At 37.8% G+C, this 72,089-nt stretch overlaps 3 protein-coding genes across 4 annotated transcripts; 1 reads left to right on the top strand and 2 right to left on the bottom strand.

Annotated features, from left to right (window-relative positions):
• Window positions 1–9,113: 9,113 nt before the first annotated feature.
• Window positions 9,114–11,162, top strand: LOC133817448 (branched-chain amino acid aminotransferase 2, chloroplastic-like). The gene is made up of 8 exons (XM_062250000.1): window positions 9,114–9,297; window positions 9,390–9,566; window positions 9,715–9,846; window positions 10,038–10,133; window positions 10,267–10,383; window positions 10,501–10,596; window positions 10,730–10,842; window positions 10,912–11,162. The coding sequence occupies exons 1-8, from the start codon at window positions 9,190–9,192 to the stop codon at window positions 11,054–11,056; spliced, it is 984 nt and encodes a 327-aa protein (XP_062105984.1). The 5' UTR covers window positions 9,114–9,189; the 3' UTR covers window positions 11,057–11,162.
• Window positions 11,163–49,652: 38,490 nt separating this feature from the next.
• Window positions 49,653–53,431, bottom strand: LOC133788997 (probable pectin methylesterase CGR2). 2 transcript variants are annotated; one of them, XM_062226711.1, is made up of 7 exons: window positions 53,252–53,431; window positions 52,311–52,454; window positions 52,068–52,107; window positions 51,686–51,724; window positions 50,773–51,129; window positions 50,475–50,530; window positions 49,653–50,165 (listed from the first exon to the last, which is right to left on the bottom strand). In XM_062226711.1, the coding sequence occupies exons 2-7, from the start codon at window positions 52,431–52,433 to the stop codon at window positions 50,013–50,015; spliced, it is 768 nt and encodes a 255-aa protein (XP_062082695.1). In that variant the 5' UTR covers window positions 52,434–52,454; window positions 53,252–53,431; the 3' UTR covers window positions 49,653–50,012. The 2 variants fall into 2 exon arrangements, with proteins under 2 accessions (XP_062082695.1, XP_062082686.1); XM_062226702.1 differs by having other exon boundaries at window positions 50,755–51,129; window positions 53,252–53,419.
• Window positions 53,432–67,253: 13,822 nt separating this feature from the next.
• LOC133788989 (peroxisomal membrane protein 11A) lies at window positions 67,254–68,807 on the bottom strand. Its single transcript, XM_062226693.1, has 2 exons — window positions 67,720–68,807; window positions 67,254–67,362 (listed from the first exon to the last, which is right to left on the bottom strand). The coding sequence occupies exon 1, from the start codon at window positions 68,533–68,535 to the stop codon at window positions 67,762–67,764; it is 774 nt and encodes a 257-aa protein (XP_062082677.1). The 5' UTR covers window positions 68,536–68,807; the 3' UTR covers window positions 67,254–67,362; window positions 67,720–67,761.
• Between the last annotated feature and the right edge of the window lie 3,282 nt (window positions 68,808–72,089).

The following is a 72,089-nucleotide window of genomic DNA, read 5'->3' as shown; positions in this document are numbered from 1 at the left end:
CGATCTCGAAAGTCATGTGACATCAGAAGATGTCTCCAGCTCGAAAGGTGATGGGAAACCTGGGAGGCTAAAGCCTTGGAGATGTGTGATAACCACCTTGAATATCTGCAAATGTTATAAATATGAGATGTAATCCTCATTTATTATTGTAAATCCCCTAGAATCATGGGATATTATTTGGTCAGTTATACGTCCCCTGGTCTTCAGGGGACGTTTCCTTTTATATCTGATTATGGGCATTTAAAGTCATTTATTTTATTTACACAAAAAGAGTAACTACCCAAAATATGTGGGATAGTATTCTGCAGCCTTCTCTATAAATAGAGAAGGCATGCACCATTGTAAAGGACCGAAATTCTGATCCTTGAGAGAAAACTTTGGAGAATTCATTCTTGAAGAATTCCTAGAGATAATCTTGAGTTTAATAACAAAGGCTCGTGGACTAAGCAGATTTAACTGCTGAACCACGTAAAAATCGTGTGTTTACATTGTTTTATTTTAATTGGCCATTTTCAGTCATTGTTTACGTGCTCTTCTTTCACTGTTTGACGAAAAACGGCGTCAACAAACATCACGACAAGTATGACAATTTATTTAAGGAGATGTCAAGTGAACCGTACCCGGGTTTTCGAAAGTATTCCGCGTTGAACTTCTTGGTGAAGCTGATGCATCTGAAAGTTATTAACAAGTGCAGCAATCATTACTGTGATAGTTTGCTGGAATTTTTAGTCGACGCTATGCCTGACGGAACAATTTTACCTAAGTCTAACTATGAGGCGAAGGCAAAGTTGCGGAGTATTGGATTGGGATATGAGTCCATCAATGCTTGCAAACATGACTGTGCACTGTTTTGGAAGGAGAATGTGAATTTGGAATTATGTCCGGTTTGTGGTGAGTGTCGCTGGCAAGATAATCGTGGGAACTGGAAGAAAGTGGCTCATAAGGTCGTGCGGTACTTTCCGTTGACTCTGAGATTGAAAAGGTTGTATAGTTCGAGATATACTGCAGATGATATGAGATGGCACTATTCTAAAAGGCCAAAGGAAGATGGTGTGATGAGGCACCCCGCTGACAGTAAGGCGTGGAAGTACCTTGATGAGTTGTACCCATCTTTCGCAGTCGAACCTCGAAATGTTAGGCTTGGGTTGGCTACAGATGGTTTCAATCCTTTTGGGAACATGAGCAACTCTTACAGCATGTGGCCTGTGATACTAGTCCCATACAACTTGTCGTCGTGGAAGTGCATGAAACCACAGTCATTAATGTTGTCTATTCTAATTCCAGGTCCTTCTTCACCTGGAAAAGATATCGATGTCTATATGAGACCTTTGCTTGACGAGTTGAAGGAGTTATGGGTGAATGGTGTCGAGACACGAGATGCATACAATAATAGTACCTTGTTTAATATGCGTGCAACAATCTTGTGGACCATTAACGACTACACAACTTATGCTATGATGTCTGGGTGGAGCACAAAAGGGTACAAGGCGTGCCTCACATGCAATGAAGAAACTCCCTCTATAGGGATTAGAAGTAAAATTGCATACATTGACCAAGCAGGTTTCTTGATATGGATCATGAATGGAGGAGTAAACGAGCACTATTCGACGGTAACAAGGAACTCAGGCCACCACTAAAAAGATTACTCCGGTGATGATGTGTTGAAGCAATTAGAGAATTTGCAGATTAGACATCCTGGGAAACACAAAGAATGTGGTGGTGTGAAACACAAAAGGGCTTCGATTGAACTTAATTGGTCGAAGAAGAGCATATTTTTCGAGCTTGATTATTGAAAGGAACTATTGCTGAGGCATAAATTGGACGTAATGCACATTGAGAAGAATGTTTGCGACAATGTCTTGGGAGCTTTGTTGAACTTAGAGGGAAAATCTAAAGACACTGACAAGGCAAGACTTGATCTAGCAGACATGAAAATTAGGATAAAACTCCACCTCCTTAAATAGGGAAACAAGTGGAAGAAACCGCACGCCAGTTACACCCTCAATGTCCCGGAGCGTCGAGTTTTCTGTGAATTTGTGAAGTCAGTTGAATTCCCAGACGGTTTTGCTGCAAACCTTTCGAAGAATGTCAATGTCAATGATGGCAAGATAACTGGGCTGAAATCACATGATTGCCACGTGTTGTTTCAGCAGTTGTTGTCCGCAGCAATTAGATCGTTTTTGGTTCCTGAAGTTCGAAAGCCAATTATTGAGTTGTGCGGTTTTTTCAAAAAACTTTGTTCGCGGACTTTGAATGTGAAAGACCTTGAGAAGATGGAGACAGACATTATCACCATTTTATGCAAGTTAGAAATGATATTTCCTCCAGCATTTTTTGACATTATGGTGCATTTGGTTTTGCATCTTCCGAAAGAGGCAATTCTTGGCGGTCCCGTGCACTTTAGGTGGATGTATCCCATTGAACGTTCAATGGTGGTTTATAAATATTATGTAAGAAATCGTGCACGTCCGGAAGGTTCAATCGCAAAAGCTTACGTGGTCAACGAGGCCTTAACCTTTTGCTCAATGTACCTCCGGGGGGTTGAGACTCGATTCAATCGACCTGAGAGGAATGACGATCGCGTTGAATCCCAACCAAATCGGGAATATTCTATTTATAAGGCTGTTGGTCGTCCATTTGGTAAGAAATCAAGTATGCTCCTCAATCCGCAATTAAAGCAAAAGGCTGAGTGGTATATCTTGAACAATTGTACCAAAATTAAGGAGTACCTTAGGTGTGTTTTCTAGTCTTTTTCAATAAATTTGTTTGGTTTATATACCGAGTAAAGGAAAAAATCATAACATTGTTGTCCATTTGTAGTGAGCATATGGATGAATTAAGAAGACGGGGGGTGCGAATCTTGAAGTTCAACAAGAAGTTTATTTTCCTCAATGGTTCAAAGAAATAGTATGTATATTAGTCAATTCTTTTCTGAATCCCCACTTAATCAATCTAAGACTAACTTTCAATGTTAATGTTGATAGGTGAACGGTTTGCATGAGTCAACACCTACTGAAGTGAATAATGAATTGTATGCTCTCGCAAACAAATCAAGTGACACCGTGTTCTCATATCCAGGGATGATAGTGAATGGTGTGAAATTTGTGATTCATGGTCGTGATATGAAGCTTAAAACACAAAATTACGGTGTAATGGTGCCAAGTGAAGAAGGAGTGAACTATTATGGAGTTCTGGAAGAAGTAATTGAATTGTCCTACTTGATGGGTTACAGTGTTGTCCTATTCAAGTGTAGATGGTTCAATAGAAGTAGAATTAAAGTAGAATAAAATTTTACGAGCGTGTATGTGAAGGAAGAATGTTATAAAGATGATCCTTTCATTCTCGCATCTCAAGCGAAGTTGGTGTTTTATCTTCGAGATGTGAAAAATGGGGATGATTGGAGGCTCATTAATGAATACATTCCGAGGAATGTATGGGATTTATCAAATTTCGATGTTGATGATACTGAGACCACAAATGATATACCAATATTGCAAGAAGTTAATTCTTCTTCATTTCAGTCATGGGTAGAACTTCCAATTTTTTATAATCTTCAGTATGATCGGGTTGATGTCAATGCCACTGAAGTGTACAACGTCGATGATTTGGTTGGCGAAGGTTCAGATGAATTTGTTGTCGATGATGACGTTGAATTTGAAGACGACACGTTGGCCGAGTATGAAGATGATGAGGATGACGACAATGTTCTAGTCGATAGTGATAGTGGTGTCCGTAATGATGTTGTAGTTAGTGATGATGAGGATAGTGATATGTAATTTGAACAAATATATGTAACTTTTTATTTAATTCAATGAAAACTTTATTTATTATCATTAATTAATGGTAGTATAAGATATCTGTACACATGCACCTAGTGGATGCCTTGGGGATAGTCAATGTATTCATGTACTGGTACTCATTTTTTCAAGATATTTCATCAAATATCTTGAAAAAAAATGAGTATTAGAACATGTCTGCTTACAATCTCCAAGAGATCCACTAAGTCAGAATAGGGTAGGTTGGGAAAGACAATAAGTAATAAAATGTTAATTTTATAACAAAAAACAATAGACATGCACCTAGTGGATGCCTTGGGGATAGCCAATATATTCATGTACTGCTCCTCATTTTTTCAAGATGTTTGAGAAACATTTTGAAAAAATATGGAGAACTACATGACTGCTTACTATCTCCAAGGGATCCACTAGGTCAGAATAGGGTAGGTTTGGAAATACCATAAGTAATAAAATGTTAATTTTATATATATATATATATATATATAAAGTAATAGACATGCACCTAGTGGATGCCTTGGGGATAGCCAATGTATTCATGTACTATTCCTCATTTTTTTCAAGATGTTTGAGAAACATCTTGAAAAAATGTGGAAAAGTACATGACTGCTTACTATCTCCAAGGGATCCACTAGGTTGGAATAGGGTAGGTTGGGAAAGACCATAAGTAATAAAATGTTAATTTTTTAACAAAAAACAACAGACATATATAATTTGAATTAGTTAATTAATGAATATTTTAATGTAGAATGGCCGAACCAAGTAATGACATAGGTGGTGGCTCCAAGAGGGGCAGGGAAGCTTATTACGGTTCCAATATCGAGAAGGAGCTGGCCACCAAAAAATTTAGCCATTTGAAAGTAGATTTTGATGCACAAACTGGAAAAGCTATTCAAACGTACGGCAAGTGGTTCAACAATTCTATGGCTCGTTATTTGCGTAACATCGTACCCCTAACTACACTAGCTTGGGAACAAGTAAAACCAGTTGATATCCAAGTTATTCGGCAGAGGCTATCTGTAAACATTTTTTAAGTCTTTAATAACTCACTATTACAGATTTTGTCTATCTTCATAATATTTTAACAAATTCCAAATTTAATTGTGATTTTATGACAAATTCATTTATCCACAAGACAATCTAGTAATCAACGATGTCATAGTAAGACAAATGCAAAAGCATTTGACTAATTGGTGCCACAAACGATGAAGAAACACTGGGTAGACGTTGGAGGAGAGGTGGACAACGAGAGAGCGAAGTCGAAACCTTTTGGGTCGATTACTTCTTCTGATTGGGCTATTCTATGTGATTTTTGGGCTTCTGATTCTCAGCAGGTATGTCGTAGATTTTACATTAATGTTTAATTATAAAATTACAATCTAGATTAATGAGTACTATTTTCTGTTTGAAGCGTATATCGAAGAAAAATAAAGAAGCTCGAGGAAAAATGACCATACCAGGAGGACACAGTTCCAAATCCATCGTTGCTCATGTTTATGATCACGTAAATTATAATAGCATATATCCTTACATTTACGAAAATATTATAAAGGTAACAATGTTTAAATAATTTTCTTTTTTAGATGGACCCGTCTACTGGCGAGCTTCCGAGCATGATCGACACATTCGAGCACCTCCACAAGAAGAAGGATAAGTGGATTAGTGATGTAGCGGCGACAAAACATGTAAGTTGCATAACCTTAACTAATTTATGATCATTTAAATTTTAAAAAGTTTAGTAAATAATTAATAAATATTAATTATTAATTGATTGGTGTCAATTAGTAATTATTTATTAATTATTAATTAAATTTTTAACAATTAAATCTTTATAATCTATGTGTCAATATTTTTATGATTAATGAATGTGGACTAAGATAAAAAAAGAATGTAACTAATGTTGTCCCCGTATAAGGGAGCTTGTGGGCTAAGTTAGTTTGTTCATGAAAATCCATATCTAAATCAAAAACATGCAAATATAGTTGATGTATATGTTTAGAGACGTAAATTCCCCATTAATGGAATTAACTGCTCTTACTGTATATATCAACAATATCTTCATATTTTTTATTTAGATATGGATTTTCATGACCAAATTAACTATAGCCCACTTATTCCCTTATATAGGAACAAAATTAATTACATTCTTTTTCAATCACTGGTCTGCAGTCATTAATGATAGGATGTTGGCAGATAGATAATAAAGTTATATTTTATATGTTGTTATATTAAAAATTTATAAGTTAGGTTTTCAAATAATGTTATATTGGAATTCGAGATACGTGATTTTTATTGTGCATACTGAGATGACCGAGCGTCGAGCGTCGCAGAGTACGACCTCTGTATCATTTGCTACTTCTTGTGTCGACGATAATGTCGACGGTCAGTTCCCGCCTGATATGGATATTGTCACAGACGTTCTTGGACCCCGCTCGCGTTAGAAGAAAGGGTTTGGGGGGTTGCCTAGGTTGAAGGCAATTGGCGCAAAGAAGGCAGGATCTTCGTCAACTTCTCAAATGTCCGGGCAATTGCCACCTAAAGTGGACACCATTTTGCAGCAAACTCGGGATATTATGCTGGAAAATCAAAACCTAAAGAAGTATACGAATAAACTTGAGAGTCATCAACGACGTCAAGATGTTCTGCTTAGTGCTTTGTTGAAGCAGGTTGGTGTATTGGCTCCTGGTTTTACTGTCGACTTACCAAAACAAGATCCGGACGAGGACGATGATGCTCACGGGGGCGGGGATGATGAGGAGGGCAGTACACATTTGTAGAACTTTTTATTTATTTATTTAAAGTTTAATTTATTAGAGATTTAATTTACTAAAGTACTTTTATATTTTCATGTTTGGTGAAGACAATAAATATTAATAGTTGTAATATTTTTATTTATTTATAAAATTTTAATTTTAATTTTATTTCTAATTAAATAATATTACTAAAAAATTAAATAATTATTAATATATTAAAATCAAAATTTATTATCAAAAAATTTATTTAAAAAATACTTTTACCGGCGCAAAATTACGTCAGCAAAAGTCTCAACCTTTACCGGCGCAAAAATGTGTCACTACATATATCCACCTTTCCCGGCGCAAAAACGCGCCACTAAAAGACACATCTTTTGCCGGCGCAATTTTGCGCTACTAAAATAATCATCTTTTGCCGGCGCATTTTTGCACCGCTAAAAGTGTTTTCCACAATAACGCGACAAATTTTTTTCCCAGCGTATTACATTTTGTGTCGACAAAAGTGCCATTATCGACGGGGGTACGTCGTGACTTTTTGCCGACGCGTCGGTAAAACTCAGGGGGCTTTTGCCGGCGCAATACCAGACTTTTGTTTTGCGCCGGCAAAAGTCTGGTTTTTTATAGTGATATCTATATAGGAGACGTTATATCTATATAGGAGACGTTAGGTACATTTTTTTTTTTTTTTATCTTTAATTATGGAGACTTTAGGATGTTCACGATCCATTTTTTTATGGAGACTTACCACACATCCATTTTTTTCTTTTTTATATATAATATTTTATTGTAAATTTGTAATCGCATTAGTAAAGGAAAAAATCAAGCTTTTTTATTCGAAAACTATCATATAAGCCCATTTTTTCTTTACTATTCTTTCTTTGAACCCCTAAAACATTAATGTTAAATAGTCATGACAAAAGTAGAACAAGCCTTTATTATGAACTTTTTGGTTTAGATTTCTTACTTTCTTTGTAAAATGTAGATTGAACATAATCGATCTGCAGATAGAGAATAATATTATACTCTGAGCAAATAGCACATTGAAAAAATTTAGAGGCAGCATTATATGCCTTTGACCATTTCATGTATTCACTAATGTACCGTAAAAAAGAGCTATAAAAACTAATTAAATGCCAGATAACCACTATTTAAGAACACTTTAAAATGCAATCTAGAAAATTTTCATCATAAACCATAATCAAATTTTCAAATATCCAATTAATTAAAAGAACACTTTGAAAGATTGACTTAAACTCCAACATTTTCAATGAATGGTAAACTGAAACAAGTCAGTTGAGACTTCTCTATATAGAAGTTATCAATCAACCAGGAAAAAAAATCTTAAAACCATAAAAATAAGATTTATCTTTCTCTTGAATTTTTCAAGAAAATATATATAAAATCCATCACAATTATAGTGTGTCTGTAATAATTTTGACCGTTAGATTTGAGATTTATGGTAAAAAAAAAAAAGTTCCGTAGAGGTGGGGTGGGGGCAAACCCCCATTAAAAGTTTCCTACCTTTATATTATATAGAATTTTGTCTATACAGAAACTAATTAAACATCTAATGCTGAAAATGCTAAGTTCGAAAATGTAAATAAATAATTAAGTAAAACCAATAAATGCCATGTGTTTGTGTATGATCATAAAGCTCGGTCGATGACACATAAAGTAGATTTATATCTTTTAGAGGAGGAAGTTTCAATATTCTGTGTATAATTGGTTCTGGAAGGTACTCTAAAAATAAGAATATATATAAAAACATAAGTCACACTTCTTTTGTTAATTATTAGTTAATTAAGTTTGAATTGGAATTTTAAAAATAATAACACTACTGAGACCAATACTAAATTATTGATAAAAATAACAAAATTTAATCGGTACTATAATAGTTGATAACATGCAAAATTATCCTATTCATATATTAGTGGCAGCAACGGCAGAACAAAAAGACCAGTGGCATTTTTTCCGAATGGCACATCATTTACATGCATGCACGAAAGAAAAAAAAACTGTGTTCTGTTCTCTGAGGACTGTTTTGGCTGTGAAATGGAAGGATTCCTTACTCTCCAATACTTGAGTGACATTCACTTCTTATATTTGAACCTCTCTTTTCTAATTTCCTTTTATTTGAGCACTCGATCTTTTGTTGAACATTTATTAAATTTTATGCAATATAATGAGATTCGTATATATATGTGTGTGTATCACAAGATCACTTACACTGCTATGTATGTATTTGAGAAACATATAGGATATGGCTCTTCTTCCAGAGCAAACAATTTGTGAAACTACCATCCACCACAGGTATATATATAAATATATATATATTCATCTATAGTTTATATTATTAGCCAAATTGATCTTACATATTTTACTAATAATACTTATTTGATTTTTGGATCTCTTACAGTCTGTAACGATGTTCCTGAAATATTAGATATAAAAGAGGGCTATTTCTCTAATGCATATGTATTTAGTTATATGTATATATATATAGCTCTATTATAATATAACACACACCTCTCTTTTAATCTTTAGCACTTAATTAAAATACCTGCATTAACAGTGAAACTGATGACCAATACGCCAATATTGACTGGAATGAGCTTGAATTTGGTCTCACTCCAACTGATTACATGTATATGATGAAATGCTCCAATGAAGAAAACTTCTTACATGGCAAGCTTATTCCTTATGGAAATATTGAGCTAAGCCCAGTTGCAGGAGTCCTAAATTATGGCCAGGTAACACCGTCCACTGTCCAAGCATAATCTTATTGAAAAAAAATGTTGATATAATTGACTTATTGTACTAGCATCCTATTTTGTTGTTTCAGGGACTATTCGAAGGTCTCAAAGCATATAGAAGAGAAGATGGTGGTATTCAGCTCTTTAGGCCAGAACAGAATGCGCTACGCATGAAGATGGGGGCAGAGAGGTTGTGCATGCAATCGCCATCTGTTGACCAATTTATTGATGCAGTAAAGCATGTGGTTATTGCCAACAAGCGTTTTGTATGCACCTTTTCCAATACTTAACATTGCATCTTTAAACTCTGGTGTGGATAAAATTGTACTGTATTGTATTATAGGGTATTACGCATCGATTTGCATGCCTAATGTACTTATTAAAACTCTGTTTTTGACATGGGCATATGCATAGGTTCCCCCTGCTGGGAAAGGAGCACTGTATGTAAGGCCTTTGCTCATGGCAAGTGCACCACATATTGGCATGAATTTCACACCAGAATTTACTTTCTTGGTATTTTCTACTCCCGTTGGTTACTTTTATAAGGTGAGTTGAACTTAAAGAGCTTCTCAACAATAACTAAAGAGTAAATTGTATTTTTCATTGCCAGAGCAAAATCTGATCATAGCCATAAAATCAAAGAAGACTTTAATAACTAGTGCTGTGTTGTTGTGTCACTCTGATAAAGTAACATATAGTTAAAAAGTTAGTTTTTTTATATAAAAAAAAAATCTTAGGGTCGGCCACCCTTTGACTTGTTTGTGGAGAAGAAGCTACGCAGGGCCGTTCCCGGGGGAACTGGAAGTATCAAATCTATCGCCAACTATGCACCTGTAAGCACAATATATTTTTTTTTGAATAAGAAAACAAATTACTTCATATTGATGTTCCTTGGTGTAATATGCATGCATGGCTAATGTTTCATTCAGTACTACTGATATTTTTTTTTTTGTTTTCTTCTCTTAGGTTATCCTAGCACAGGCTCAAGCAACGGCCAAGGGATTCTCTGATGTCTTATTCCTAGATTCTGTGAATGGGAAATACGTAGAAGAGGTTGCATCATGTAACATTTTCATGGTGAAGGTATTATTATGATTGTTAGCAATAGCCAATAACAATTTTCTTTTGCATAAAGCATAAAGCATAATCTTACTTTTCCATAAAACATGTACTATATATACATAAATATACATATTGTAGGGTAATGTTGTTTCAACACCAGCATTACATGGAACAATTCTGCCTGGGATCACGCGCAAGAGCATCATTGATATTGCTCTTAGCTTTGGTTACCAGGTGTGAGTGGTGACAATATATTCTTCAATAATGATCAAGCATAAATGAAAATATAATACTAAAGATAAAAATTATGAACATATTTGACATATTCCATGTCTATAAATATGTTGCTGCCATATGTTTTCATCAGGTTGAGGAACGTATGATCCCAGTTGAGGAGTTGCTTGAAGCTGATGAAGTTTTCTGCACTGGAACTGCTGTGATCGTCAACCCTGTTAGTACTGTGACTTATGAGAATAAAAGGTATACACATTATATATATATATACTCTATCTTGATGTAGATCATTCCTTATCTGAACTGTTATTGCAGGGTAACATATAATATAGGAAAAGAAGTAGTATCTCATAAACTGTATGAAACACTAACGGGAATTCAAACTGGGCGTATTGAGGACAGCATGGGATGGACCCTACAGGTCAACGTAGAAGATTTTGCTAGTAAAACAAATAAATAAGCTTGTTTTCTTACGAGGGCAGTGGTTAAGCAAGAGATCTTTTATGCGTCTTCAAGTGTCTAAATGTAATTTTAATTGAAGTATCTACAATATAATAAAAACTTGTTTTCATTTCAGTGAACACCACTCTATATGTTTGTCCTTCTATCCGGTTTTAATGGCTCTAGACACCATTAGATTTCTTTGCTTTGTGGCTTCTAAATCTGAGAAAGTCCAGGTACAATTGAGAAAGAAAGTAAAATATCCAGATCATATACTTTTCTATTCTATGTAAATTGACTTTTGCTCATAGTTACACATAATTCTCAAGTTTATAATTCTCTGGTCAGTGGTCACAGTCCTTACTCATTAAAGTGGCTGTTAGTTCTCTGGTCAGTGGTCACAGTCAGTCTAAAGTCATCAGAAACTGAATTTCAGTAGACTCAAGGCATGTTTCCTCTTCCTTGTGCCTAAAAAGGTAGCTGTGAACCATAGGCAGACGTCAACTGAGATGAGCTTGGATTTGGTCTTCAAACTAATTACATGTATATGATGAAGTGTTGTGAATGTGAAGGTAACGAGAGCTATTCGAAAGTGCCTCAGGCTAATATATATAAACAAGAAAAAACGTACAAACGTTTATTTAGTTTTAAAATTTTAAAATGTAAGTTTAATAAAAATTGGTTCACTGATTTTGTAAAAATATATATAATAAAATAAATTATAATTTTATAGTATATATAAATATTTATATTAATAATTTCTATATATATGATTTTTAAACACACAACGTTGACATAAATATATATTTACATGTCTACATGATATATATATAAAATATAATAATATTTAAAAAAAATTAATAATAAGAATACAAAAAGTCATAGTATAGACAGTAGTATACATGCATCAATTATTTTAGTATCTAATGTATCTCACAATGTCCTTTTAGTGAATTTGATGACGAAAAAGAGTTACAATCACTTGATAAAAAAAACAAACTATCACACAAATTTATAAGATAAAAAAATTATGTAAAATTATTATTTTTAAATAAATATGATTTAATTATTTAAATTATCATAAAATATCTTTAAAATATTATTTTTCAATTAATTAATTAATTAATTTTCGTTTAAGTTTATATTTGTTCTAGTTTTTTAATTTGGGAGTGACAACAAAAGATTATATATTATATGTTTAATATTATGTTAAGTTTAAGTTTAATTAGATTTTATCAGTTATAAAATATATATATATGGTTTTATTATTTTTAAATAATCATTATTGTAAAATATCTCAAAAATATCATATTTTAATTTGTTTAATTATTTAATTTTACAATCTACAGTTAAATATAAGAATATTCCACTAAAGTTAACGGAAAAATAAATAAAAAACCGTTAAAACCAAGAATTTATGTTATCTACACACTTATTATATAAAAGATATATATATATATATACTAGGTAAAAATAATGTGCAATGCACGTTTGCTTAGTTTTAAAGTTATAAAGATGCTTATTCAAATACATATTTATTTTTATTATTTTTAATTATCATATAAATTTTAAATAAATAAACAATATCATTAAAATAAATAAAATATGTTTAATATAATGTATGGTGTTAACCGAGATTTTCGGCAACTATATTAATGAACGATATTTACTAGTAATGATAATGAAAATGGAAGATCGACACGGGGTTTTTACGTGGTTGGGGCGTTAATTAGCCTTAGTCCATATATTAGAGCTAAAAGAAGCTTTTACAATGGAGTTTTCTAATTATATCTGAACAGAGTTTCTGCCTCCTCTCCCCCTTTTCTCGTTGTTCTACAGCTTATATTTATAAGCGGAGGGGGACACCGGGTCTGGGCCGGATCCGACCCGGGCCCATCAGAGGAGTGTACACAAGGGGCCTTCCTGGTGGGGGCCCAATATAAAAAGGTATACAATACACAAAATTCAAACTAGCTAAGGCCCAATTAGTTGACCTGTGACACAAGCCTTCGCCCGACAAAACGGCCCTTTGGCTCCGACCACTTCGAGTCACGAGGCTGATTCAGGAGACAAGACCGGTCAGGGTACTTGGCTGCGCAGTCCTGACACACCAGTGGGCAATCCCGAGGTGACCTTTTCTGCAGGCGAAAAAGTGGGGGACAATGCCCACGCGAAATGAGGCGGTTTCAGGATTCTGGACGCCTGGCCCTTCAACTGGGGAGGAGGTGATCCAGGTACGTTTACCATTGGCCCGCTCTATTTACCTCGGGCCCGGACCATACCAGGCGCCGGGATAGGGACGCATAGGCCGCGACAGTCTGGACGCTCTGAACATCTCCGGGACTGTTAAGGCGACGACGAACCCGGAGGTACGTCCCGGACCACTCCAGATGGGCCCAGTCTAGAGCCCCCGGTCCGTACCAATTCCCTTGGGCGATACTCAAACCAAGGGACCTTGGGCTAGGCCCATACGCCGAGTCGGACCTCGGACCGTGGGCTAGGGCGAAGGCCCAACGCCCTTCCAGGAAATGGGGATAACATATGGCATTAATGTATTAAAAAATTAGGGCAAAATATTGTCTATAATTTTAATAAAAACCGGTTCACTTTTTTTTCAATATATAATAAAATGAATTACAGTTTTATAGTATATATAAATATTTATATCAATAATCTCTACATATATGACATCTAAACACAATATTGACATAAATATATATATTTACATGGCTACATGACATATATATAAATTACAATAATATTTAAAAAGAAATTAGTAATAGAATAAAATAATAATAGAAAAAGGCATAGTGTAGAGTAGTATACATGTATCAATTATTTTTAGTTTATAATATAACTCGAAATGTCATTTGGTGAATTAGATGAAGAAAAAGAACTTCAATCATATTAACATTATACATGGATTTTAAATTTAAGTTTGTTGCTAGTTTTTTTTTTTTTTAAAAAAAAAGAAGTTTGTTTCTAGTTTATAGTAGATTATATTATGTTATATGTTTAATATGATATTTGTTACGCCTAGGTTTTGAGCATGAGATTGTGATCCTGAAATCTAGGCTCGTTACGTGTAAGCTCGAAATGACACGGTCGTCGTACATCCTTTCAGTTAAACCGTTTCTGTAAATGGCGACCTCGAAGGGTGAGGGGGTATGTAGCCTCGAAAATGCTTCAAGCTCGCAAATAGCATGGTGTGATACTTGGATATATCCCTGAACCATTCCTTGCCTTCCGGACTAGTCCGAGCTCTAAATGTGTGAGTTCGAATGTGGCGACATCGTCAATATCTATTTGTTCCAAGCATAGGCAAAGTTAGGCGACAAGCTCGTAATCGATTGATAATCTCGGCGAGCTCATGATTGACTGCTAGTCTCAAAGATTTGATGAATCTCGTATCTGAGTTAATCAGTTATATGTGAACATATTTATTGTTGTACAATCCCATTGTTTAAGGGACATTATTTAATCTGTTATCCAATCCCACATTTTATGGGACGTTTCCATGTATGTAGAAAATAATGCGTTAAATAGCATTATATTAAATGATTCGCATAATATCTTCCCGAGATATGTGGGAATGAATTCTGCAACCTCCTTTATAAATAGAGAATGAGACTCCATTTGTAAAGGATCGATTTTTTATTTTTGGAGAGAAAACTCTGGGCAACTGTTCTCTTAAAAGCTTCCAGAAAACTCCCAAATTCTAATAACATAGACTCGTGGACTAGGAAAATTTAACTGCTGAACCACGTAAAAAACCTCTTGTGCTCATCTTTGTTCATTTCCTCTAATATTTTTCTTGTTTAATTGCTCTCCTATTTAAGTTGACGAAAAACGGCGTCAACAGTTTGGTGCTTTCATTGAGAGCCATTAAAAGTGCATGAATTTGTTTAGTCAGAAAGCCTCTCGAATTAGCAATGGCTGCAAATGATCCCAATATTCCTGAGGAGGAGATCCTAGATGAAGCTGAGTACCATCGGCGCCCTGGAAAGCAGCCTATGGTGAATTCTGATCCTGATGAGAGGAGTGGTTCATCCGACTCTCAGGGACCACCTGCCCCCAGGGACAACGAGGACATGTACTACAATCCTGAAAGGTATATCCCAATTGTGGAACTCAAAATCCATCAACTGCATAAATAGTTGGTAGAAGCTAAGAAACGCAATGAAGAGCTAGCTAGACTAGCTGCTGAAGCACAGGCGGCCCAGGCCCCACCTCTGCAAGATGCCCAGGCTCCGACTCGCGGGATGTTCATGTCCCACCGCGTAGGCCTCGGGGAAGACCGCGCAAAAACGCAGCCACCAGAAGAGCGGAGCAACCTCCGCCACCAACAAAGCAACCTGCTCCGCCGATACCCCGGAGAGGTAACCGGGCTGAAGGTCCTGCCAACCCAACTGCGGAGGCACCAGCCGGAGTAGGGAATAACTGAACCCCCTTAGAGGCTCGGACCCGAAATCCTAGTACCGCGCAAAATGTTGTAGAACCTGATCAAACAAATTCAAAGCCTTCAAGGTCCCATAATGGATGGCAGCCACCTTCTCCAATAAGGCATCCACCATCGCCAATAAGGCATCCCTCGCCAATTCGTAGAGATGCGCAACCGGCCCATCGCGACAGGGAAAGGTGAGCTGGGCAAAAAACATGAGAATAATGGAACTGCTAGGGAGCGTAGGGGTCCCCATCCCGCAAGAATCCAAGTGTCTCGATCTCAAACTATCGAGACAAGGAGGCCAACAGGAAACCCATCTCGAAATAAGCATGCAACGAGCCATGTCAGTGAAGGCTCGGGTGACACTAGGTCTGTGAGTATATACAACCCGGAGCCTAGGAATGCTAGAAATCGAGGAGATCACCCAGATTTAAGGGGGCATCTAAACCACAATCGGGGGCGTGATAATCCCCCAAATCCATATTTGAGAGATCACCTCAACAGGCGCAAGCACTGCGCACCGAGGCATGGAATTGGAGTTATAATCAACGATAACCAGTTCCCCCTGATTCAAGCCAGACCTCCCGTAGATCATGTCCAAGAAAGGATTGAACAGTTGGAAAGAGCATTCAGGCTCTTGCAGAATGAACGTAGCCGGGAACGGGACGAGGAGTTCGATGAAGAATTTGAGCCTTTTGCCCCGCATATCTCTAGCACCCCGTTTCCTCAAGGATTCAGAATTCCTCATGTCCCGCCATTCAATGGAAATTCGAATCCATACAGTCATTTAAGTACGTTCAACATAATCATGCGAGCCAGTAATGTGGGCTACGAGCTCAGGTGCATGCTGTTCCCAACCTCTCTCACGGGACCAGCAAAAAACTGGTTTGAAAAATATAAAAGACATTAAATTGCTTCTTGGGATCAATTATCAAGAGACTTCAAGAAAAAATTCAAGGCCATGGTCGACATTAGACCCAAGGCATCTGCCTTGACCAATTTCCGACAGCAGCCAAATGAGTCACTGAAAAGTTATCTCACAAGGTTTAACTTAGAAGTCGCTCGAGCTTGTGACGTCGACGACAGTGGCCATTTAATGGCTGTCTGAGGTGGAGTAATGCCTGGAAGTCCTCTCTGGGAAGATATGCAAAGAAATCTTGTAAGGTCCTTAACCGAGTTCAATCGACGAGCTCAGAGGTTTGTTAATGTAGAAGAGGCGAGGTCAGCATAGAATATGACCTCTCAGCCCATAACTACAACAACAAACGCAAACTCTGCCTCGACCTCGGCGGACCCTACAACCTCAAAACCCCCTGGGGATAACCCTTCTAAAAGAAAGAAGAATGAAGGGAATAATCCCGAGGCGGATGGGGGAAAGAAGAAGAAAGGGGAAAGATACTTCTCCGTATACAAGGTGTATACCGAGCTCAATGAGTCTCGGGAGAACATCTACCTAGCTAATGAAAACTAGGAATCTTTCAGACGACCTAATCCCATGAGAAAACAAAAGGTGAAAAGAGACTCCAACAAGTATTGCAGATTTCATAGAGATATAGGACATACAACCGATGAATGCAGGCAATTAAAAGATGAGATCGAAGGTCTGATCTCGAGAGGATATTTCAAGCAGTATGTAAGAAATCAGAACCCCAATCAGGCTTCCACCAGCTAGAGGGCAACAGCTGCACCACCTACCCAGTCCAGCAACTCCCGAGCAAGGGAAGATGAACAACCCTCTCCGATTGATGGAGAAGATGTCATAACCATCTCGGGGGGACCCCATATTGCAGGGTCAGGCAGGAATGCCCATAAAAGATACGTGAATGAGCTGAAAACTGGTGACATGTCTCCCTACGAACCCGAACCCAGAGCTCTGAAACAACAAAGGGTTGAATCTCAACCCATAACTTTTACTAAGGATGACGCATCTCATGTACAGTTCCCTCATAATGTCCCGCTGGTCATCACCCTTCAGCTCGCAAACAAGAGGGTACACCGAGTCTTGATTGATAACGGGAGCTTGGTAAATATCCTCTACAAAATCACTTTAGAAAAGATGGGACTCGCGCTTCGCGACCTAAAAGCATGTGCAATTACGTTGTACGGCTTTTCAGGAGAAAGGATTGCCTGTATGGGATCCATCGAACTCCCTGTAACCTTGGGAGACTACCCAGTCTCGGTAACCAAGATGATGGAGTTCGTAGTGGTGGATCTCCCATCGGCCTATAACGTGCTGCTCGAAAGACCCACCCTAATAGGGCTGGGGGCAATTTTGTTTGTTAGGCATTTGGCCATCAAGTTCCCGACTTCTAGTGGCATCGGGACTCTGAAAGGGGACCAGCTCGTAGGGAGGGAATGCCACAGCATTTCCGTTAGAGGGAAAAAGCAGACAAGTGCACAAACACTCGTTGTAATTCAAAATAAGGATGGGAAGATATTCGAAATAGACGAAGAGATCGATCCAAGAATAGAAGAAAGGGCTGACCTCGAGCCTCTAGAAGAGCTCGAAGAATTCGATCCCCCAAAAACTGTGAAAGTAATGAAAAACCTTTCAGAAAAGACAAAGTAGCAATTAATTTGCTTCTTGAGGGAGAACCAAGATGTTTTCGCATGGTCACATTCGGATATGGTAGGGATAAGTCTGAATGTGATAAGCCATGCACTTAATATCGACAAGAGCTTTCCCCCAAAGCAGCAAAAGCGGAGACTCCTAGACGATGATAGGAAGAAAGCCTTGAAGGAAGAAGTCGACAGATTAAAGGCGAACTGGCTTATACGAGATGCCTTTCACCCTGATTGGGTCGCCAACCCGGTCTTGGTTCTGAAACCTAACAGAACATGGCGAACTTGCATCAACTATTCCAATCTCAACAACGCATGTCCTGCTCTATAACGCAAGTCTAAGACTTCAAGCCGCATTTTTACCATGATTTATTCACTTTCTGGAAACACTTCTAGAAATAAAAGTTGTAGGTATTTCTCTTATCTTTCCATATCTTTTTTAATCATTCAATTCAAAGTTATATCGAAGGACTTATGATCAAAATATGATGCGTTGACGCTGCAGGCTGTTCGAAACAAGTTTACGTTCTATTCTGGAAGTAGCGCTACAAAACAAGCGCTTCAAGAACTGAATAGTAGTGCTGCAGCACTACAATAATAGCTATAGCGCCCAAAAGCTAGTGCTACAGCGCTATCAACGTGTTTTGCAGATTTTAAACCACTTTTTGAAGGGCAAAATGGTTTATTCACTTGGGAACATTGGAGGGCTATTTAAGGAACATTATTCTATGATTTTGGAGAGGAATCTCAGTTTTAAAAACCCTAGATTAAAAGAGGCTGTTGTATTTATTTTCTCTGTTTTTCATCTGAATTCTTTAGGTTAATTTTATGAACAATTATTTGCAGTTTATTTTCATCATGGTATTTATGAACTAATTTCTATTATCTACGAATTAATGTAGTCACTGAGATTCTATTTAATTTTATTATGATTTTCTATTGATACTTCTTTTCTATTCTAATCTATATGATGTGTGTTTAATGCTAGTAAATACTTGATCACTATTTACTTGATTTAATGGTTTTGATTCAAAATTCGAAAGATGAGAATTGAATATGCTATCATTGTATAGACATAGGGCACATATTGGACGAAAGTACCTGTATGACTTATGTAGTAATTAGGTTTCCATGTTTAATGCCTTTTATATGTTCAAGTTTATCACAGAAATGTAGAAAACCTGCATATAGATTAAGATCTTATATCTTGAAAAAGAATAGGAATCGATTATATTAACCTGCTATTAGAATAGAAATAAGAGATTTAGAATTGATTATTAAAATTAATAGAATGAACCGTTGATGAAATTAATTCCTAGGATTTTTATTATTGATTTTATGTAGTGATTCATTGTTTTGTTTCCAGTTCTTTAATTTTGGTTCGTAGTTTATAGTATTTCTTTTATTTTAATTGTTCACTTAAATTTTAATTAACCAAATAGAATTTGAAAATCAATTAGTGGTACTTGGGAGATAGTCTCTGTGGGATGATATCCGTTCTTCTGGAATTTACTACTTGACACGACTACATATACTTGCGTACAGAAAATTACAGATCAAGTTTTTGGCGCCGTTGCCGGGGACTTATATTCCAATATCACAGTTATTGTTATTTGTTCTAATTTGGTTATTTTATTTTATTTAATTTCTGTTAACATTTATTTGGATCAAGGTTCTATTGTGTTTCAGGACTTGTTGGTATATGCGAAGCAATAGACACAAGGAGATTATACCAATAGATCTGGAAATTGAAAGAACGTGCAGACAAAACAGGAAAACAAAGAGGAGATTGGATTTTACCATGGCTGAAAATTTGGGAAATGGTGATAATAATGGTCAAGGGGCTGCAGAGGTTCCAAGGGAGCAAGGACCAAGAACTTTGAGAGATTATGTACTTCCTATTGTTACAGGAGTGCATTCATGCATTAGACCTCCAACCATTGCTGCAAACAATTTTGAGATTAAGCCAGCAATCCTCCAAATGGTCCAAACAACTGTTCAGTTTGGAGGAATGCCAACGGAGGACCCCAATTTACACATAGCTAATTTTCTGGAGTTATGTGCTACATTCAAGATGAATGGGTGAGTGATGATGCTATAAGATTGAGGCTATTCCCATTTTCACTGAGGGATAGGGCGAAGAGTTGGCTGATATCCTTACAAGAAAATTCTATCACTACATGGGAGGAGTTAGCACAGAAGTTCCTTGCCAAGTTCTTTCCTCCAGCGAAGGCTGCCAAGTTAAGGGGAGAGATTAAAAACTTTTATCAGATGGAAGGAGAGTCACTGTATGATTCTTGGGAGCAATTTAAGGAGTTGTTAAGGAAGTGTCCACACCATGGAATAGAAAAGTGGATGTTGGTGCATAATTTTTACAATGGGTTGAATGGAACAACGAGAACAATTATAGATTCTGCGGTGGGAGGTGCCTTTATGAGTAAGAGTGCTAATGAGGCATATGAGCTATTAGAGGAGATGGCGATGAATAATTACCAATGGCCAACTGAAAAGGGACAACCAAAGAAGGTGGCTGGAATGATGGAATTGGATGCTATATCCATGCTTACAGCTCAAGTAGCAGCCTTGACAAAGCAATTACAAAAGACTATACTCCCATCTCAAGCTATGCAAATTCAAAACCTTTGTGAAGTGTGTGGTACAACCCATCAACCCAACCAATGCCCTGATATAGATATGAATAACATGCCCATGGAAAAAGTACAAGCTATAGGAAATTACCAAAGACAACCCAATAATCCCAATTCCATGTCTTACACCCCAGCTTGGAAGAATCATCCTAATTTTTCCTGGTCTAATAATCAAAATACTTTACAACCTTATCCTCCACCTCAGCCACAATTTCAACCTGCACAAAATAGACCACCATATCCACAGCAACATTCGCAGCAATACCCTCCACCTGGATATTATTAACCACAAAATAGACCACAACAAATGCCAATGAAACCAGCTGAACCTCAATCTGATGTACTCAACCAATTCATGATTGAAACCAGGGCATCCATAAGGAGTTTGGAGACTCAAATAGGGCAATTGGCTACTTTAATGTCTAATAGAGCTCAAGGAAATTTGCCTAGCACTACAGAAGTTAATCCTAAAGAGCAGTGTAATGCAATATCCTTGAGGAGTGGGACTAAGTATGAGGGGCCTATAGTAGAAAACAAGGGCAAGAAGATAGAGGATCGATGTGTCACTAGTCCAGGACAAGAGGAGGTTACTGCAAATTTTTTAAAGAAAGAGAAGTCTAATGAAGAAAAGGTTACTGAAGACCTTAATAAGAAAGAAGTGGTACTACCAGTGAGCATTGACCACCATGTTAGAATTCCATATCCACAAAGGCTTCGCAAGCATAATTTGGATAAGCAGTTTGCAAAGTTTTTAGAGGTGTTCAAGAAGCTACATATTAATATATCGTTCGCAAAAGCATTAGAGCAGATGCCCAGCTATGTGAAGTTCATGAAGGAAATTTTGTCAAAGAAAAAGAAGCTAGAAGATTATGAGACGGATGCATTAACTGAAGAGTGCAGCGCAATACTACAGAAGAAACTACCTCCAAAGCTTAAAGATCCTGGTAGTTTCAATATCCCATGTTCTATAGGGAGTTTAGTAGAAACAAGGGCATTATGTGATTTAGGGGCTAGTGTGAATTTAATGCCTCTATCAATCTTCCAGAAGCTGAATTTGGGCGAAGTTCGGCCAACTACAATGTCTTTGCAAATGGCCGATAGGACAGTTAATCACCCTCATGGAGTTATTAAGGATGTATTGGTAAAAGTGGGTAAATTCATCTTTTCTGCGGACTTTATTATTTTAGATATGGAGGAAGATGAAAATATTCCAATAATACTTGGAAGGTCATTCTTAGCGACTGGTAGGGCGTTAATTGATGTACAAAAAGGTGAATTAAAGTGCGAGTGCAAAAAGAGGAAGTTATATTTAAAGTTTTTGCAGCAATAGAAATTCCAGCGTGTTGTAGAGTTGAAGTGGTGAACCAAGGAGAGAACAAGTTGGAAGGCTCTAAGACAAGCTCCATAGTGAAAACCAGAATGAGGAAGGGGTGAAACCGATTAAAAAAGTACTTTAGTGAAAGAATTCGAATGTTATATGAGCGGGGGAAAGTACCACCAATTTATAATCACAAGAAACGAGGGCCAACTCATGACACTATGGCTCTCAAGGACGCGAGGGGAGGACTTGATCCAAGATTGAATATGAATGAAAACAAGGGTCCGGCTAAAAGATGTTAAAGACAGCGCTCTTAGGAGGCATTCCTATGTTTATTTTTTATTTTTTATTTTATGATATTTGTTTTCGATTTTGTTTTTTTATTGGAACAATGTTTTTAGAGGTTTTGTTTTAGTTGTGTTTTAGTTTTATTCTGGAACAATTGTGTTGTAACTCGTAACCCGTGAAAAACGTGAAAAAAAAAATTGAAGTTTAGGTGGTTATAGTGCCACAACAATGGCAGTCTCAACCTTTCGAGGGACCTTCGTCTCAGCCGCCACCACCGCCATACTGACGTGGCTAGTCAGGTAAGTCTCTGTTCTCATTCTTTATGTACTTAACATTGGGGACAATGTTCAGTTTTAAGTTTGGCGGAGAGATTTATTTCTGGTGTTCTTTGATGCGTTTTTTTCGGTTTTTTTGTTTTTTTTATTTTAATTAGTTTTTCGTTTTGAGTCATGTTTTAGAGTATAAATTAAGTTGATAATAATTGCCATTTAAATATGATTGACTGTTTTGTAGTATAATCCAAAGGAAAAATTGATGTGCTTCTAAAAATAATATGTGTGCTTGGTTAGATTACTTTGTTTTTCACTGTGATTTGTTGACATCAGAAATCTATTGCTCATAAATTGCAAATGTTATAATTAAGTTATTTTATGCATGTCAAATTTGGATTATGGATTGAAAAGTTTGAAAAAAAATTTAGAACCTGCTTGCTTGCTTATTATTTGAGATGAAATTTGAAACAATGCACATTTAGGAAAATGATATAGGCAATTTTTTTGGATTGGTTGTGCCTTTCAAGCTAACCCTATTAAATTTTATCATTAGTCAACCCTTTTGAGCCTTACAACTGTTTTCTTGTTAACACATTCTTTTGAGCCTAACTGTAAAATGAAATACCATTTACTCTTTTTGACCCATACCATGAGCATGAAAATTATTATATGAGGGGAGTGAATGTGTAATGGGATGTTTGTATTATGTGTTATTCAGAAAATTACTTTTGATTGAGAAAAAAAAATTAATGAAAGAAAAGGGAAAGGAAAGTGAAAAATGATTATGCTCCCAAACAATTATTTATTGAAAAATCAAAGTTTGGGGGAGTTTATTGAAAATATATATATATATTCGCAATCATTGCACAGAAAAAGGGGTAACAAGGGATGAGTGGTGTGAAATTGTTGGGAAAGCTTGTTTAGTGGAATGCTTGTGGTATGATTAAGCCTAAAATTGTCTATTTATCTACCTATACCTAAGCCTTCTATTACAACCCTTATAAAGTCCTATTGATTCTTATTTGTGAATTTGTTTATATTAATGGAGAATAGTAAGTAATGCAGGCATATGGACTATTTGAGTTTGTGGTTAGTTGGTGAGAATCTAATGTGCATAAAGTGGTTCAATTATTTTATTTGCGAGTTATGAGTAAATGAGCTTTGGTGTTGATAGATTGCGGTGAAAGGGTGAATAATTGAGACTGAAAATCTAGATTAATGTTTTAAATAGCATGATTGTTTTTCCTAAGAATTATATATGCATAACAGTCTTGAGTGTTTGAATTGGTTAGTTATGTCAACTTGGTTTGTTAGGTTTAAGTCTAGTTAGATTATTTACTCAAGGGCGAGTAAATGTTAAGTTTGGGGGAATTTGTTGGGTTCATTTTAGGTTTGTTTTAGAGATTGTTTTATGTTATGTTTTTAGTTATTTAGGATTGTTTAGCGCAGATTTATGCTTGCTTTTATTTTGTTTCAAGTTTTAATGGTCAAGTACATAATATGGAGTGAAATGAGAAGAAACATGTTAAATATGATAAATAAGATTGATTTCGTGTTGATTTTGGAGTTTCAAGACATTATGTGTGGAAAATACTACATTGAAGATGCTCAACACACGTCGTTTATGCTCTATAACGCAAGTCTAATACTTCAAGCCGCATTTTGACCATGATTTATTCCCTTTCTGGAAACACTTCTATAAATAAAAGTTGTAGATATTTCTCTTAGCTTTCCATATCTTTTTTAATCATTCAATTCGGAGTTATATCGAATGCGTTATGATCAAAATATGATGAGCTGATGCTGTAGGCTGTTCGAAACGAGTTTCTGTTCTATTCTGGAAGTAGCGCTACAGCTGTAACACCCTGGATAGCCAAGACCGCTACACTTTGTACTTATAAAGGTACAAGACTTGCTAATCAAGTTGTTATTTTAAAAACGTGTCATTAAACATGTAAGAGCTAGGGTTAAAAAGGTTTTGGTCTCAAAAGACTTGTTTTATATAATTAAACTGTTATGTACACGGGATCCCATAAGAAAACAGAGTTAAAAGTAACTTTACAGACTCCCAAAGGTACATGAGCAATCATTAGCCATACTAAGGCAAAACAGATAGTCTTTAGGTCTCGCGTCCCTGCCTAAACCTCAACCGTGGCGGCTGAGCAACTGGCTATGTACATTCCGCTCGCTGAGCTCTCCAATCAAGGCTGATCTAAATTTCCCTTGCCCTTACCTGCACCACGTAGCACCCGTGAGCCAAGTCCCAGCAAGAAAACATCATATACAACACAATCAATGATATCAGACAGTTAATTCATTACGCATGTACTCCCATCAAATAATCCACAATAAACATTCAGCACATATATTTATATTCAAGATACAATCAATCACATATTTCACTCATATCACATAAAATTCAGGGCCGACGAGTTAGGCCGCACCCTCTGTTTAACTCACTAACTCCGGCCCGCTTAAACTGAGCTCAGTGCATAATAAGCTGTCCTCGGCTACCAGTGGCCGAGTCGCGCCCTATGCGCTAGTGTAACCCTTGGCACCCTTAGGCCGTTGGTACACTAAATAGCTTGCATGGCATAATACCATCATTTCAAGCAATTACAATAGGGAACCCTTAGTCCCGTCACATATATTCAACCAGGTGTAGTTTTCTTACCTTTAGTCTGTACGGTTATTGATTATGAGCAACGCCCCTCAAGCACGATCCATTCCCGAGCCTAAGCCTTTATCACCTAGTCACAACCAAAGTATAGGGTTCCATTAATATTCAAATATAGGTTTCCGGTTACAAGACTAACTCCCGGGAATCCAAATTCCACCAAGCACGGTGGTGAAACCAATCCCGAGCAAACTAGACCACATTCCCATGCCTAAGATCCTCAAAAGTTCATGTGCACAACCAAGGGTTGCGGCCCTTGAAGCTTAGCCACGGCCCTAGCCTCAAAACAGAACCAAGGCCAACCTGAACGCGCCGCGGCCCTTGCTTTGGGCGCCGCAGCGCCCACCCTTGGCCGAGCCTCATTGGCCTTTCTTCATCCTAGGGCCGCAACGCTCTAGAACAAAGTCGCGGCCCTTCCCTTCGTGCCCAGAAAACCCATCATTTTAAAGCTCAAAACCTCAGCCAAAAGCACCCCTAAGCTCCCTACTTCAACACCCAACATTTCCACAACTTATGCTACACAATTCAACAGAAATTCAGCTCAAAAACCCATAGATATCTCACTTTCAATGCATAAAACTCTAAGAACATAAACACCTAATTTTAACCAGTCAAAACTCAAATTCAAATCATTAACTCTTGGAGTAAAACTTACCTTCTTGATAGAACCTTCCTCAAACCAAAACCCAACTGATTCCAAGGATTTTCCAAGCTCAAATCCACCCTAACCATCAATTGAACACACCTCAATAACTCAGCTGAAACTCAAGTTCTAACCACAGAAAGAAAGAAATTCATGCTTATCTTAGCCCTGGTTTAATCCTTGATTGTCTACTGAGCTAATCCTCTAAGTTGCTCCTGAATTCCTTCCAGCAATTCTTCAGCTCTAATTTCCCAATTTTCCTCTGAGTGTTTCTTCCCTTGTTTCCCTTGAGAGTGAGAGAGAGAGAGAGTAACCAGCTGAGTATAAAATAAAGTCGGTTTATCTTTTCCTTCTAAGGGTTTCCTTATGTTTATCTTACCCACTAAGTTAATTCCCAAAGCTCGGGGTGCCGGAACCGTCCCCGAGGGCAAAATGGTAAAATCCCCCAATATTCCCGCCTAGACATCCTAACCTCAAATATATCTCCATATATTTATTTCCATAACCCAATAGTCTAAATAGCTACCCGATACCTAAAATACCCCTGACTTGTCCAAAGTCATATTTTAAGTCCCGTTGTGACTTTTCCCGCTATCTGACCCTAGGATCGTCTCGAGTCGTACTCCGCGGACCTGCCCACATAATAATGTGGTTCTTACATATATCACATATTTATTTTATATTATCATAAAAACATTACTAAACATATAATTACACATTTAAATCACATAATAATCCAATATTGCCCTCCTGGCACACTAATAAAGGCACTTAAGCCTTATTAGCGAATTTGGGTCGTTACAACAGCGCTATCAAGAACTGAAGAGTAGCACTACAGAACTACAATAATAGTGCTACAGTGCTAGTGCACCAAATTTTGAGGCATTTTGACACTGTTAATAGCGCTACAGCGCCCAAAAGCTAGTGCTACAACACTATCAACGTGTTTTGCAGATTTTAAACCACTTTTTGAAGGGCAAAATGGTCTATTCACTTGGGAACATTGGAGGGCTATTTAAGGAACATTATTCTGTGATTTTGGAGAGGAGTCTCAATTTTAAAATCCCTAGATTAAAAGAGGCTGCTGTATTTATTTTCTCTGTTTTTCATTTGAATTCTTTAGGTTAATTTTATGAACAATTATTTGCAGTTTATTTTCATCATGGTATTTATGAACTAATTTCTATTATCTAGGAATTAATGTAGTCACTGAGATTCTATTTAATTTTATTATGATTTTCTATTTATACTTCTTTTCTATTCTAATCTATATGATGTGTGTTTAATGCTAGTAAATACTTGATCATTATTTCCTTGATTTAATAGTTTTGATTCAAAATTCGAAAGATGAGAATTGAATATGCTATCATTGTATAGACATAGGGTGCATATTGGACAAAAGTACCTGTATGACTTGTGTAGTAATTAGGTTTCCATGTTTAATGCATTTTATATGTTCAAGTTTATCACAGAAATGTAGAAAACCTGCATATAGATTGAGATCTTATATCTTGAAAAAGAATAGGAATCGATTATATTAACCTGCTATTAGAATAGAAAGAAGAGATTTAGAATTGATTATTAAAATTAATAGAATGAACAGTTAATGAAATTAATTCCTGGGATTTTTATTATTGATTTTTAAGTAGTGATTCATTGTTTTGTTTCCAGTTCTTTAATTTTGGTTCGTAGTTTATAGTATTTCTTTTATATTTAATTTTTCACTTAAATTTTAATTAACCAAATAGAATTTGAAAATCAATTAGTGATACTTGGGAGATAGTCTCTGTGGGACGATATCCGTTCTTCCGGAATTTACTACTTGACACAACTACGTATACTTGCGTACAGAAAATTACAGATCAGCCACCTGCGGAACAGCCTCCTCCCTCAAGGCTCCGGAGAAGTACCCGAGATGGAGCTCCTACCAACTCAACTGCAGAGGTACCGGTCGAGATAGGGAATAACCGAGCCCCCACAGAGGCTCGAACCCAAAATCTTGGTAACGTGCAGAACGTTCCTGAACCAGTTCGGGCAAACTTGGGACCTTCTAGGCCTCGTAATGGATGGCAGCCACCATCACCCTTAAGGAACCCACCATCTCCAATAAGGTATCCTTCACCAACTCGGAGAAACATGCAACCGACTCGGGGTGATAGGGAAAGGCGAGCTAGGCAAAAACATGGGAATGGGGAGACTGGTAGGGAGCATAGAGGTATCCAACCCACAAGAAGCCAAATGTCTTGGTCTCATACTACTGAGATGAGGCAACCAGCAAGGAACCCATCTCGAAACAACCGCGCGACGAGCCATGTCAGTGAAGGCTTGGGAGACACTAGATCGGTCAGTATGTATGACCAGGGACGCAGAAATACTGGGAATCGAAGGGATCACCCAGATTTACGAGAACATCTGAACCATAATCGAGGTAATGATAACCCCTCGAATCTAGATCTGAGGGATCACCTCAATGGACGCAAGAATCCTATGCAGAAGCGCGAAACTGGGGTTGTGATCAACGATAACTAGTTTCAAGTCAGACCCCCCGTGGATCCAGTCCAAGAAAGGATTGAACAATTGGAAAGAGCATTCAGGCTCTTACAGAATGAACGAGGTCAGGATCGGGACAAAGAGTTCGACGAGGAACTTGAGCCCTTCGCCCCTCATATTTCCAGCACCCCGTTTCCTCAGGGATTCCGAATTCCTCATGTCCGACCATTTGATGGGAATTCCAATCCTTACAGTCATTTGAGTACGTTCAATACAATTAAGAGAGCAAGTAATGTGGGCTACGATCTCAGATGCATGCTGTTTCCAGCCTCACTCACAGGACCAGCAAAAAAATGGTTTGAAAAATATTAGAGGCATTCGATTACTTCTTGGGATCAATTGTCTAGAGATTTCAAGAAGAAATTCAAAGCCATGGTCGGAATAAGGCCTGAGGCATCTGCCTTGACCAATGTCCGACAGCAGTCGAATGAAACATTGAAAAGTTACCTTACAAGGTTTAATTTGGAAGTCGCCCGAGCTCGTGACGTAGACGACAGTGGCCATTTAATGGCTGTCCGAGCTGGAGTAATGCTTGGAAGCCCTCTCTGGAAAGATATGCAGAGGAAACCCGTGAGGTCCTTAAATGAGTTCAATCGACGAGCTCAGAGGTTTGTTAATGTAGAAGAGGCGAGGCAGCATTGAATATGGCCTCTCAACCCATAACTACAACAACAAATGTAAACTCTACCTCTACCTCAGTGGATCCTACGGCCTCAAAACCCCCTGTGGACAACCCTTCCAAAAGAAAGAAGAATAAAGGGAATAATCCCAAGGTGAAAGGGGGAAAGAAGAAGAAAGGGGAAAGATATTTCTCCGTGTACAAGGTGTATACCAAGCTCAATGAGTCTCAGGAGAATATCTACCTGGCTAATGAAAACCAGGTCCTTTTCAGGCGTCCGGACCCCATGAGGAACCAGAAAGCGAAGAGAGACTCCAACAAATACTGCAGATTCCATAGAGATATCGGATATACGACCGATGAATGCAGACAACTAAAGGACGAGATCGAAGGCCTGATATCGAGAGGGTATTTCAGGCAATATGTAAGGAACCCAAACCCTAATTAGGCTTCTACCAGCCAGAGGGCAGTAGCAGCACCGCCTACCCAAAACAGCAACTCCCGAACAAGGGAGGACGAGAGACCCCCTCCGATTGATGGAGAAGATGTCGTAACCATCTCGGGGGGACCGTATATTGCAGGATCGGGCAGGAATGCCCAAAAACGATAAGTGAATGAGCTGAAAACTGGTGACGGGTCCCCTTACGATGCGTCTCATGTGCAGTTTCCTCACAATGACCCATTAGTCATCACCCTTCAGCTCGCGAACAAGAGGGTTCACCGAGTCCTGATTGATAACGGGAGCTCAGTGAATATCCTCTATAAGGCCACCTTATAAAAGATGGGACTCACGCTTCGTGACCTAAAGGCATGTGCAACGACATTGTACGGCTTTTCAGGATAAGGGATTGCCTGTATGGGATCCATCGAACTCCCTCTAACCTTGGGAGACTTCCCAGTCTCGACAACCAAGATGATGGAATTCATAGTAGTGGATCTACCATCGGCCTACAACGTGCTGCTCGAGAGACCCGCCCTAGTAGGGCTGGGGGCAGTTTCGTCTGTGAGGCATTTGGCCATCAAGTTCCCGACTTCTAGTGGCATCAGGACACTAAAAGGAGACCAGCTCGTAGGAAGGGAATGCTATAGCATTTTCGTTAGAGGAAAGAAACATACAAGTGCACAAACACTTGTCATAATTCATAATAAGGGCGGGACAGTCTTCGAGATAGACGAAGAAATTGATCCGAGAATAGAGGAAAGAGCTGACCTCGGAGCCATTAGAAGAGCTCGAAGAAGTAGACCCCCTAAGGACAGTGAAGGTAGGGAAAAACCTTCCGGAAGAAACGAAATAGCAATTAATTTGCTTTTGAAAAAGAACCAGGATGTTTTCGCATGGTCACATTCGGACATGGTAGGGATAAATCCGAATGTGGTAAGCCACGCTCTAAATATTGACAAGAACTTCCCCCCAATGCAGCAAAAGCGAAGACTCTTGGACGACGACAAGAAGAAGGCCCTAAAGGAAGAGGTCGACCGGTTAAAGGAAAACTGATTCATATGAGATGCCTTCGATCCCGATTGGTTCGCCAACCCGGTGCTAGTTCTGAAACCTAACGGGACATGGAGAACATGTATTGAACTCAGACCTCAATAAAGCTTGTCCTAAAGACTGCTTCCCCTACCTCGGATCAACCAGCTCGTAGATGCCACACCTGGGCATGGACTTATGTCATTCATGGACGCTTATTCTGGATATAACCAGATTTCCATGCACGCCCCAGACCAAGAGCATACGAGTTTTGTGAGAGATAAAGGACTATATTGCTACAATGACATGTCGTTCGGACTCAAGAATGCTGGAGCCACTTACCAACGGCTTGTAAACATGATGTTCTCCGAACAGATAGAGTGCTTTGCCGGGTTACGGAAGTATGACATGAAGCTCAACCCCCAGAAGTGCTCTTTTGGAGTGTCGTCAGGGAAGTTCCTAGGTTTCATTGTGAATGCCCGGGGAATAGAGGCTAATCCTGAAAAGATCTCGGCTCTAATTGATATGCCCTCACCTTGGAAGCATAAGAATGTCCAAAGTTTGACTGGACGGATAATGGCACTAAGTAGGTTTATCTCGAAATCTACAGACCGCTGTCTTCCATTTTTCAACCTTTTGAGAGGAGGATAAAATTCGAGTGGACATATGAATGCGAGCTAGATTTTCAGGAGCTCAAGAAGCACCTCGCGGAACCTCCTATCTTGTCAAAACCTATCACAGGAGAAATTTTGCACCTATATCTCGCTACGACCGAGCACGCCATTAGCGTCGTGCTCGTCCGAGAAGAACAGAAGGTGCAAAAGTCAGTATACTATGTCAGCAAAAGGTTACTGGGGGCAGAGTCGAGATACCCCTTAATGGAGAAGTTGGCTCTCAGCCTAATCCACTCATCTCGAAAGCTCCGACCTTACTTCCAAGCGCACCCCATCCATGTGCTGACTGATCAACCACTACGTCAAGTCTTATCCAAGCCAGAAGCCTCAGGCCAATTACTAAAATGGGTCGTTGAACTCGAACAATTCGAGATCACTTACCATCCGAGGACAACCATAAGAGGACAAGCCCTGGCAGACTTCATAGTGGAATGCACTGGAATGACTGACGACGAAGTTATAACCCCAGCCCGCGAGCTGTGGAAACTTTATGTTGATGGGTCTTCCAATGAAAATGGGTCGGGGGAAGGAATAATGCTAAACACCCCAACAGAAATTCGATTTTACTCTGCTTTGAGATTTGACTTCGAAGCGTCAAATAACAAGGTTGAATACGAAGCTCAACTGGCAGGACTTCGGATAGCCAAGGAACTCAAGGCTAAGGCGATACATTGCTACAGTGACTCCTAGTTGGTGGTCAACCAAATCTTAGGGGAAAACCAGGCTCGTGGGACAAGAATGGATGCATATTTAGAAAAAACAAAAGCATCACTCGAGCATTTCGAATTTTACACGATAGAGCAGGCTCCCCGAGAACAAAATTCGAATGCAGACGCCTTAGCCAGGCTCGCCACATCCACCGAGGTCGAAGAGCTAAACGTAGTGCCAATCGAACATCTATTGATGCCCAGTATAAGTGAGCCTAAACAGGAAGATGTCTGCATGATTAAATCCGAGCCAACCTGGATGACCTCGATAATTGAGTACCTTGAAACCGGCACCCTCCCAGCATAACAGACCAAGACTCGAAAACTGATGTATCAGATTCCCAGGTACACCATTGTGGATGGAAGGCTATTTAGAAGAGGATACTCTATGCCATTACTCCGATGTGTGACTCCACCCGAGGCTAAGAAGATCATAGAAGAGATTCATGAAGGATTCTGTGGAGACCACACTGAGGGCATAGCCTATCCAAGAAATACATATGCCAAGGGTACTTCTGGCCTACCATCAAAGCATATTCGTTTGATTACGTCAAGAAATGCCATAAGTGTCAACGGTTCACCACAATCCCTCGAGCTCCACCTTCCGAGCTAACTATGATGACCTCCCCATGGCCATTTTCGGTCTGGGGAATCGACCTCATAGGCTCGTTGCCAACTGGCAAAGGCAGAGTCAAGTACGCAGTAGTCGCAGTAGATTACTTTACGAAGTGGACCGAGGCCAAACCTCTGGCGACAATTACCTTGAAGAAAGTCTTGGACTTCGTGGTAAAGAACATCATCTGTCGATATGGGATGCCAAGGAAGATAGTGTTTGATAACGGTACTCAATTCGATAGCGACTTATTTACCGACTTTTGTGAGAAAAATGGGATAATAAAAAGCTTCTCCTCTGTGGCCCATCCCCAAGCGAATGGCCAAGCCAAGGCTGTAAATAAAACCCTGAAGAGTTCTATGAAGAAAAAGTTGGAAGAAGCTAAGGAGAAATGGTTCGAAGAGTTGCCCAAGTTTTATGGGCATATCGAACCACAGCCCGTACTTCAACAGGACATACCCCTTTTTCTCTGGCATATGGATGCGAGGCTATGCTGCTAATCGAGGTCAAAATACCCACCATTCGAACCCACGCTTATGACCAAGCCTCGAACCAATCCCAGCTCGAAGTAAGTCTGGACCTGATTGAAGAAAGAAGGGACGAGGCTCAACTAAAAAATGTTGCATACCAGCAACGAGCTACCCAATATTTCAATAAGAGGGTTCGACATAGAGAATTCGGTGTGGACGATTTGGTGTTGAGGCATGTTTTCTTGGCTACACGGGACCCAGCTGCTGGCGTGCTCGGGCTTAATTGGGAAGGACCTTATCAGATCGAATCAGTTATCCGACCTGGCGCCTACAAATTGGCAAGATTGAATGGGGATTTGGTACCACGAGCATGGAATGGCGAACATCTGCGACCTTACTATCAATAGTGTAGGAACAGTGACACCTGTAACCATGCTTGTTTATCTTTGCTTTTCTATTAATAAATTGTTCAATTTCGAATAAACTTTGTTTTCGTTTCAATATGCTGTATTTTTTGCAAACTCTCTTGATTTAATAACCTATGGTCACACTCATAGGATATTAAGGGGGCATTAGTGGTATATATACCGTCAACTTGAAAAAATAAAATAGCATATACGAAAAGCATAAAAGTGTTTGGAAATAACCAAAAATGCGAGCTAAGATAGTTTGGACATAACCAAATTATTAAAAATAAAAGTGTTTGGATATAACCAAATATGCGAGCTAAGATAGTTTGGACATAACCAAATTATTAAAAATAAAAGTATTTGGATATAACCAAATGCGCAAGGCAAAGTAATTTGGATAAAACCAAATGCGCGATCTAAGACATAACTAGATCAAAAATAAAAGTGTATGGACTACGAACCAAAAACATGACCTGAATAGGTTTGGAACAAACCAGCTAAAACTAATCGACAGTAAGTTGGAACATAAATAAACCTACTTCAAGTTGAGTCGAGATCGAGGCTGGAATATCTTGCAAAAAGATAGTTTCAACCTCATATCCTTGGGGAGCTACCCGAGGACGAGGAAAAGTAACTAAAAAAGCAAGATATAATTAAACCACCTATGTTACACGCCATATAAGTACTTTCGGGTGCATGGTAAAAGTAAGTTTCGACCTTGACAAATAACGATATTGGATACGGATATATCGAGCAAACTGTGCATGAATGCATTGAAGCTCGAGCTTAAATCCACCGTGTGTTTGTATGAATAAACAGACATAAGGACACTTAATATGAATTGCTTGAAATATTTCGACTTAAGAAATGAAAAGAAAAAATATTAAAGTAAAGTCAAATACGAATATCATAAATAAAAGAAAAAATAGCTCTTACACGAGCTATAAATTATCTTGGCCCCAAGGGCATGAAAAACAGAAGATAAAAGCTATTACAAAAGGTTCAAAGGGACGCAGCCCTGGGTCGAGATTTAGGAGGGAGGAGCATCCTCCTTAGCCTTCTCAGCATCCTCCTTAGCTCTCTCTGCCTCATCCCGAGCAGCGTCCTCCGCGTCGAGCCGAGCCTGCCATTTGGCCACGAGTTCTACCTCAAAAGAGCCTAGGAAGCTGGTATCGAGATCGGCATTACTGACCCAGATCCTATACATGGCCAGGTCGACCACCCGATCCTTCTTCTCCTTAAACTCAGCAAGGAGATGAGCCTTTTTGCTCTCCATTATCTCAAAAGTTGTCGCTTTCTCCTCCTCAAGCTTGGCATTGATCTTCTCAAGCTCGGCTATACTGGCCTTCATCTGCTCGGCTTCAGCTTCCATCTTCGCCTTGGCGGTCTTATACTCATCAGTAAGCTTAAGCTGAAGATTCTTAGCCTCTTGGGCATAGGACATGCTCGAGTGGACCTCGTTGCTCAACTTATAGTTAAGTTGAGCAACGGTAGCAAGAGACTGAAACACAAACAAAACCAATTAGTACACATGCTAAGCATAAGTACAATAAACGGTAAAGTGAGAAATTATCGCAGCAGCGAGCTCGATACTCTTGTCATAAATGGTGTTGCAGTCCCGAGCATTGTTCAAAAACTGCCACTGGGGAGCCTCGAAGCTGCTGATGCTCTGGCCTACCCGAGACAAGATGTCCGAGCTGAGAGTAGCCCCATAAGTCCCAGCAGCGCTGTCGACGACATACTCATAAACATGAGTAGAAATCGACAACATGCGCTCTTTCGACGTTGGCTTCTTCGGAGGAGGGTCGAGAGTTGGGCAGACCAGGATAGTAGGAGGCAAAGAAGGGACATCTGTGGTGGAAGCTTTGACCTGGGAAGAAGGGTCCACAGCCGAGCTTGTAACAGTGGAAGCTGGAGGAGTAGGAGTTTTCTCAGTCCGCTTAAGGACTTTGGCAGGACGATCTGACCTCTGCGAGCCTCTTGGGCGCTTACTCGTCTGGGCCCCCTCGCCACTGGCGAGCACGGTGTCGAGGTCGGAGTCCATAGCACCTGCACAATTACACCACATTATAAGAAATTCTAAGACAAAAAGTTAGCATGATGCAGACAGGCAAGGAATAAAAGGACAAGTAAAGAGAAACCTAATTGGAACTCTCCCCCGAGCTCGTGCTCGGCGACCACGTAATTCCCCCATCTTCAGAGGAGGTGGAGGAGTACCTTCCCTATCCGTGGAAGTCAACCTCAGAAAGTCTCTATAATCATTTGTCCCATATTGAATGACTATTCCATTCCATACCTCGTTCAGACTATACATAGTGTCATATTTCCCCAGCCAACTATCGAACCTATGTACTCTCTCATCTACCCAGGACCATACATAAAAGTGGTCCCTATCATCTTCACACAAGACTAATTTGTCTGGCTTATGCTTATGTAGTGAGGGAGACCATAAGTCTGAGCTAAGGATGACTGTACCTCTGTTGCTCGAGCTCGAGGCCTCGTCATTGGCCTTGTTCCCTGATTGCGGACTCCTGGGATGTCAAGCTAGGGGTTGTGGCTTAGAATTGCGCCTCAGAGGGAGGCTGCCAGTTGGGAGAGGTACAAACTCCCACTTCGTATATTTCTTGTTGGACGAGTCATTTGTAGACTGATCCTTTTCCAAAAGGCCGCAAGCTCGAAGCATATCTTCATGAAGAAGATAGGAAAGGGAGCGCCTATCGTAAGGTAATTGGAGCAAGGTCTCCTTGTGCTCTTTCATCTTATCGAAGAGGGAAGGCCAATGATAATTGCCTGAAGAAATAAACATATCATGAGTGATTCGAGCCTAAGAAAAAAATTCGAGCACAAAAAAAAGAGATTTTTTATACTTACGAATTCGTCTGAACGAATAGTATCTGGAAGGAGCCAGGCTACCTGTCCAAAAGAAAGCCTTCTTGAAATTGGGGGGATGGTAGGGTAAATCCTCAAAGATTTTCTTCTCCTTGGGATAGCTCGAATGGTAGTAGAAGTCGTCTCATCCCCGAGCTTTGGAGGGATTGCTTTTCAAGCAAAAGAGATATAGAATCTCCTTCGGTGAAGGTCCTTCCCACTTTAGCTCATGGAAGAGCGACCTCAGGGCCGACAAAACCCTGTATGAATTGGTGTTGAGCTGGAAAGGGGCGAGCCCGACAAAGTCTAAAAATTCCTTGAAAAAGGACTTTAAGGGCAATAAAGCCCCTGCCTTCATGTGCTCCTGGCTCTAGGCCGCGTACTTCAACTTGTTGTCGGGGTTCCCATCTCCCGAAGCACGACAGCTTCGCTCGTGGGAGGTCGGGGCTCGACACCTCAGCGAGCCTGACAGTCCGATCCCGTGGAGAGACAAAATCTCAGAGATCTGCCCCAGTGAAGAAACCAAGCTCCAATAGTGCTCGGCCTCGAAGAATTCTCCCTTCGAGGTGGGAATGGAGGTTGACTGTGAGGTAGAAGGGGGGGTTTGATGGTTCTCCCATCAGTGAAAATTGAAGGTCCCCCAGCTTGAAGGCGATTGTTACTCTAAGAGTGGGATCGATGGGGATTGGTCTGGGCTCGGGGTCTGGATCTTGGTAAATGGCAACCCTAAGTCTCTTCCTTTTCCTCTCCTCGATCTTGTCGATTTGACGTCGAAAGTGATCTCGGGTATCTTCTTGCTCACGCCTTAGTTGGTGCTCCCGAATCAAGCATTGATTCCGGGTGAAGGGTGACTCCGGGCTCGGAATTTTCGGTGAGTAAGGAAATGCGAGCTTTGACCCCCACCGCTTCTCCAAGTTTTGCGGCATCTAGCAAAAGAGCAAAAGGGTGAGGGCCAGGCGAACAAGAAATCAAGAATGAAAATCAGGATGACTTAAGCTCAAATGATCGAGGCTACGGGGCAAACTCAATCCAAAGGACGAGGCCAGTTTCATTTAGACAATATATATTTAAAAAAATCATAAACAATGTTTTGGTTTAATTTTTTATTTAATATGTTTATTTCATTTTTTATATATAATATTTTTTATTTAGTTGAAATTTGTTACACCCAGATTTCAAGACAAGAGTTTATGACCCCGAAAACTGGGTTCGTCAGGTGTGAGCTCAAAATGTATGAAAACATCATATGGTCTAGCCGTAAAATCTCTGAAGTAAAACAACGACCTCGAAGATGTGTAACCTTGGGATATTTTCTGAGTTCAAAATGGCACGACACCTGGATATATCTTTTACCGATTGTCCTCAAACAAGATAGTCCAAACTTGGGAAGTGCACGCTCAGGTGTGACAACCTCGAGAGTACCTACCTATCCCGATCATGGCCTGAAGTTGGGTGAAGTTCGTAACAGTTCCGTAAGTCTTGACAGTCATAATGTCGATTGGTGATCTCGAAGACCTGATGAGTCACCTGGGATAGCCCATTACGTGTGAACATATTTATTGTTGTGTAATCTCAATATTTAAGGGATATCATTTAATCTGTTATCCGTTCTTGATTTTCATGGGACGTTTCCATGTATATAGGAGATATTGTATTTAATATCATTATTTCAATTGATATACAGAATATCTTCCCGAAATATGTGGGAATGAACTCTGTAACCTTCCATATAAATAGAGAAGAAATCACCACTTGTAGGGGACCAATTCTCTGATTTCTGACTTCTGGAGAGAAAACTCTGGGTAGTTCATCTCTGAAGAATTTCCAGAAAACTCCAAATCTTAATAATATAGACTCGTGGACTAGGCAGAATTAATTGCTAAACCACGTAAAAACCTTCTTGTCTTCTTCTTTAAATTCATTCGCTCCATTTTCCATTTGCTTAATTGCTTTACTGTTTAAGTTGACGAAAAACGGCGTCAAAAAAATTTATACGACAATGATACAAATTTAATAAATATAATTAAAAAAAATCTACAAATGAAACTAAGCAAGCAACGTGCAATTCTTGTATCTAGTATACATGTAAGTGTTGTGATTGTGAAGGTAATGAGAGCTATTCAAAAGGGCCTCTGTCAGTGGCTAATATATTAATATATATGTGTAAAAATAATGTGCAATGCATATTTTTTTAGTTTTATTTTGAAAATATATTAATTTATATTTATTATGCTTCTTTAATTGTCATATAAATTTTGAATAAACACATTTTTTTATTTAAAAAAACCATTAAAAGAAAAGATAATTTTTATTTGATCAAATTTTAATTATTTAATTTAAAAAATTTTAAAACAAAAAATTATATTTAAATATATGTTTTATTTAATTAGTGGTCAGAGCAATTGAAATAAGTAATTTTTCATTAAAAAAAAACTAAACAACAAAATTAGATAATATGTATATTTATATCTTATTTCACCATTATATTTATGTTTGGATAAACAAAATACGTTAGATAACAAAATAATTAATTAATTGATAAAAGAAAGAAAGAAAAGAATAAATTCAAGCACATAAATATTTTTCGGTTATAGTTTTGAAAACATAATTGATTAAATAATTTAAATACTTTAATATTGTTGACACCGTTTTTCATTAACTTAATTATGAAGAGCACTAAACAATGATAAAGAAATAATAGAAGAAATCAGAGATTTTTTATGTGGTTCAGCAGTTAAAATTTGCCTATGTCCACGAGTCACTGTTATTATGAATACTCTCTCAAAGCTTTGAATGAAAGCAATTTGGCAGAGTTTCTTCAGTACAAATTGTTGTCCCCTTACAAATGACCTAGCCTAGGCTATTTATAGACCTGGTAGTAGGAATATCTTCCCCCCAATCCAGGGAAGTTACAATCAAATATTTGAATTTGAAATAAATATCTGAATAAATAATACAATCAAATGTATTAATTAAAATAACAATCCCACGAAAATAAGGATTCAAGACACGGTTTTACTGAATCCCTAGGAAATAGGGATTTCCTAACAGCTTTTTTGTGTGGTAAATGCGTCATTGAGATCGATCGTTGTCTTGACGCGCTTTCGAGACTAGCTAAGCTTTGAGCTCATCATTCCAGTTGTTGCCTCCTCCTCATCCACTAATTCGGTCAAACTCATTCCTCGGAGAAGGTTGGTATCTTCGAGCCTGTGGCTCATGCTCAAACACAAATAGCAAACCTGGAACCATTTGTCAACTTATACAAGTGTATTGTTAATGTAACGCCATACTACCCAGGGACCATTACGTTGTGCATTTTAAACAGTGCTAAACTCTCTAACCGAGTCATTTGGCCATAATCGTGCAACTAAGTGTGATTAACGGTTCAGGGTTAAAAAATTTGGTCAAAGATACAACGTTTCACTAAAACGTTTACTGTATACATTGGGATCCCAAAAATATATTTTAAAGGTTAATTACAATAAAAGATTTACAACCAGCCGACCTAAGCGGCAAAATAGGGCTTAACCCTAGTTCCTCTTTAAACCCTCGATCATGGTGGTCGAGCAGCTGCATATGTACACATCGTCACCTAAGCTCTCCAACTCAAGGATGGTCCAGCTTTCTTTTGCCCTTACCTTCACCACATAGCACCCGTGAGCCAAGGCTCGGCAAGAAAACTCAATATACTCATGAACAGGTAATAACATGTCACTAAATCATAATAGCATGCCTAGAAATAATAGCCCTATTCATGCATGCAAGCAAGTCCAAATAAATGATTGTGGGTCCTGCCCTCCTGTATGGATGACTATCAAGTCAATCCTAAGTGAATATCAATAATGATTCTGGTAATCATGCTGGGGCTTGCAGCCCAATCAAATAAGTGACTATGGAGTCACAAACTTGGGTTCCACACCCTAACCAGATAAGTGACTATAGAGTCACGAACTTGGGTTCCACACCCTAACTAGATAAGTGACTATGAAGTCACGAACTTGAACCAGATAAGTAACTATAGAGTCACGCACTTGAATCAGATAAGTGACTATGGAATCATACACTTGAACCAGATAAGTGACTATGGAGTCACGCACTTGTACCAGATAAGGGACTATGGAGTCACGAACTTCTACCAAATAAGTGACTATGGAGTCACGAACTTGTACCAAATAAGTGAATATGGAATCACGAACTTGGGTTTCGTACCCTAAGCCATGTGACGTTATGGTCACCTGAGCATTTTGGCTCTGACTCTAAGTAACTAGCCTTTAGACTAGACAAGCGCTTTTGTTTTCATCGAACTTAAAGTCGGTCAAGCATTTCATATTTATGTTGATAATGCTTATGTCGATTTGATCTAATCTTTTCGGCTCTATGTTCATTACGCTTATGCTGCTCTTGACTCATAGGTCAATTCTATACAACCAGTGCTCAGTACTACTGCCGAACTTGACTAATGAGTCACAGCTTCACAGTCAATACTAATACCATTGTCGATTCTGACTATGGAGTCAGTTCCACCCACAAGTAAGCAATGCATCCAGGCATATATCATATGTCAAATATCCAAATACAGGGCATTCAGCATGCTTACCCAACATTCACTAGCATAATTATGATCATGCACATTTACAGAGACTCAAGCTCTGATCAATCTCATATTCAACATTCATGGCATGCCATAATCACATGTATCTTATGCATTACATGCATCACATACTGGGTGCAGTTTTCTTACCTTTGGTCCAAGCACAGGTTACCAATGAACGAGCCATAAGCACGATCCTGTTTCCAAGCCCCTAGTGATAACCTAGTCACAACCATAAAAGGTGTTTCAATGAGTTCAAGTTCCAAAACCCAATCCCGGGACCTATCCCGCGCTCTCGGGACCTCCAATCCCACCAAACATGGTGGTGAAATCATCCCCCGAGCCCTCGGGTCAAAACCCCAAAAAGTACCAAAAAGCCAAGACCTGAAGACTGTGTGGCTCTATAGCGCAACCTATTGGGCGCTATAGCGCTATAGGTAGAACTTCATCCCCCAAATAGACAACATAACGTTGTAGCGCTACCAACCTAGTGTTGATACCAGATTTCTAGGTTTCTAACTTCGTGTTCTTCGAGCTTCAAAGCTCCAAATCCGACCCCAACGGGTCTCTAACCCTCAACATTTTAATCCCCCAAACAGTTCACCCAATAGCTTAGCACCATTAAAACAACAATAAATACCCAGAATCCCCATAGGAACTCATAATGCAAGTCTTGAGTTCGTAAAACTCAAGAACACCAAGAACAGAGTAAGAATTTAGGAATTCAAAGCTTAAATAACATCTGATTATGTCGTTTCTCACTAAATCCTTCAGCTAATAAACTTCTAATCTTCCCTAGAATCGCTATACCTCAATCCTTGCCTGAATTCGAATCCTAAAACTCAAGTTTCCTTTGAAAATGTGATCAAGTTTCGAAAATGGAACGAGAGGGAGAGAGAACGTTCTGAACGTTCTTTTTATAACTTTGACAGGTTACTTCAAGCTTAAGTAACCTCAAGCAAATCCTAATGCTCGGGGTCCCAAAAACGCCCCCAGGGTCAAATAGTCAAAATTCCTATAATTTTCCCTTGATCTGACTAACTCCCAATTTATCATCAAATATTTATTCCCATTACCCAATATCCCGGTAATGTGCTAAATACCCAAAATACCCCTTGACTCACTCCGAGTCGAGTATGGATCCCGTTGTGACTTTCCCACTATCTTGCTTCCTAGGATCGTCTCGTGTTGGGTAACCTTAGCATAACCAAATAATAATGAAGCACCACACATATATCACATATATGTCAAATATACCCAAAATGGCCAAAATATGAAAATTGTCCAATTAAACAAAAATGGGCCCCCATGCATATTTAATATACATAAACATGCATATCAAGTCATATTATGATATAACTCACATAATCACATAATGATACACATAAATATCTCATAATCATATAATTCTGAGATTTGCCATCCTGGGCCCCTAATAAAGGTCTTAAGTCTTATTAGGAAATTTGGGTCGTTACAGTTAATACTTGTTAATCCCGAGCTTAACATTTTTTAGCCTACATTTCGAGGCTATTTATTTATTCTCGAAATTTTTGTGTAACAAATATGTGATGAGAAATCTCTATGACTCATTTATTATATTTTTTTTTCAATTTATTTACCTTATTTAGATGGCATTATTACTTTCTTTTTTTTAAATATTTACCTTATCTAGATGACTTTAATACTAACGATGTTAGAAAACAATAAAAAAAAATGTTAAATCTAACAGAAAACAACAATTTCCCTTAAACTCACACTTATAATATATAAAGATGTATATATATTATATTACATACAAATACATGATGAAGTTGCATCACGTAATATTTGATAGTTTTAATCCAATGAGCAAAACAATAATCATGAAATAATTTAATTCACACAATCAATGCTCATATAGCAACCAATATCACATTTTATTTAGGGCATTAATTTCACAATAACTAACATACTTCCTAAGTTTGACATTGAATCTCTATTGGTCATCCTGATCACTGTAAATATGTCCAAAACAACAAACAATACACAAGATCAAAGGTAAGGATGCAAGAGAGAACCTATGGAGATCAAACCCTTACCAAAATCACCTTATTCCCCAACTTCACATATACACCATATGTATATCATGATTTTCCACCCTAAGGGGTATATTGGGTCAATTGGGCTCATATTATTAGTGATGGTAGACTATGGTTTAATGGGCCAATGTATAGTCAGTGCTACCATGTGTCTCAAATGCAATTAATAATTGTGAAAGTGATTTACTACCTAAGTATTGTAAACTTAATGAATTGGTAAACCAAGATTCAATGAAAAAGAATCACACAAAGCAATTTTTACAAGGTTCACCACTACACAAAGTAATGGCTAATCCTTGGGACCTAGTCCAGAGAAAGAAATCTACTAAGATCAAAAATGCAAGTTCTACAAAGTATCTCTGACTTTACATTAACAACAAGAAAATCTTCTATACTTATCTCTTTTGAAAATTTCCTTAGATTGAACACTTCAAGTCTTCTCACTTGAGCTTCACAGATCTGATCTTCTTTCAATACTTCATCTGAAGAACACTACTGTCTGCCATGAATGAACATTCTTCGAAGCACAGAGTTCTTCAACCTGTCAAAACAACAAAACACAAAGAAAACCAAATACAAACCCTAGCAGAGCTAAGTTTCTCACAAAAACATCAATAATGGTTCTAACAAACTCACGGAATTAAAACCAATACATATATCTTCATAGACCTCACTATAACAGAAAATAGTTAGAAAATTAACACAGCACGAAACCCCAAAACAAAATAAAGTCAACTAAACATAACAGAAAGTTTAATACATCCCATGTAAACAACAAGAAGACATTAGGAATACACCGAACTTCCAGATGCAACTGGCAAAATAACAGATGGATCATAATATTTCTAAAATACAAACAACCAAAAGTATGACACTTACAATCTCCCCCTTTGGAAATTTATGATCAGTGCTAAACCAAACTACAGATACTAAGAAAACAACATAAAAAAATAGTAAACAAATAAAACACCCATATCTCCCCCTCAATGATCATAAAAAGATAACTATTTAGTTGAACGATGAAGCCTACCACGCATTGTCTTACGCGGAGGTGAAGATGAAGGAGCAGAATCTGAGCCTTGAGAACTATCATCATTAGTAGAAGACTTCCCCTGGACACTGTCAGGAATTTTATCAGAAGCTCGTGGAGACAACTCCCCCTATCTTTGTGGTGGCGATTTTCCTAACTAAGGCAAAGATAACTCCCCCCGAATAGCAGAAGGGGAAACAAAAGCAGGAGAAGACTCTGGTGGATCAGGAGTAGATTGAGGCTGAAGGAGTTGTCGAATACCAGCCAACTAAGACAGAACCCTGCGCTCAAATACTTTGGAACACAACTGAGATTGCTGAACCAGACCTTTAAGACTATCCAGCCGAGATTTCTGAGAGTAAAGCATCTCAAACAATTTGTACTTCCATGAGGTAGGAGCTTAACCCTTCAGCAGAGGATACTTAAGAGGCTTGGGAGGAGGTACAGGTTTGGAGGACTAAGGCTGAAACGTCTTATCCAAAATCTGGATAGGCAAGAAAACATCTTGAGAAGTAAAATTAGCTTGTGCAGATAAGGCAATCTTGTGCACCAAGCAAGGATATGGAAGAAAGAGCCAACGACTTTTAGTATGAAAAGCCTGATACATCTTGTTGTACACAAGGACAGACAAATCTATGGAAATCCCAGTGCCCATAGCAAACAAAAATCAACCAATATCAGCAGTAACAGTTGAAGTATGAGAATTCAGAGTCCAATTAGTGAGTGCAACTTTATGCAGGACACGATAAAAACTTGTCAAGGAAGGAGTGGGGAGATCAATAGTTACCTCATTCCACTGAAAGTCAACTTGACCAGTTAACTCACAACCCACCAAGTATAAATCAAGGGCATACTCAGCATTGTAAATAGCATCATGAACCAAAGGCATACCCAAAAGACCCTGAATAGTGGAGGGAGCAAACGAAATACGTTTACCCCAACTAAATGTAGTAAACCAGTTGGGATGTTGAGCATCTACCAAAGATTTTTCTAAATTAGAATAAAATTCCCTAACCAAATTTTGAGATGGCATGACAAGACCAGTGACAGTGTTAACCCACTTTCGAGACTCTAGAATCTCACGGAGCCTAGGAAATCCTCTAACACCACAGAATGCTCAACATGAAAATGACGAAAAGACACATCTTCTTTAAAACATTTTTTAGCATATCTATTGACAAAGAAAAACACTAGGCTCATGTCAGACTCAATAATCCCACAAACAGTAGAGGAGGGTTTGGATGTTCTAGATTTTGCTAGTAAACCACTAGAAGACTTGTGTTTCTTACTAGGCGGGGGTTTAGCAATTAGGTTAGAGGGACGGGATGGACAAAAGGGAGACCCAGCAACTTAAGCTAATGCCCAAGTAACTCGACGAGGGACCGAAGTAGACTCACTAGAGAGTTTTTTCTTGTGAGCTACAGACTTCACACGAGACCAACGAACAGACCCATACGGAACAACAAAAGGAGCATACACAACTTTGGTAAACACATTTGAAGCCACACTAACAACAGGAGGACAAACAGAGTTAGGAACAGAGGGAATACCTGGAGACGGAGAGACCGTCGGAGACTTTGTGGACACGGAGGACGGAATAGGAAACACCGAGCCTACAACCTCACAACCCAGAAGAGGAAACGACAAAGACGGAGGAGGAACATTGAGAACCCCTCTTGAGGTGCCTTCGGGAACTGGAGAACCTTCTTGATCACAGAAAGAAGACATTAGCACTATTAGAGAGACAATAATTAGGGCACAAATATGAAACCAAAGAATCACAATTCAAAGACCGTGACCCATCAATGGTAAGATTTTCTCCCTTTTTGTACAGAAGCTTGTAGCCTATAGATGTCATGTCTCCGTAAGGCTTCTGAACATGAAGTTAATGATTCAATGTTGCAGTTCCAGGCGGTATTGACTCCAAGGATTGTTTGGCACGAACTAGATCAGCTTGAATAGCATAAAGCTTATCCTCTTTCTTTTCTAATTCTTCAGTTAGGTGTTTTACATCAACTTCAAGCTTTTTGTTGGCAACTTTAAGACAATTATTTCGTTCTTCAAGAACTTTTACTTTTTGAACCATGGTCATCCATTGTTGATATATTTTCTCATAAGCGGATTGTTGAACAAGACTTTCAGATTCAGAGCAGCTACTCTCATTGTCCCCTTCTTATTTTTCAACTGATTCTTCTTTGGCATGAAAAGCAATAACATTCTTTTCTTGATCAGAATTCTCACTATAACTACCATCTTTTTCTTCTTCACTATCACTCCAAGTCATTACAAGAGTCTTTTTCTTTTTCTGAGTGTTTGCACATTCAGCCTGAATATGTCTGAACCCATCACAGTCTCTACAATAAATTCCCCTATTCTTTCGGTCTTGTGTCTGACTTGTTCTCTGATTAGTAAGAAAACTATTCTTGAAGAGATTTTCTTTGTTGTTAAAGTTTTTCTTTCTCATATTCTTCCTTAAAAACTTAGCATAATTCCTGGTTAGGAGAGCAACTTTCTCTTCTGTTAAAGCTTCAAACATTTCACCTTTTTTGTCAAAAGTTTCTTTTAGAACAAAAGCCAAACTTCCCCCATTCTTCTCGGATTCCTTGTCTTTCACTTTCTTTCCTTTATTCCATCTTTTGAGGGTTAATTCATAATTTTGTAGAGATCCAATCAATTCATCCAAGTACATATCCTCAACATCATGCACTTCCTCAATAAATGTGGGCTTGGCTTTGAATCTCCTTGGAAGAGACCCAAGAACCTTCCTGACTAACTTATAGTTTGAGTAAGTCTCTCCCAAGGCATATGACTCATTAGAAATATCACACAACTTAGCATGAAAATATGCAATAGAATCCTCTTCTTCCATGGTTAGGTTTTCAAACTCTCTAGCCAGAGACCTCAATCTTCATTTCTTGACAACCGAAGTACCCCCATTCTCGGTCTTCAACTTATCCCATGCTTCTGTAGCAATCTCACAGTTTGCAACCACTTTCATCTTATTAGTTAAAATAGCATTGAAGATCGCATTAAGAGTTTTTTAATTAAAATTTGCCTTTTCAATTTCATTAGTCGTCCACTTGCTCGCTGCCTTAACTTTTTCAACATCACCTACATTCTCAGTTAGGGGTTTCCATCCATCAGATATTGCCACCCAGACCCATTCATCTACAGATTTAAGATACGCCCTCATCTTTGTTTTCCAGTAGGGGTAGTTAGCCCCTTCAAGCATTGGAGGTCTGGTGGTTGATCCACCTTCTTTGAACATATCCATGACTGCCAACACAACAGAAGTTAAACAGAACTCTCGTAGATGACACTAGGAGAGAGTGAGATGGGTGTTGAGTCTCATTTTGTGTGGTGTTTAGGTTGTAATTTAGATAGTTTTTATTTAATTTTTTCTATTATTTAGTGCAGTATTACGCTTGTCTTTGTCGTTTTTCAGGTTTTAGTCAATAAATAAAGGAAAAGAGCAAATAAAGAAAATTGGCAGAAAAATGATGAAATAATCAGCGTTTTGATGTTGTTTTGTGAAAAGAAGAGTCCTTAAGATATTTTATAGCCTCGGTGAACTCTTGGAACAAAAAGTGTGTAATTTGAAGAAATTATTAACAGCAGCAGCACGGCTTGGTTGCGTCGCAGCCAAGTCCTTTACAAAATGCATGTTTTCAAAGTTCTGCAAGGGCTGCGGTGCTGGAAGGAGGGGTTGCAGCGCTAAGGGATTCTCAAGGCCAAAATAAACGTATGGGCCGCGGCATATGGAAAGTTGGGTCGCAGCTCGCCTCAACGAAAAAGTCAGTTTTCGGGATACAGGTCGCGGCGCTTGAATAATTGGGTCGCGGCCCTAGTTACTTCAAAAAGAAAAATTAGGTTATAAACCTAATTTCAAAAGAAAAGGAAAAGGAGAGGAAAAAAATACGATTTTTGGAGAGCAAGGAATACACTGTGGAGCACGGCCGATTATTTTCAATAGTTCTTTTTCTTTTACTTTAGAATTCTATGTTAATTTCCATGGATATGCATGTTTAGAATGATGTTTATGAACTAAATCTATGTTTAGGTTTTCTAATTGACTCTCTTGAAACTCTATTATGATTTAATGCATTTATCTATTTCTTCTTTGTCTAAAATTTATTCAGTTTGTGCTTATTGTGTATGTGATTGATTGCGCACCTTTTACATACGATTTATGAATTTGAATCAAAATCTAAAAAGTGAGATTTAAATATGCTAAAATTGAATAGACATAGATCTCAATTTAGAATGAGAGTATCAAATTAAGTTATGTGATTTATGGTTGTATTTATTGCTTCCTATTGTTTGAATTGACCATAGAAATATAGGGAATTCACATTAGGTCGAGTTTTCTATTTCTTAACTCGAATGGTTAACACTTTTGTATGTGTATTATTTCAGTCAAAAGAATTTCAGTGGTGATTGCATTAAAGAATAATAGAGTGGATAGTAGAGAAGATTAGGATTCCTAATTGTTTCATAGTGAATTTAATTCTTACTAGCTAGCTTTATAACTTTATGTGTTATCTTTCTTCTAGTGTTTGTAATTATATGTTGTATGCTTTAAAAGTGTTCTTCTGTAGGGCAATGTTATCTTCAACTAGAGCAACAAGTGAAACTATTTTGCCTGAAATCATTCGGAAAAGTGTCATTGAACTCGCTGTTGATCTTGGCTACAAAGTAGTTATCATTCATCTATGCATTAACTTATAATTTTATATAATGGACACAAATATAATGACATCATTTGTAACTAAAAAATTATAAAAATATTGTTATGATCTTGATCAGGTTGAGGAATGTACTATTCCCGTGGATGATATGGTTAAAACTAATGAAGTTTTTGTTAGATTAAAGGTTAATCTAGATGCATAACAATCCTATGCGGAATAAACAGATTATTACATAAAATTTAGATGATCGAATATGTACACCTCCGGCCATTGCTATTGACAGTCTCGATCTATAAGCTTTAGATCTACAAAAGAAAAGAAGAAAAATTAGAATGAGTACACAGGTTTCCAAGCTCTCACTAACTCTTTTAGATGGAGTTACTGAAAGTAAGAATGAGTAGTGAGCTTGGGAACCAGTACTCTATATTTATAGAGTGAGACATTCCATTAGAATCTATGTTCTCTCAATCAGTTTGGGATATGCAAAATCGGGTAACAAATAAAATTGGGTAATAATTAATGTTGACCATTAATTAGAATATTTACCAATAAATAAAATATTTACTTTGATATCTTAAATAAATTTAAATCAATTAGTTGTGACATAATTAATTTTATATACTATATAAATAAATAATTTTATATACTATATAAATAAATATTCTAACAGCTTTCCTATTAATAGCATTACTTATAAGAGTAAGAGGTCTTAAAGCAGTTCCACATTTCACCTTTAATTCTTGTATTTATTAATTTTTGACATGGGAAACATTTCTAGCTCATTTGTGGTTTGTCAATGTAGGATTAAAGCAGAAGCAACGTCTCTGAATCTCAGGTCAATTAAGCCCCATTTCGCAACTTAATGTGGTCAAGAAAGTTTGGCTCTAATGGAAAATCGACTTCATTACTATGTGAGAAATTGTGGTCATTATCAGGAAACGACACATATGACAATTTGTTTTAATCGTAATTTAAGAGGAAAATGAATTCTCGATTTCAATAATAATAAATAAATAAATAAATAGAGGTAGTTCAATTCAATATACAATGTGCTCATTCATGTGCCTGAATGTATCTTAAAATATAGAAGAAAATGTTGAAATGCTAAGGATTCTAAAAGGGAGCTATTGGAGAGAAAATACTCGAATGAAAAAGACTACGCAGGCGAAAGAAGCTAATTTATGCCAAATGCACTTCCTTGACAATTACTCTAATAAAACATTCACTGTCTTCTAATAGAAACACAGAACCAAAGTATATTTTCCTTTCCATATGAACTTGCCCTTTGGGCACTAAAGACAGTTAAGCCAGGTCCACCTATAATCTTTGAAGGCGGAGATGCATCCTGCAATCCTTATTGATACGATTTGAGGTGAAAAACTTGGCAGGCAGGCTTGTACGCCCTCTTAGTTGAAGCTTGTTCAAACTTGTTCGAGGCTGTTTCGTTATCTTCTAAGCTATTTTGGAGAAAAAACCTAATCCACCATGAAGAGCTTCTCAATTTGGCCTGCACATAGTTAAAATATACTTTGCTATCATTCCCTCTGCAGCCAATTGTCATGTGGTTCTTTCTACTTTCATCAAATTTTCATTCTTCATTGATAATCGACAATTAAATTCGCCAGATCATAATCAAAAGGGAGCAATTTTTCACAAAGCAGTAAGATTTTTTTCCCAGTCATGATTATGTCTATTTCTATGGAACCAAAAAAAAAGTGTCCACAAGTATAAAGCTGATATTCAAGTGACAATGAGATGATCTACAATCATTTTGACATCCAATATCATGATAAACTGTAAAACTACTGTAACTTACTGGACGGCCGAATTTGGAAAGCTCTGCAACTTTAGCTCTATTCTGACCTGGATAGCCTACAATTGTAGAAACAAGTCCATAGTTTCCAACATCAGTCACCTTTTTAAAATATCAATATGTAACTACATAAATAAACAAAGAGAGAAAAGAACTTGAAAATATACTCTGCTTTAGATGTCAGCATAGATTAGGTTGTCTCATGAACAAGGGAAGGAGGGTGATTGTTGTAGGATGTTAGCCAGAAAAGATTTTCAAAAAAAAAATGTAACAAGAGGTTTACCAGAAAATATAACAACACCTTCAGTAGACACCCTCGCCAACTCTGGAAGAGTTTTGTTGAGGTATTTTGGAGACAAGTAATCCAGTGCATCAGACACTATTACAAGAGAAAATGACTTTGTCCTGTATGGTAGCAGGAATTTTATATCAGCCATTCGCACAATGCCCTTGCGCACGAGACTCTTGCAATTAGTGTCCACATCCTCAAGGTCATATGGTTCCACACCCCAGGCTTCAGTATCCTCCTCTTTCAACAGTTTAGATACCACAGAGCATGTCTCAGGGCCCACATGCAACACTTTACGCATGCTGTCACCATATGCTTTCTTCAGAACAGGTATGGCTCTCTGGACTTCATATGTGCATGAAATACCACCTGCACGTTCATAACATCTTAAATGGAAAAGGTTTCTTCATTTACTCACAACTCATTTGGTAACAAATCATGCCAAATAACTTGTCAGAGAAAAATAATATATAAAAAATAAATAAACAAAAAGAATGTGATAATGTTTCATACTTTAATGGTCCAAAAAACGGGTCAAGGTGTTCAAAAACTTTAATAGCGTTTACTGCAAAGTAGACAAGGTGTTCAAAAACTCTAGGGTGAAACCTTGTACCTTTATAACTGGCAAAAAGTAGACACTACACACTTCTAACCCTTTCTAAAAGGGGATACTTATGTCATTCCCTAATCCCAGATCTACAATAATCTCAATCAAACTCTTCATATACTAATAATATTGAGATGATATATATATATATATATATTGTATGTAAGGCTAGATAAACAATATTGATTACTTTAAAGTTAAATCATGAAAATTTAATTATATTAGTGAGCAACTCAGCCAATACTAATGTGCACCTTATCTCCTAACATTCTGCGATATCAAAAATGAAATGTTCAGAAAGATGGTACTGAAATTCACCTTCAAATTTACTCATAACCTCTTTACTGCTCAGTCCACCTGTCAAACAAAAACCCCCCAAATAGGTAAGACAAAACCTTTTAAATGAAGTAAAACAATCAGAAAATATTTTGTCCAATCTCAGATGTCTTTAAAGTAGCTCGAACTCTATTCTAAACAATAAATAAATAAATACAGCTAGCAGAAAGAGGCAAAATATCTAACTTGCTCCCTAACGATCCTTCCATATCTACCATGATGATAGAGTTCAAGTCCATGAGAGGATAAAAGAAGCCGTTTGTCTGTTTCTAACAGAGTTTTGTGTGATGAAAAGAAAATAACAAAGTTTTTCATCAACTTTATTTATCCACAATTATTTTACAAGGGAACCCAAAATACATACCTGACCCACTATAGCTATAGCAAAGAAGAAGAACTGCACCCTGAAGTTTCCAAAACGAGAACTAATTAATAAACATTCTCCAGACTGAAACCAAGGCATTCAAATAAATACGTCTGTTTAAGTTTCTTTGCATTAAGAACAGGGGGAAAGATCAATTCCAAGTCGTGTGCCATTACCAAGAATCGTTAATAGTTTTTTGCATGAGATGACAGGATAGGATGAGGAACAAGAAGAAAGAAGTACCAGCACTACGAGGCCAATAGATAGTAATGGTGATGTGCGTGTTTTAGATTGGACAGAACCCACAAATGGAATGCTTCCACCATCACCAATGCGCCTAGCAGGATTTACTGGCCTCCTTGACATTATTATATAGTCGTAATTAACCTGAAAAAATAAAATAAAAAATAAAACACACACACAAACATAATCTTAGACATCAACCCTTTAGGATCTTAAGTGTACTTAAGCTGATACAAGCACTACGCTTAGCTCAGACAGAACTTATAAGCAATCATACTAGTGTCACCAATTCACAAAAACCCATTTCCAATTGTGTTCCTCTGATCTTCATCACACTAACTAGTTCGAAATTTATTAATATTATGATTGTCACTGTTATCTAATCCAACAGTGTCAATTTTTTATATCTAAAAGCAATACATGGCTTCAAGGCAAGCACAATAACTTTCAAAAACATAAACAAAATCCAGCCATCTTCTCAATTGCTAAGAGGGTTGTATATGATACATTCTCCAACACACAGATCATACAAGTTCCTAAAACAAACAGAGAAATCTTATTGAGCAACACAATGATCTAATTTCCAAATAAAGGGAAGGAAAAAAAAAACCCATCAAGCAAAACGTGGTCTCATAGGTTCTACAGAACAATATAAAGAAAATTCACAAAGGCGGTAAAGTTCTTCAAGATAATCAATAACAAAAGATAAAAGATTTAGATGCAATGATGGAATCCACACGCACGCACGTCCCTATAATAAAATTTAATTTATAATAAAAAAAACAAAGATCGACCCAGATATTCTTACTGAATCGTTGATATGACCCAATTAAAAATGGGGAAGATAAACAATAAAAGAAGGATAAAAAATAGCAAGGAACGGATCTAGATTCCAAAAGAAATAAAGAATAGCAAAGAATGAAAAATTTAAGAAGCATTACCTGGAAAAATGGAAACGTTTGAAGAAGATGAAGAAAGCCAAATCTTAAGAGACCGACTTAGATCTGTGCTGATACTCTTCACTACAAGCAGCTCACTCATAAAGAAACTAAAAGCGAAAGCTATGTGTGAAATTAATTAATTAATTAATTAGTAGCTTTTAAAAATATTTATTTATTTATTATTAAACTGGTTCGGGTGTGTACTAATGCTATTATTTTTCAACAACGGGTCTATCTGCAATTTGGTCCAATAAATAAACAAAAGTGGGTTGAATTAGTGACCATAGTAGCTTACCAAGCACCGCACCACAGAGTAAAACGTAAAACTTGAGATTTTTTATTGAATAATGTCAAGTATACACACTCATATGATACTCATATACACATAAATTGCATGTATGTACTTTAAATCATTTAAACGTATTATAACAGTATCATACTTTTTTTATATATCTATTTTTTAAAAAACAAATGTGTGTATAACATTACTCTTATTTATTATTTTCAATTTCTTCTCTCTAGTGTCTCTCCTTCTCTGGTGGCTACCTATTTTTCACATAATGAGTGACAACATCACTAAATGCGTCCAAGAGTTCTTCGAAAGAGGCACATTGGAGCCAAAGCTGAATTTTACCTACATCTGCCTTATTCCGAAAATGGAGAATGCAAACATGGTAGACAAATTCCGCCCCATAAGCCTGTGCAATTTTTGCTTCAAAGATAATCTCTAATAGATTGAGGATTGTAATGGATCAGTTGGTTTCCCCTTTTCAATCAGCATTTATACCAGGACGATGGATTGTAGAATCATCTGTACTTACACAGAAGCTTGTCCACACAATCAAAAGGAAGAAGGGAAAAAGGGGGTTGATGGCTTTAAGTTGGATATGCACAAGGCGTACGATCGCATCGAATGGCCTTTCCTCCTTCAATACTAAAAGTGTTTGGCTTTGGAGACCACATATGTAACTTAATCATGAAATGTGTAACCTCGGTATCCTTCTCGGTTTTGTTAAATGGGCAGCCACTAAAGAAATTCTTCTCAAAGCGAGGCCTAAGGCAGGGGTGTTAGGATTAGTTAATACTAATTAGCTTTCTGTTAGAGTTAGTTAGTCGGTTAGTAATTAGCTTTATGTAGAGATCTTCTCTAACTTATCCTTGTATATATACCATTGTATCTTATCTCTTTCTTAATGAGAATCAATATATTTTTTTTACTCTCCTTATTTTCTTAATATGGTATCAGTGCCTAACTGATTCTCTTTCTTGTTTTTCCGTTTTCCCCTTTTTCTGTTTCTAGGGTGTGTGCTTGGTGTCTTCGTTCATGGAAGCCAACACCTCTTCCTCTACTCGAGCGAGAGCATCTTCAACTTCGACGAGAGCCTCTGCTCCATCTTTCTCTTCTGTGGTGTTCTCTCACATCCTCTCCGTCAAACTTGATCTCAACAATTTTCTTCTCTGGCATCCACAAGTTCTTGCTGTAATTTGTGGTCATGAGCTTGATGACTACATAATAGATCCAGACTTTGTTCAACCTTAGAAGTTCTCCTCTGAAGTCGATCGTACTGCTGCGAAGCTAAGTAAAGAGTTCAAACAATGGTGGCAACAGGATCAGCTTCTCTATTCTTGGGTACTTTCATCTATGTCCGAGAGAATACTTACTCATGTTGTCGGTGCCAAAACTTCGGCTCAAGTTTGGCAAATTCTTGAAGCTTACTACGCCTCTCAGACCTATGCTAAGCTTGATCAATATCAATCACAGCTCAAGAGCATCAAGAAAGGTTCCATGTCTTTGAATGAATACTTACTCAAGATCAAATCTCTTGTTGATCAATTGGAATCTATTGGCCAAACGATCACTGTTAAAGAGCATATCAATGCTATTTTCAATGGTCTCCTTACTGACTATGATGTTTTCATTGTATCAATCAACTCTTGTACTCAAGCCTATACTATGGCTGAGATTGAGTCCTTGTTACTATCTCAAGAAACTAGGTTGGAAAAGCATCATCAAGATCTTGACTCTGTTCCCTTGATGACTCATCTATCTCAATCTCACGGATTCAAGAAGCGTGGAAGTTTCTTTGGTTTTTCTAATGGTTATGGTAATATTGCAAGAGGTCACACCAACAATAGTGTAGGTCATGGTTGTTGGAATTCTTATGCGACTGGAGGCAGGTGTAACGCCCTACTACCCAGGGACCGTTACGTTGTGCATTTTAAATAGTGTTAAACTCGCTAATCAAGTCATTTGGCCATAATCGTGTAACTAAGTATAATTAACAGTTTATGGTTAAAGATACAACGTTTCACTAAAACGTTTACTGTATACATTGGGATCCCGAAAATATATTTTAAAGTTTAATTACAATAAAATATTTACAACTAGCCGACCTAAGCGGCAAAATAAGGTTTATCCTTAGTTCCTCTTTAAACCCTCGATCGTGGCGGCCGAGCAGCCGCATATGTACACATCGTCACCTAAGCTCTCCAACTCAATGATGGTCCAGCTTTCTTTTGCCTTTACCTGCACCACATATCACCCGTGAGCCGAAGCTCAGCAAGAAAACTCAATATGCTCATGAACAAGTAATAACATGTCACAAAATCATAATAGACATGCCTAGTAGTAATAGCCCTACTCATGCATGCAAGCAGGTACAATAAATGTTTGTGGAGTCCCGCGCTCTGAGTGGATGACTAATAAGTCTCTCGCTCTGAGGTAGATGACTAATAAGTCTCTCTCTGAATAGACAACTAATAAGACATACTTTGTATAGATGACTAATAAGTCTATCCTTATGTAGATGACTGATAAGTCTATCTCTGTACAGATGACTGATAAGTCTATCTCTGAATAGATGACTGATAAGTCTATCTCTGTGTAGATGACTGATAAGTCTATCTCTGTTTAGATGACTAATAAGTCTATCTCTGAGTAGATGACTTGTTTAACGTCCAAACGTGACTTCCACTTAGCGGTAGTCGTAGTATAGATCGGGCGGTCGATTCCACAAGGAGGCAAAGAAATAAAGTTAATCAATAAATAAAGTTTAGAGATAAATAATGTGAGGAAAATAGAACAAGTGATATTTTTTTTGTTTTTTAAATTTAAAGATTAGAAATAAAGATAGAATAAAGTGTGATGTAACAATAGGTAACAAGTAGGAAGGATCAAGAGTCACCAATATGCATACTTATTTATTTGGATATTTGATTCACAAAAGTTACACAAATGAGAAGTTCACATCCCAACTATTCATTTGGAATATTTAACATTAAAGCACAAATATGTTTTACAAAAATGTATTCAAGTGATTATTATTCTTTACCATGGAAAGATGAGACAAATCTTATGAGAAATCTAAAAATGACATTATACCATTGGCAATAATGCAATAAGAGATTGGACATAAAACCTAACACAAATATTACTTTTACTATTTATAAAATACATAGAAAGAATATGACTAATTCTATATAGATTTAGCAAAACTAAATATATGAATGAGATGGAAAAAATGATAAAGATATTATCTATATTATTTTCACTAATTTGATAATGCATAGAAAGTGCATGACAACAATCTATAAACTATTAGTAAACATAAATATAGATAACAAGATGAAGAAGTAGAGATGAAAGAAAATAAATCACTAAAATATATAAACTTTAAGCACATGGTGAATCAAAAATACCAAACAAAATCATAGTGCATATAGGATCATCCTAACATTCCTAAGAAGGTTAGCCTATTATGCTAGACATTCTTATGAAATTCTAGAGAGAAAATATGAGAAATGAGACTAAAATTTGGTAGAGTTTTGCTACCTAAAAATTACATACTAAGTGTGAAGAAGGAATCCCTATTTATAGAAGGAGAAAAGGACTAAAAAGAAATTAAACAACAAAATGGGGTTTACAAAATAAATCTGAAATATTAATAATTAAATATAATTTTGAAAAATCAAATCTTATTATTAATATTAACCTAGCTATTTTGGTGTATGGTCATTTTCCCATTTTCTAAAATACCACAAAAACATGAGCTTTAAGCTCAAAATAGCAATTTTGCCAAGCCCAATACCCACAAAACATGGGTTGAAAGTGACTGGTGACACAAGAGGGTTTTGACACATTCCCAGCCAATGAGGAGGTGCCACGTAGGCGCTGGCTGGGAGGGTTGGGCTACTTCAAATGGGCCTGCGTTGGGGGAACTTCAAATGGGCCACTGGAGGCTGCCTTTGGGCCTTGTTGCTGCGTTGGTGAATATTGAAGGAGGCAAGCTGGGTTGAGCTCAGGTTGGAGTTGCTGAAAGGTGAATATTGAAGACTGTGTGCTGGCAGGTGGGGACAGGTGGCGCAAGGAGAAAAGAGGAGGCTGGTGGCAGATAGTCTTGGGCCTTCGGATTGGGCCTTTTCTTTTCAGTTTTGCCAATTTTCTTTCATTTGTTTCAGATTTAATTCTTTCTTTCTCTTTTTATTTCAAAGTGCCAAATTACAACTTTAATTCCTACAAAATAACAATAAATTAAAACATAATCAAATATTTTCATTTATAAAATAAATCATATTAATTCCATGAAAATATTAATTAAAACTTAATTTATTCTGACTATTAAAATCAATAAATGTGTATTTTTCACCACTAATCATGACTCATAAGTCTATCTCTATGTAGATGACTCATAAGTATATCTCTGTATAGATGACTAATAAGTCTATCTCTGTATAGATGACTGATAAGTCTATCTCTGTATAGATGACTCATAAGTCTATCTCTGTTTAGATGACTGATAAGTCTATCTCTGTGTAGATGACTAATAATTCTATCTTTGTATAGATGACTGATAAGTGTATCTCTGTGTAGATGACAGATAAGTCTATCTCTGAGGTCCCATACCCTTCTAGCCATGTGACGTGTAGGTCACCTTAGCCTTTTGATTCTATGTAATGCCCCAAAATCCCTAATGCGGTTTAATGGTTGGATTAGTAGGCCGGGAGGGCCATAATTGATTTACTATGTCATTAAATGATTACATGCATGTTTATGTGAATTATATTATAATATGATGTTAAATGCATACATGTGGGTCCACATTTCATCTTTGGGGCATTTTGGTAATTTGGCCCACTGAGGGCGTAATTGTGTATTTTCATGCATGTTGATGAACTATTGTTGAGGCCACATCATTATGTGGATTTTTTCGAGCCATTCGGCATGAGACGATCTTTGAGTGCAAATTAGCGGTTTAGTCATAGCGGGATTAAGTTCGGGACTCGAGGTGAGTCTTTGGGTAATTTGGTGATTAGAGCGTTGCCGGGAATTAAAGGGTAACGGGATATGAATTATTGGTATTGGAGAATTTTTAGAATAACGGGAATTGGAGGGTGTTAATTATAATTAACGAAATAGGTGGAAAATGACAATTTTACCCTTGGGAGCCTTTAGAAAACCTTAAATGACCTAGGGGCAAAAAGATCTTTTCACCATTTGATATATTTAAGCCATTGAAGGTTGTGGAAGGTTAGATAAAACAGAGCATAAAACATTCCTCCCGTACCTCATTTTCTCTCATTGTTCTTTTGGATTTTTTGAGCTTTTCTTTAGGATTCAAGCTAGGGAAGTGGATCTTGAGGGCTTAGGATTGTGTTTCACCATTGAAGAGGATCCTAATCTTAGCTTGAGGTAAGTTTCTAGCCATTAAAACTCTAGCTTTGCTCTGTTTTTGGTTTGGTTTTCAGCTTGGTTTTCTAAATTGGTTAAAGGGAATTGATGGGAGTTTTGGCTAGGGTTACTTGGGTTGTGATGCCTAGGACATATGTAGATGGTTTTTGGGTTCATTTAGGACTTAAAATGAGGTTTGGAAGCTTTTAGTTTAGGTTGGAAATGGTGGAGTTGAAGGGGGAAGTTTCAGGGCATTTCTGGCTGGTTGTAGCGCTACAGCGCCCACAAGTGGGCACTACAGCGCTACTCAGGGAGGATTTCATGCTGACTTGGGCGCTGGGGCGCTAGGGGGGTAGCGCTACAGCGCTATCCTGCTTCATCAGATTTTGGTTTTGGGCATTTTGAAGGGTTTTTGGCTCGGGGTTTCAATTCCCTAAGGCTCGGGATCGAATCTACTCACCGCTTGGGTACAATTCGGGGCCCTGGGAGTGAGGTTTAGGTCAAGACCCTTTCATTGTTGATTTCATTAATGGAGGTTATAATTTGTTATGACTAGGTAATCGCTACGGAATCAAAAGGTCGATCGTTCTCAAGGCTCGTTCTTTTACTATTTCTCGCTCGAACCAGAGGTAAGAAAACTGCACCCCATATGTGACATGCATGGTTATTCATGAGGCATGTTGAGTGTTTAAATGTGGACATTGATTGCATATCAAATGCTTAGCAAATCTTGCTCACTTGTGCATGGCATTGACTAACTAGTCAGAATTGGCAATGGTGTCAGTATTAACTGTGAAGCTATGACTCATTAGTCAAGTTCAGCGATAGTACTAAACACTGGTCACCTGGTATTGACTAACAAGTCAAGAAAGGTCTTAGAATGTTTAACGCAAGTCGACAAAGATTAGATCTAATCGACATCTGCATTGAATTACTCAAATGAGCATTAATTCCGGACTGAACTCAAGTTCGATGAAAACTAAAAGCGCTTGTCTAGCCTATGGCTAGTCAATTAGAGCCAGGGCCAGAGGGCCCAGGTGACTGCTTCGTCACATGGCTATGGGTATTGAGCCCAAAGTGACTTACCCAACAATCACTCATTTGATTGGTGCCCGGGCCAGAAGGTCCAGGTGACTAGATTGTCACATGGCTGTGGGTGTTGAGCCCCGTAGTGACTTGCTCATCAGTCACTCATTATGGTTAAAAGAACATCAAGTGTTAAATCACTCATCTGATTAGAGCTATACACTCCTTCATGGTTAACGTAACCACAAAGTGATATTCACTCATCTGTTCAGGGCTATAAGCTCTGTATGATTATCATGATTAGCATTTGATTTTATATACATGCATTATTGAGTTTTCTTGCTGGGCTTTGGCTCATGGGTGCTATGTGGTGCAGGTAACGGGAAAGAAAAGCTCACCCAGCCTTGAGTGGGGAGCTTAGGTGGTGATGTGTACATATGCGGCCGCTTGACCACCACGGCCAAGGAGTTTCTCGAAGGAACTAGGGAGGGGGTTTACCCTATTTTTTCCGCTTAGGTCGGCGGGTTGTAAATTTTAAACTGTAATGACCATTTTGGATTGTAAATAACTTGTAAACATTTTTATGGGCCCATGAACAGTTTTATGTTTTAAATAAAATATATCATTTCCTTTTGATTGGTTTTTCACCTTAACCTATTAATAACACCTAGATGCACGTTTATAACCAAAGAACTCGATTAGCGAGTTAAGCACGGTTCAAAGTTCACAGTAACAGTCTTGGAGTAACCAGAGCGTTACACTCTGGCTCTAAATAACTAGTGTAATGACCCAAATTTCCTAATAAGGTTTAGAACCTTGATTAGGAGGTCCGGATGGTCATAATTGATTTATTATGCCATTAAATGATTATATGCATGTTTATGTGAATTATATTATTATATGATGATAAATGCATGCATATGGGTCCATTTTCATTATAAGGGCATTTTAGTAATTTGGCCCGTTGAGAGCACATTTGTATATTTTCATGCATGTTGGTGAATTTTGAATAAGGACACATCATAATGTAGATTTGTTCGAGCCATTCGTCATGAGACGATCTTTGGAATGCAAGTTATCGGTTTGGTCATAACGGGGATAATTTCGGGGCATGGGGTGAGTCTCAGGGTAATTTGGTGATTAGAACATTACCGAGAATTAAAGGGTAATGGAATATGATTTATTAGCATTTTAGAATATTGGGAATAACAGGAATTGGAGGGTGTTAATTATGATTAACGAGATAGGCGGGAAATGATGATTTTGCCCTTGGTGGCTGTTAAGGGTTTTAAATAAGCTTGGGGGAATTTTAGTCTTTTCACCTAAGGATAGATAGCAGCCATAAGAAAGTTTTGGAAGCTTAAGGGAAACAGAGTGTCTTCCTTTCTTCTCCAGTTCATTATTTCTCTTCCTTTTCTCTTTGAATTTTTGAGCTATATTTGAGGAACCAAGCTAGGGAATTGAGCCTTGATGGTCTAGGGGTATGTTCCACCATTGAAGAGGGTGTGAATCTGAGCTTGAGGTAAGTTTCTAGTCATTGAAACTCTGGTTTTGCTATGTTTTTCTTATTGAGTTTCAGTTGGGATTTTGATTTGAAAGTTGAGAATTGATGGGAGTTTTTGACAAGGGTTGCTTGGGTTATGATGCCTAGGACATGTAGATTAGATATTTGGCTTCATTTGGGGGTTTGGATGGAGTTTGGGATCAAGTTTTTAAGGTTGGAAGTGGAGGAATCGAAGTAGGAAGAACCAGGGCTGTTTCAGCTTGGTCCTAGCGCTATAGCACCAAGGGAGGGCGCTACAGCGCTGTCCAGGGCCAGACAAGCTCTGGTTGTAGCGCTGGGGTGCTAGGGGGGCAGTGCTGTAGCGCTACCCTACTTTTCCTAATTCACATTTTGGGCACTTTTGAGGGTTTTTGGCTCGGGGTTTCAACTCCTAAGGCTCGGGATCGAATCCACTAACCGTTTGAGTACGATTCAAGGTCCCGGGAGTGAGGTTTAGGTCAAGAACCTTTTATTGTTGATTTCATTAATTGGAGTTCCATATTTGGTTATGACTAGGTGACCGCTAAGGGATTAAATGATCGATCGTTTTCAAGGGTCGTTCATTTGTTATTTCTCGCTCGAACCAGATGTAAGAAAATTGCACGCAGTATGTGATGCATGAGAAACATGTGATTAGGGCATGACATGAATATTGAATATGAGATTGATCAGAGCTTGAGTCTCTGTAATTGTGCATGATTATAATTATGTTAGTGATTGTTAAGTAAGCATGTTGAATGCCCTACATTTGGATATTTGACATATGATATATGCATGGTTGCATTGCTTACTTGTGTATGGCACTGACCCATGAGTCAGAAATCGGCACGAGTTGTATGGTATTGGCTTAAGAGTCAAGAACGGCACTAATGTGTTCAACACAAGCCGAAATGATTAGATCTAATCAACATAAGCACTGAATGACTCATCATGAGCATTAGTGCTTGACCGACCTCAAGTTTGATGAAAACTAAAAGCGCTTGTCTAGCCTAATGGCTAGTCACTTAGAGCCAGGGCCAGAAGGCCCAGGTGACTGCATCGTCACATGGCTAAGGGTGCGGAGTCCATGTTAGTGACTCACTCATCAGTCACTCATCTGGTTTAAGTTAGTGACTTACTCATCAGTCACTCATCTGATTAGGGCTACATGCCCCAGCGTGATTATCAGAATATCAAAGTGTTAATCACTCATCTGATTAGGATTGACTTGATAGTCATCCATACAAAGGGCAGGGCCCACAATCATTATCTGAACTTATTTGCATTCATGAATAGGGTTATTATTGCTAGGCATGCACATTATGATTTAGTAACATATTATTACTGTTCATGAGCATATTGAATTTTCTTGCTGAGCTTCGGCTCACAGGTGCTATGTGGTGCAGGTAAAGGCAAAAGAAAGCTGGACCATCCTTGAGTTGGAGAGCTTAGGTGACAATGTGTACATATGCGGCTGCTCGACCGCCACGGCCGAGGGTTTAAAGAGGAACTAGGTTAAACCATATGTTGTCGCTTAGGTCGGCTAGTTGTAAATCTTTTGTTGTAATTAACCTTTAAATTATATTTTTTGGATCTCAATGTATACAGTAAACGTTTTAGTAAAACGTTGTATCTTAACCAAAAAATTTAACCCTAAACCGCTAATCATACTTAGTTACACGATTATGGCCAAATGACTCGATTAGCGAGTTTAGCACTGTTTAAAATGCACACCGTAATGGTCCCTGGGTAGTAGGCCGTTACAGTAGGGACCTCATTAAAAAAGGGAGTTGTGTCGTAATAGGCAGTGGTGAGTACATTGACGTGTGGAGACAGCCTTGGATCCCTTGGACGTCCTACAGAGAGTTTATAGACAAAATGGAAAGTTGCAGAGCCAAGGATCCACTCATGAAAACAATAGCTGATTTATCAAATGGTAATGAATGAAATACCTTTAGACTTATCCAAATATAAAGAGAAAATCTCAACAGGAAAATAATTAAGATAGAATGGCTTCCTCATCAGCGAAATGACATTCTAATCTAGAAACCAAGAAATAATGGGGCTTTCTCAGTCAATGTTGCTTCTCTAGAGGACCAGAGTCATAGATTCAATGATCAAAACTGGATATGAAATAAAGTGTGGCTCCCACAAATTCACATGCGCAGAAGTATGGCAATTTGGAGAGTGTTGGTAGATGCATTGCCAACTATTGATAAGTTCTCCTTTGTCCAGGACAAGCAATGCGTACTATGTGAAGATCATAAATCCATAACTTTAGGTCTTTTTAAATCGAGACTAATGTTCATATTTTTAAAGATTGCAATTTGGCTCGAGCACTTTGGTTTGCTGGCCCTTTCTCTATTGCATCAAGCAACACCCAAGCAAACACAATGTTGGAGTTCATCGAAAAACTAGCTAGAAACTTATGGGTTAAGGAATTGGTCAGTTTTCTTTCCTATATGGGCTACTTCTTTAATACTTTGTGGAGACACAGAAATGCTATGCTAATAAAGGGAACAAAGAGTTCGATCACAGTCTTGCAGAATTTGATACTGTTCAGATGGCAATAATTTAATGGGGAAAAGATTGATTCAACACCAAAGGAGATACAACAGGTACCTAAAGTGAAAGGGATAGTCTTCACTGATGATTCTTAGAAGGAGGGAGAAGCAAGTCTCGTCGCAGTAGCTGTAAATATAGAATAGGAATCATGGGAATATCGATGGCATAACACCCAGCATCAACAATTTTGGAGGGAAAGATTTTGGCCATTGAGTTGACAGTCTAATGGACACTCTAAAGGAGTGTTTGGTATGAAGTTTGAGTTTGTGGAAGTAGAGTTAGAGGGGGATTAAATTAAGGGAATGTGAAATTCAAGAGTTCAAATAGGTTAAGATTACCTTCTAATCAAGCTAAAAAATGAGACTAATTTGAAAACACAAATTCTCAAACCATCAAAAATAAATTTAACAAACATAAGATAGATTTTACATTATTATTCCCACTAATCCAAACCCCCCTATCAAACACCACTTAAGGAATTGGGATCCATTAGCCATCCTCTCTGACACTCAGATTGTGTCAGATTGCAACCAAAGCCTTCAACAACAACAACAAATTCCCACCTAATTGGAAGATCTAGAGCGCGTTTGCTAGTATCTTCAATTTAGCTAACTCTTTATCTATATGTAAATGTATTTTCATTAGTCGTAAGGACAATTCAGTAGCGGATGGTCTGGCAAAAAAAGGCTAGATTTACTAGTCACAAAGATATATAGCTTAAAGGAGGGACTCCCCTATAGTTCCCAACGATTTAAGGTAATTAATAATCTAATCGTTCCAAAAAATATATATATGCTTCTAAATTATTATTTTTTTCTATGTTTAATCACTTAAACTTTGACAAATAATTTTATGTTGGTAATATTTGGAAGAATATGTTAGACAAAAAAGAAAACTTATAACTTGTGAGCAAAAAATTTCTATTCCTCCGGTCACCTTTACTAAATTTTCCAACCATTATTAGGGATGTAAGTAAATATTGTCAAACCAAACCCACTATTTAAAAGAAGTGACATGTTATGTCGGTGATCAATTTTTTTTATTTCAATTTGATAATAAATGACGGCTTTATTATATTTTTAAAAAAATTAAATGTAATTAAATCAAACTGTCAAAAAGAAAATGATATGTAATTTTTGTTATACTCAAATTTCGAAAATAAATAAATAACATCGACATGTAGACTCGCAAGATATAAACTTGAAATTAACAAGTATTCAATATGATACTTGAATAAATGATCATGAAGTTCCAAGGTGCCACATCAGAGGTACTCGAACTCGAAAAAAGAAGTCTCCTCCGAAAATTGAGTTCGAAAGGCTAATCAGACAAGAAGGTGACGATAACTGAAATGTTGAACTTGAGGCTATGTGCAAACTCGAAAGCGCATTGATGTTGCAAATAGGCTTGAATACGCATTAAAATGATACACGGAAATGCTGTTAGGAAATCCATACAATTATGGGGATTTAGTTTAAACTGTGTAATCAACCCTATTGTTTAAGAATATTTATCTACAACTAATGCAATTGATTGTATTTTAATGAACATGTTTGTATTTCAAATTCAAATCAATATATTGTAATATCCCTAAGATTAAGGGATGATATTTGATGAACTAGGCATATAAATAGTCTCGACAATGGTCCTTAGAAGACACGCTCAATTCTTTTATGCAAAAATTCTGTGAAATTGCTCTAAGAAGCTTTGACACAAAAATACAAATAAAAGTGATCAACAAATTACTCTAAGACTAGATAGATTTTAACTATCGAACCACGTAAAAATCTCAATTCTTCTTCTCTTTTTAAATTATATATTTGCTTAATTACTCTTGTTTTTAGTTGACGAAAAACATCATCAACAAGTTCAAAACTCATGAAAATATAAAGTATTCATTGTGTGCGACACCATCTTATATTAATTGGTATAATTTAGCATTTAGTCTCATATATTATATTTTAAATTAAAATATGTTAAATTTGATATTAAATTATACCAATAACAATTTGTCATATTAAATGATATGGAAAACTATTAGTGTCCGTTAGTAATATTAGGAACTATTGGTGTCTCTTAGTAATGCCCAAACTCAAGAGGACTAAAAACTATAAGGCAAGCAATATTAAATCAGCGAAATTGTGCTATAAAGTTTGGACCAATTGAAAAAAGTGGTATTGAATTATCTTTTAGCAATTAAGTCCTTAAATTTTTACTTAATTAGTAATTATTTTTATATTTTTCTAGGAGACATCTGCTACAATCAAATAAGTTCAAAGACTATATAAAAAAAAATTACAATCAAATTAACTTTAGAGTACTCCCAATATATCGTTTAAAATAACTAGGACTGTTCATTGGACCATATCTAATGTTTTTGGACCCATCCAGATCCAATCAAATTATACATTGGATGTTGGATTTCTCCAACCGATCCAATCCAATACTGTATGCTCAACCGATCCAATAAGTCATTGGATTGGATCGGTTCCATCCAATGGATATAAATCCCTGTATTGGATCGGATCCAATCCGATCTAATCCATCCAATATTTATTAGATCGGATTGGATCCATCCAATATTTTTGATCCAATATTAATTGGATTGATTGGATCCATCCAATCCGATTCTTAGAAGAGTTAAACATGATTTTTTTAAAATATATATAATATATTTTTTATCTGAATATTAATGGGATGGTATTGGATCATTATTGGATTGGATCGGTCGGTTGAATCCATTGGATTTACATGTCATCCAAGAACCGCCGATCCAATATTGGATTTTTAAAAATGTCATCCGATCCAATCCAATCATGATTGGATATCCAATTTTTAGCGGTCGGTTGATATTGGATCGATCAGTTTGTTATTGGATCGGATCGTTTCTGCACAGCCCTAAAAACAACTATACTCTAAAATTATAGCATGAGATACTCTAATTTTTTTTAGCTGTACACTATTTATTTTCTACATCTAGAGACAACCATTTACACCTTTACAAATACTTTATTATTTTTTCTAACTTTTTGTAATGTTTTGGTAGAGTATTTTAAGAGGTAGAGTACAACGAAATATCTTAATATCCAATTGTTGGATGATAAGTAGGGTGGAACAATCTCGTTGCACGTGATTAATACAATCACAAACAAAACAAAACAAAATTGCAAATATCATATCACAAAAATCATCAAGTTTGGTGCGTTGTAACTTGTACAGGCTTAGATGAAAGCGCATTAAATCGTGGCGGGTGCGATAGTCAAAATCTAAGAAAATGTCGAAAGAATTACCAACAATTTCTCCCAAGGATCGAGTTAATCACCACTAAATCTGTTAAATCGAAGAGAGAAGGACCGTCCATGTAATACAGTGTGCCAAAAAAACAGAAGAAGAAAAAAAGTCCTAAATTTGTGAGTATCAGGCAAGGATTAATTTGACGTGTAAGATATGATAAAGAACTCTATCACTGGCAACGAATAGAAGGTTAACAGATTATAGTCTCCCACAGCCAAATACAATAAAGATGGAATCTTTGAAGAATAGGATGAAACCAATGCTAACTTCGTCATCTGATTTTTTTTTTTTTTTTAAAAATAACTATAAACAGAACAGAACAGAACAGTTTATATCTTTTTCGATTTTCCAAAGTTTATGTATACAAAATTTTCATACTAAAATTATGCATACCTTTTCTTATTTGTTGAGTTTTGAATTATGACTTTATGAGTTTTAGCAAGACACCCAGTTCTTATGGGTGCTAACAATGGCCGATAACAGTCCAGCGCAAGATACTGAAAGAGGCCCCAAAAGAACCCCTTTCCCATTCCTAATATCCGCCAAAGCCATTAACCCATCAGCCAAGTCTTGAAAAATCGACACTTTCTTCATCAATTTCTTCTCCCTTATCTTCTTCAATTTCTCCTTTTCATCCTGGTATCCGATTCCTCTAACAATCGCAATTCCGATGCTCGATTTCAGGCACGCTTCGTCTTCCCCAATCCGATTCAAATCCCTAAGTTTCAACGATATGCTTCCTAGGTACCCAATAAACTCAGCCCAAGCACTCAGCTTTTGCAAATTCCTGGAATGTTTTGGATCGATCAACCCCGATTTCGCCAACCAGACAAATTGTTCGACGAAGTAATACAATCCCTCTCCTCCATAAGCAATCACCGAGAGAGCGAGACCCTGTTTCGAATCGAATTGCGAGTTCCTTAGGGCGTTCACGTCTTGGACGAATTTTCCGAGCCTGAAAGCCTTCCGACTCAGCCCAACGCTGGACTCGAAGCTCTTGAGGCGGCCGGTTATGGGTAGAGTTTCCGGGAGAGCAGAGGAGGCAAGGATGATCTTGGTGGCGTACCTTGAGATCTTAAGGAGTTTGTCCACGCCATCTCTCTTTGCGAGGTAAACTTCGAGACGGTTCAAGAAGTCTCTATCTTTGGGCTTCGATTGGATTGGGGTTTTTGGAACCGAAATCGAAGTGGTTGAAGCTTTCGAATCCATGGAGTCGCCCAGAGTTCTTCCTCTTCACTCCAGCTATATGATCTTTCTCTCTCTCCCTCTCTCTGTTGATGAAATTGACTAGTGACCACAGTAACATAACAAGCATCTCACCACAGAGTAAAAAATTTAATTATTTATATATATTTTTTATTATCTTCCACGGCGACTGCCACCGCCTTTTCTAGCCATTACGCTGTTTTTCGTAACAAACGCCAAAGTTTAATCGTAAAAGATAATGTCAGAGTGAAATTTTACGCCATAAATCACTGACATTTTACTGTTTCTTTTTTAGAATTGAAAGCCACATTTTTTAATATTATTTGATTAACAAGGGAGTGTTTTGTTCGTTGGATGAAATTTTAAATGAATTGTGGTATGTAAAAATTGGAGATTTAGGGATAGATTGTAATTTTGGCGCTCAATTAATGTTCGAGTTTGTAGCAAAAATCTCGCCAAAACGTTAAAAAACCAGCTCCATTTTCTCTCTTCCCAGTCAGAAAGCAGTTTAAAACTTCGAAAAATTGGAGATACTTGAAAATCCCACTCATCGTTTTGGCCGATTTCTCAAAAAAAAAAAATTTGGTTCAACCTCATTTGACAGTTTCAGAGATGTACGGAAGAAAAGCGTGCCAACTGGTGAGAGAATTCTCAACCGGAGAAAAAGGGCAGCTTACACCCTTCAATGTATGTAAGTCCCAATCTTTTTTTTTAATTGAGGTGGAACTTTTTGTTAAAAGTTAAAATGAATTATTAAAAAAATTGAAAAAGTATAATTGTGTGATATGAGAAAAGTCTCACATAGATTTGAAACGCTCTTCTAAGCGTGTATATAAGATGCAAGTGTCATCTATTGGGTTGTGCCCCAAGGGGTACCCAGTTTTGTGCGAATAGGTGAGGACTCACACACTTGACCACCACGCGTGCGCCGCTACCGCCGACCGAGCTGAGCTGGTGGGTGGTGTGGTATTATACTTTATTTTTAAAATGATTTTTAAGAAGCAGTAAACGTGATCCGTTTTAACTGCTATGATCACGATATTTAAGCGAATTTCTCTGAGCTTTTCATTTTGAGATTTTTAAGAAGTAGTAAACGTGATTGATATTTAAATGATTTTTAAGAACGATATAGTCCACGACTCAGCCAGAAAATCAATCGGTAATTCATTCCAATTTTCATTTCAATTCGAAATATCATATTGTCTCTTTTCCAAGATGATTTTGGAATGGAGGACTCGATACTAATTCATACGTATTGGAATACCATCACATATTACTTGCTTGTGATTTATATGAGAAAGTGAAACCATTTGGGTTTGGTTCTGTTTGATGAAGTTACATCATTACATGTAAAGATATTTTTCTATCCATGATTGGTAGAGGACTCAATACTTCCTGGAATGTTGATTTGTAGAAGATTATCTCTTCTCTCTTATAGAACACATTACTGGATTTATGCACTTTTGTAATTGTAGAGTGACCTATTTGATCAAGTAATTGCAGAGTTGAGCCAACATTATATTGAGCTTCAAGCATTGATAAGGTAATTCTTTTGACACCCAATGATGATACATTAATGTCATATTGCCGTGTTGGTGTTAACTTGTGCATATTTGCTATCGTAGCTGTAGCGCCCTGGTTACCCCAGAACAGTTACGGTGAACCGGAAATTTGTCCCGCTACCCGAATCCTTTTGTTAAAAACGTGTTCTAAGTGTTATTAACAGGTTAAGGTAGAAAAACAATAAAGAGGAAAGGATATCTTTTATTAAGTATATAACTGCTCATGAGCTCATCAAAACATTTACACGTTATTTACAATATAAAAAGGTCACTACTGTTTTTAAATTTACAACCCCGTCGACTTAAGCGGAAAAAATAGGGTAAACCCCCTAGCTCCTCTGAGAACTCCTTGGCCGTGGTGGTCAAGCGGCTGCATATGTACACATCACCACCTAAGCTCTCCATTCAAGGTTGGATGAGCTTTTCTTTCCCTTTACCTGCACCACATAGCACCCATGAGCCAAGGCCCAGCAAGAAAACACAATATAGCATGATATAATATCAACAATGATCATAATAATCATTCAGGAATTTCAGTCCAAAACAGATAGGTGACAGTCGCAAAAGTCACTAAATAGGGAATAACTCCCTTCAACCTTGTGACGATAGGGTCACCGGGGCTTAACAGGTAAGTGAACCTTTCATTAACTTAACCAGGATAGGTGCATGGTGACTGGTCACCAACATAACCTTCCTCATGACCATAGAGTCATAACCCTGGAACATCGTTCCCTAGCCATGTGACAAACGGCCACCTGGGCCTTAGGCCCTGGCTCTGAGTAACTAGCTTAGACTAGTCAAGCGCTTATAAGATTCATCGACCTTAGGGTCGGTCCAGCGTTAATGCCTTAGAGCCATTTAATGTTGATATCGATTAGATCTAATCTTCGCCCTGCGTTCAGGACGCTTATGCCGGTTCTGACCCTTAGGTCAGTATCCCTGACTAGTCAGTGTCATATACAAGTAAACAATATTCACTAGCATTTAATATGCAATCCATGTCCACATTTATCAACCAGCATGCCTCAACAACTATCATACATGTCATATACACGGGGTGCAGTTTTCTTACCTTAAGTTCGAGCGAGAACGACTCCTGAGAACGATCGATCTTTTGGTTCCTTAGCGGTTACCTAATCACAACCAATTATAACCTCCATTAATGAGAATCAACATGGATAGGGTCTTGACCTAAGCACCACTCTCGGGACCTCGAAACATGCCCACACGGTGAATAGATTCGATCCCGGGCCTTAAGGATTAAAACCCCAAGTAAAAAACCCTTAAAAACACCCAAAACGGGACTTTGAAGGAACAGAGTAGCGCTACAGCGCTGACCCCTAGCGCCCTAGCACTATACTCAGAACCCCCAACACCCCCAAATGCCCCCTGGGTAGCGCTGTAGCGCCCTAAGGTGGGCGCTATAGCGCTACCTCCAGACCAGAAACCCCCCTGAACCCTCCTTCTTCATCTCCTTCGATTCTAACCTGTTTCCAATGCTTCCAAATCCCATTTTTGGTGCCAAAAGAACCCAAAAACCATCCTAACATATCCCAAACATCACAACCATAGGAACCCTAGCCAAAACTCCCATCAAAACCAAGATCTCAACCTAGAATTCACAACTGCAAAACAGAACTAGAACAGGGAAAACCAGAGAATTCAATGGTTAGAAACTTTCCCAAAGCTCAGTTTATGATGCTCTTCACTGGTGGAACACACTCCCAAACTCCCAAGGCTTACTTCCCAAGCTTGAATCCTCAAGAATGGTTCAAAAATCCCAAAGGAAACTGAAGAAAAAGATGGTACGGGAAGGCTCTCCAAGTTTCTCTGTTTTTCTACCTCTTTCTCAGCCAAAAATTGTTATATCTATCCTAGGGGTGAAAAGACCATTATACCCCTAGGTCAATTTAAGGTTTCTAAAGGCTCCCAAGGGCAAAATTAGTATTTTCCTCCCATCTCGTTAATCATAATTAATGCCCTCCAATTCCCGCT

The sequence above is a fragment of the Humulus lupulus genome, chromosome 1, assembly GCF_963169125.1.
Source record: "Humulus lupulus chromosome 1, drHumLupu1.1, whole genome shotgun sequence".
Lineage (NCBI taxonomy): Eukaryota > Viridiplantae > Streptophyta > Magnoliopsida > Rosales > Cannabaceae > Humulus > Humulus lupulus.
The sequence above is the reverse complement of the archived record's forward strand: the minus strand, read 5'-3'. Positions and strand labels throughout refer to the sequence as shown.

What these genes read in the sequence shown, in the direction of transcription:
- LOC133817448 (XM_062250000.1), top strand. Translation starts at nt 9,190, where the DNA reads ATGTATATGATGAAATGCTCCAATGAAGAAAACTTCTTACATGGCAAG. An exon ending in TTATTGCCAACAAGCGTTTT is followed by an intron (nt 9,567 to 9,714) that starts GTATGCACCTTT and finishes GCATATGCATAG; the next exon opens with GTTCCCCCTGCTGGGAAAGG. An exon ending in GTGACTTATGAGAATAAAAG is followed by an intron (nt 10,843 to 10,911) that starts GTATACACATTA and finishes CTGTTATTGCAG; the next exon opens with GGTAACATATAATATAGGAA.
- LOC133788997 (XM_062226702.1), bottom strand. Translation starts at nt 52,433, where the DNA reads ATGTCAAGGAGGCCAGTAAATCCTGCTAGGCGCATTGGTGATGGTGGA. An exon ending in GGTTATGAGTAAATTTGAAG is followed by an intron (nt 51,130 to 51,685) that starts GTGAATTTCAGT and finishes ATGAACGTGCAG; the next exon opens with GTGGTATTTCATGCACATAT. An exon ending in TTTCCAAATTCGGCCGTCCA is followed by an intron (nt 50,166 to 50,474) that starts GTAAGTTACAGT and finishes AACTATGTGCAG; the next exon opens with GCCAAATTGAGAAGCTCTTC.
- LOC133788989 (XM_062226693.1), bottom strand. Translation starts at nt 68,535, where the DNA reads ATGGATTCGAAAGCTTCAACCACTTCGATTTCGGTTCCAAAAACCCCA.